Here is a 72,089-nt window from a genome sequence, read left to right on the forward strand (position 1 = left end):
ATTGCACATAGAGCACATGGCACAGGGTTTGTGTCCAGACAGCTCCTGAATATTTCCAGTGGGGGAGACTGCACAGCCTCTCTGTGCAATCTGCTCCAGTGCTCGGTCACTCACACAGTCAAGTTCTTCCTCACATTCAGGCCGAACTTCCTGTGCATCAGTTTCTGCCTTTTGACTCACATCCTAGTGGTTGGCATCACTGAGCAGGGCCTGGATCCATCTTCCTGGCACCCACCCTTTAGATATTCTTATTCATTAGTGAGATCCCATCTCAATCAGCTCTTCTGAGGCTGAACAGGCCCAGCTGGGGAGGAAGAAGATTAGGAGAGCTCATACAATACAACCAGGAAACATCATGTAGAAGTAACACTCTATTCTGCCTCAAGATAAATGCCAGAAGGACATGTACTTTCTAATATGTGAAGCAGTGACTAAGATATATCCAAAGTTTTCCTACAATGCCTTAAAGATGGAGAGAACTTGCTCTGACTGATACTGATGTTGGTAAAAAATTAGACCAGAATGGAATAACTCACTGATACTGAAAAAAACCCCAAAACTATTAAAAACAAAAACGAAAAAAAGATGGCTTATATTTCACAGCAAATCTGAAAGCAAGAGAACAATCTCTTCTCTGGTAATATAGCTTAGATATTGAAGCAATAAATTATTGGTGGGTATTTCCATAAACACCAGCTCAATTTGTTTCACTTGGTTAAGTACAGTTTAAACCATTATAATGTATTAAGTTCTTCCTTAAAAAGAAATAATAAAGAAATAAATCAAAGACTACAATTTATGTATGAAAATGGACAGTGGTCTGCTTCTAGCAAAGAATAACAAATGGCTATACTATAATTTTTTTGTGAAATCCACTACTTAAAGCTCTGAGCACCCCTTTGAAAAAATTTTAACATCAGATTCTTACTGGCAATTGTTTCTAAGGCAATTGTTGGAGATGCAGTCATAGATATTGTTTATTAATATTGAAGAGTTTCCTTTTGTTTGTGTCTATCCGTATCACTGACAATCAATACACCTTAGAAAGCTATGGCTTTTCTCAATTTAAAACACTGAAGTGTTATTTCCAAACGGCTGTATTCTGCAGCTGCTATATCTGGAATGCCTCCAATGCTAATGGAGTACATAAAAATAATATAATTTAAATCTAAAAAGTATGTGCTTTGAAAAAAATATTTTGAAAAATTTATGGTTTCAACACTCTAAAGGACCAAGCACTACTTATGTGATCAGACAATGACAGTAATGGATAATTAAAGAAGTAATTCTGATGTCTCTTGACACTTGCTTGTAGATCAGGAAGGCTATCACTACAGGATCAGACTATGAAAACTCACCAAAAATTGTTTAGCAAACAATCGACCACATGAAATCTTGTTTTTATACTCTACGGATGACAGTAAAATATCTATATTTTTTCACAAAATATTTACTAAATGAAAGACATTATATGCAAACTCTCCATGTTTTCTATATTAAATGGCTTTAATAAGTGAGTAGTATCTTATAAATATTCTATATTACATGCTGTTTGGGGCATAAATTCCTTAGTACATCTTTTCTTGGCCACTGAAGGGCTCAAAATGTTTCAGTCATACAGAGGTTACTAATATAAATACCATGAATAAAAATAAATCCCAGGCTGCAGATCTACAAGCCAGATATTTATTTTAAAATGATGCAATAAGTGGCATAAAACTGCCGAGTTGTCACCCAAGACTCTTTATTTACTGGGATAGGGAAGCCAAGAGTTTCTGGTCTTTTTGCAGTCCCTTGCTCAGTGCCTGCCTGCTGGGACAGGGATCTGAATTACCTGGCTTCATTTCCATCTGGTGTCACACCATGGCCACGGCATCCCAGCACAGGAGCACCAGGTCAGCAGGGGCTCACCTGTCTGCTGGCTGAAATATTTTTGCCTATCTCACAGGGATACAGATAATGTGATTATCTCTGGCCCTGTCTCTTCATCTGGCTGTGAGGGTCCTGCATCCTCTTCATCACTCGCTGCCTGAACTGGTTTGGTCTTGGATTTCTTCTTCTCTCTAGGGTCGACTGCTGCTGGCATGGGTTGTTCCTCTGGCTCAGTGCAGTTTGAGCAACCACAGTGCTGTGATCTGCTTTCCTCCTCCTTCCCCTGGGGTTGCTGCCCTGTGACCAGCAGTCTCTGATCAGCAGTAGCCAGGGCCCAGCATGTTGCATAACTTTGCACCTGCGTGGAGCTGCTACTGAGATTTTCTTTCAAATATTTTGCCAATTTTTAAGGGTCCTGTATTTGTTCATTTGTGTCAAACCGTTAGAGCAGAATACTCCTTCTAAAGCTGGCCCATTTTCTTCCACATTCCATGCCCCTCATGACTACTCTGGGGCAGGTATCTGGGCAATTTTCCTAGAAATCTCTGTCCTGACTCCAAACGTTATAGACTGTACTGAGGAACCCTGGCAGACATAGCAACAAGAACACATTTTCCTTAACATCCCGAGGCAAGTAAAAATTCTCAAACACTGTTGTAGGAGGCCTTAAGGAGGAGAAGGAGGTGAAACATTTGGAAAAAAAACATCCTGCCCTGGTTCACCCACAGGCTGGGTAAGATTAATGAATTCCCAGAGGTAGCACCCAAGGCAAGTGCTACCCAGGGGGAAAACACTGAACACACCTGCCAAATGACCCTTGTTGCCCTTGCTGTCCTTATGTCATAAGCTGATATCACACAGAGGAGCAACAAAGCCATCCTGATCTCCTCTCCTCTTTTTTTTTTTTACTCTGAAAAGTCACGAGGAGCACATACAGAAATATTACAGGGTTAGGCACCACACCTACACGAACAGATTGAGCAACACTGTAACCAAGGAGCTCTCTTTTTATTACACAAATGCTAATGTCGAAACTGTTGTCTCAACCCTCTTGTGCCCCACATTGGGCACTAATTGAATGGCATTTAACATCAGCCAAAAATTAAACTCCAATTAAGTCACTTGTCTTTTCCCCATCCTCTCCAGAAAGAGAGGGACAAAGAGGGAGGCTATAAGGTGAGATGATTTCTCTTGCTTTTCAGTGTCTTCTGATATTTTTAACTTTCAAAGGTTAAAGCATTCGGTAATAATGCCTTTCAGATGGTTTTATTTTTAGAAATGCGTAGAGCATTTGCAAGTGAACTTAGCTCCCGGAGAATCATTAGCAATTACTCAGCCTTTCCACCGGGAGCGGTAAGGCCAGAGTTAGTAATCCTACTGGTGAAATGTGCTGAGCAAACTATTCTTCCTTATATTATTGCAGCACTTGAAGCCCACCTAGATTTGTGAAAAATTATACTGCCTCTAAAACTGCAACAACCCTGAAAACTCTGTATTGCTTAAATTGTTTTCTAACCACTCAAAGCACAATAATGTAGACAGCTGTTGACGTAGAAGAGTTTTTGGCAGCATGATTGTTTTGCTAGTAGCTTGATTGTTATAAACAAATGCAGAAGAAGTAAGGCAACTACTTTAACTGCTGCTAACATGACGATTAAATTTAAGATATTATCGTGGTGTAACCAGCACAGATGATGATTATACACACAAAGCCCCCATATATGTTCAGACATGTTCACACAGGTAGCTATGCATTTTCAGCTAGTAGATGTTTGGGGTAATTAATTCTAAGTTTAAAAACATCACAGTGCAATAAATTTTGCTTCATAATATAATAAACATTGTGCTTGCATTTACTGTACTGTTAGAAAGAAGAGAAAATTAAGATCTTGGAGAAAACAAACACATCCCACCCTTACTCTTGACTTGTAACGTGTAAAATGTCACAGTGCAACTGTAAGATTGTGTACAGACACCACAGGCCAGCTGCTGAGGAAGTGGATCCCACAGATTTTTCCAGAAGTGGATCTACAGAGATGACTCAAGGCATCTTGGTTCCAAGGAAGCAAACCATGATGCTGGGTAAAGGCTTTCTGCAGAAAATATTTGCCTAAGCAATTGAGAGTTCATTGCCTGAGAAAAAAAATGACTGCTATAGTTACTTTACTTGAATATGAACTTTGAGATGGTTTCAGCATTCAATTACTACTTATTAAATTTACATTTCTTAAAAATGTAATTTTCGTAAATATAAATTGAGAGTAGAAATGCACAAATACAGATCTTTTCAGAGCTTAGTAGCAGTGCTAGTAACTGACAGCAAGATCATGATAGCCATACAAAGATAATGATTTCATTTGTATATCAAATTCATGTGCTTTGGATTGTGTGTTTGAGAAATGAGAAGAACGAGAGGACATTTAACTTTGATATATTTTATTGACTTTTTTTTCAATGTCTTTAGTGTGTTTCAAATAAGTGTTTCTTAAGGATCAATTATTTAATGATCAGTTTGATTTTCAGTGTACAGTCAGGATTTTGTTCCAGTTATGTGATGCAGTCTTGAGCAATGCAAAGGACCATCTATTGAACTGCTATATTTGGGGAAAAAAAAAGCTTTAAATTATTTATACACAAGAGGTAAGAGACTTCTCTTTACATTGTGGAACCATAAGTTTGATCTGTGGTCTAGCTCTCGATTTTTAATTACTCAGTGAAAAACCCCCATTTTACTTAGCTCAAAGACAAGAAGGTTAAAGTGACATATAGTCTATAATTACTTTCATAGTAGAAGGTGCTACTACTATAGAACTTTCTTTGTAGTATTCAAAACTTTTACGGATTTAATGGCCAAAATTCAAATTCCTTAAAGTTGAACTAGAAAGAAAATTAAAATTACAAAATTGACAGGGGTGGTGTAAAGGTGTGTAATTTGAGCTCAGCCACCACAACACCTGCTTTTTGATCCAGAAAATCATAGAATCATGGAACGGTTGAGGCTGGAAGGGGACCTTGAATCTCATCTAGTTCCAACCTCCCCTGCTGTGGGAAAGGACACCTTCCACTAGATCAGGTTGCTCAGAGCCCCATCCAGCCTGGCCTTAAACACCTCCAGGGATGGGGCACAATGTACCTGGAAGCCTGTTCCAGAGCCTCACCACTGGAATTGTGGATGTAATTGACTTCAGCATCTTCTTTCTGTTCTTCTTTGCTCTTATTAACAGCACTTTCCTTCTTTAATATTTGCTTATTCTGTGTTTGCAGAGAATAACTGCACCACACATCCTCACTGACTTCAGTTTGGATCAAAAATACTCAATTTAAAGGTGTACACTCTGGATAATCCAGTTTATTTCAGGCAATAAATTTTAATGAAGTCTACAAAATGCAATTAATAAATATCTCAGGTAACAGGAGAAAGTGCTGTTGGTACTTGTGCTACCAATCTTTTTCAAAACAGGGCCTGCTTTATAAAACAGATGAATATTTCAAGTTATTTAGGAACATTTATAAATTAAAATGTTATAAAACACAAAATGCAATGACAGTGAAAGGATAGAGCATTATTTGTATGCATATTTCTCGTTTTCACAAGTCACTTCGATTTTTAATGTGTAGATAACAGATGTTGCTAAATTGTCATTTGAGTTGTAATTTCAGAAAATATTAATGGAAAATTGTTCTGTCACTAACATGTCACATCAAGCTAAGTATTTAAATTTTCTGAAGTCTCAGAATACTAATATCCTTGTGAAATTGTCTTTTTTTCCCCTGCAATTTTTAGTGTGATTAAATTGAGAAAGATGACTGCATAAAGGAATTAGCTGTCATAAATTACTGGTGTAAGGAATGAATACAAAGCTGGATTTTAATTTCCTGACTTTATAGATTGCCTTCAATAGGCCTACTCAGAATGAAAAATGTTTGGTATCAGCACACTGCCACAATGAACTCAAATGTGTTCTGCTTGTGCAGTGTCTTCTATTATATATGGTGTAGGATATTGTGCTATAGAAAAGAAATTTAAAAATAAGTTAAAAATAGAAGAAATTAAAAAATATAGGTAATGCAAAGTGTTCTCTGCAGAGTGGCACGATTTTTAGCTCTGAGCAAATAGAATATGTTGTGCTACCCTGAAGAAACTTTCTTTTTGCATTAAATGGTACTATAAACCAATGGTTTCTGTTAAGACAAACTACTGGAAAATGTGGGCTTTTTCTGACCAACTGCTCACAGTAGAACAGAAAAAAAAGCTGAATCAGCCTTTTGCTAGCTTGAAAAGATTGTATAAATTATGTGCCTTTTCTGTTGTATAGCATTTTTAACAAGTGATCTGATATTTTAAAAATCATCTACTAAATATCCACTTTGAACACATACTAGAGTATTATAGCAGAATATTATTATTGTTCAAATGAATTTTTGGTGGCACCGATTAATTCTCCAGATAACTAGAATAATTTCCTCTTTTGTATTCTACTCCCAAAGGAAAAATGAATCCATCATGTGTATGTCTAAATCCTGTAATTTTAACAATCTGTAAAAGTTTGTGCTATTGCAGTGTAGCAGATTATCTGCTGTTATGATATCCATCAACAGCTTAAGAAGTAATCTAACTTTTGAATTACTGAGATTTTGAAAGCTGACCAACACAGTCTTGTAATTCACCTATCAGAGCTTATCCTCTGTGCTTTTATTATGTTAATATAATTAATATAAATAAGGGTACTTTTATTGTGCCTCTGAACTGGTTCATCACCCTTATTCTATTCATACAGCAAAATAAAATGTCACATTTTGTCATAATATACATGATTGATGGTATTATATCATTTAAGCCAATACAGATCCAGTAATGATAGCAGAGAGGATGAGTTCTGATAGGTGAATTACAAGGCTGTGTTGGGTTTGCATGTCAATGGTGGGTGGTGAGAAGCCCCATGTGTGGCAGGGCCAATGCCAGCTGGCTCCAGGATGAACCTGCTGCTGGCCTCGGCTGAGACCATCAGTACCTCCGTGATAGAATATTTAAGAAGAGGAAAACCCACTACTACACAGATGAAATGTGGCCAGAGAAGAGAGGAGTGAGCATATGTGAGAGAAAAATTCTGATGACACCAAGATCAGGAGGAGGAGGAGGAAGGGGGAGGGAGGTGCTGCAGGAGCTGGAGTGGAGATTCCCCTGAAGCCCATGGCAAGGCAGGCTGTCTCCCTGCAGTCTGTGGGGGTCCATGGTAGATCAGAGATCCACCTGCACTCTGTGGGAAAAAAGGGACCAATGCTGGAGCAGTTTGTGACCACTGCAGCCCACGGGATGGACTCATGTTGAAGTTTGTGGAGGACAGTCTCCCACAAGGGACCCCACACTGGAGCAGGGGGAGGGCTCCTTGAGGAGGAAGCAGCTTCAGAAACCATGTCATGAACTGGCTGTAAAACGTCTCCCTGTGCTTTGTGGGGAGGTGAGGAGGTAGAGCGTTGGGAATAAGGCTGAACATGTGATGGAAGGAGGGTATGGGAAGGTGTTTTTTAGGATTTGTTTTACTTTTCATTATCATGGTCTAATTTTGACTGGTAATAAATTCAACTAATTTTCCTAGGTAAAGACAGTTTTGCTCGTGATAGTATTTGGTGAGTTCCCTCTCTTAAACCTTAACTCATGAGCCTTTCATTATATTTTTTATCTCCCTTGTCCAGTGGAAGAAGGAGTGACAGAGAGGCTTCGGTGGGTACCTGGCATTCAGCCAGGGTCAAGCCACCACAAAGACAAGGTAATAACAAATGTAGAATATATAGAGAAGATATACGTGCTTAGAATGGATTTACAGAGAAGCTAAACACACTGTGGTCCAAAGCTGCTTAACTTGAACTGCTCTTCTGTCCTTTAATATTGACCTACCTGGATTTGAAATCATTACTATCGCTGGTTCCTTTACATTATCTCATATGCCTGATCTCCCAGTCAACAAAGCTTTTAATGTATGAAGAGCAAAATGTATTTGAAGTTTCAGTGATTGGAATGAAATGCCAATTTGATTATCTCTGTAAGTATCAGGTGAAATAAATGCAGAAAGGCAGCAGTGGAAATATTTAATAGATTATTTGACCCACGTTTAAAGATAGGCACGTGTCCATATTTGTTGAATTGAACATAAAGATGACATCAGCATTTAAAGGCAGATTGTTCTACGTGAAATAGCTTGATTTTCTGTAGTAAGCAGTCTCAATTCAATATTCTAGGAATAAAATGAAAAGCCCAGTTCAAGAGAGTCCAAGGTAAAAGAAGTTTGATATTGTTCCTATTTTGCAAAACAGTATCTGTAAAAGTGGTATTTTGATAATTAAGTATCCATTGCTCCACCTGGATAAACTCTCAGAATGCTTTCTTTTTTACTTTTTAGGCATTTTCTTTTGTACTCTTATTTCTGTCCCTAGCTTTAGCATTTCAACAGATACCTTCCACCATGTGTTTTTTCATCCCAGCTGGAAGATTATTGCATACCAAGGAGTTAGTGATCCACAAAAGTTAACCCTTATGTCCAGGCCCATGCTGTGCCAATTGGATACTACTACTGCTAATTTTAATGTAAAGAAGAAGAAGGAATAAAACTGAAGAGATACATGTGATATGCAACAGCATTGCTCACCAACACACTGACTGATGCCCCTCTGGTCTCCAAGCAGTGATTGGTGGCTCCCAACTCCCTCCAGTGATATACTGGTCATGATGTTCTATTGTATATGGAATATCCCTTTGCCCAGTTCAGTTACCTGTCCTGGCTGTGCTCCCTCCCAAGCTACCTGTGCAGCTCCTCACTGGCATAGGATGGGAAAATTAAAATTCTTGACTTAGGGGAAGCACTACTTTGCAACAACTAAACCATCAACATGTTATCAACAGTGTTTTCATACCGAATCCAAGCCACAGCACTGCACCAGCTATCGATTAACTCTATTGTGGATAAAACCAGGACAACCATAGGGAATTATTTTAAAAATAGACATAGTTGGAGTGTGCCAATTGCTTAAGGGGCAAGTTAAGTGTTAGATAAAAAATTGTTTACTTCTGAAATGCAATAAAGCAGTAAGGAAGAAGGACATCCCACACCACTTCTTTTGGAATGGACACACAACTTACTCAAATATGTACCATCTATTTCCACAAACAAAATGTGATAAGACTTGGATATATTTCATCTCTTCCCATCTAAGTGCTGGGAGATAGTGAGAAATGTCCAGGATTTTGGCTGTTCTTATAAGAAACTAACTCAGCCAACAGTGATTGTTACAGCCTACTTCAGCTTTCGTAGTTGAAGGAACTATGTCCAGTGCCCCAGGAAGGGGCTGGGCTTTCACACTTGTGCCAGTCACATGGAAGACTAGAAATCTGTTCCTTCTCAGGTCAGCAGTAAAGCCCATGACATGCATATTTTCCATGGGCTTCTGCTGTGAACTTACAATTCTGTGCTGAGTCCACAACTTCTCCCCTGCCCCCAAGTAATTCAGAATTTGTCTTTTCTTATTAATAGGCTGTCTAGAGGGTTTTGTTCCCTTCTTTGCTTAGTGAGTTTTACAGTAAGGAAATGAGCAGAGAACATTTTTAAATCAAATGTGGTAATTGTGCATAACTGGCAACCTTTTAAGAACATGCAAAGTGGAATTTCCAGCCATATTTACAGTCTTCTGGTATCAAAAAAGGACAAAGCAGTCACAGCTGATGCTATTTTTAGATCTGGATCAGGCCTCGTAGAGTGTACTGCAGAGCTGAGACTGACACAAACTAAAGAATAATTGCAATCAAGCTCATGAAATTTTAACACAGAAGTGACTGCATTATTTAGAACATTAATGTGGTTTCAGCAAAAAGTAATTATTGGTTATCTGTTGCCAGAGAAATTGTTTGCTGTCTAACTCTAGAGGTGCTGTTTATGTATGAAATAATGCAAATAGTTTCAAATATTTTAAGTAAGTCTACAGTAAATATTTTCTGTGTGCTTCAACTGCCTTTGGTTGAAGAAACTGGACTGGTACCAAGCAGAATACATGTAATTTCGCCTTAATTATGGTGAATCATATTTCTTTCAGTTTTCTAGAATGATTTACATAGCAAAATTTACCCTACTATAACAAATTCCTCCACATCTCTGTTAGCATGTCAAGCTGAGAAAAATCTTGGGCTGCTCAATGAGGCTGTATCATCAGTAAAAAAAAATATATAGCCACTCCTTCTTTAAAGTTTTGGGCACTAGAAAGGTGAAGAAAATATGTACTTCCTCATAAATTTGTGTGCTATAGTAACATCCAAAGCACAGCAAGAGATTCAAAAGTTTGAAAGAAACACAGGCTAGTCCATGTGCTCTGTATGAGGGTGCATGGTGAGAGAGGGAGAAAAGGATGGTGCAGAGATCTTTCTTCACCTTAAGAAGAATGTTCCAACAACAGATGCTACAATAAAATAGCAGTTTTATTAAAATAGAATGCAAATACAGATTGTGAACAAATCTTCCCATATAGGAGAAACCCATATGCACAAAGCATCAGATAAATCCTGCATGGCTCTCCCATGATATGCTGCAAAGGTCCTCTCCATGGAGAGAAATCCCTCCTTTTGGTCTTTTAAGCTATTATATAAAATTTTCACACAAGAAACCAATCCTTTTCATAAAGGGTGTTTGTATGAGAGCTTGTTGCTGCACTTTTAAATAAATCAAGGTAAACTTGAAACAAGAGCAAGACCATAAATATTCAGGTCCCTATGCTTAGCGTCAAGTTATTTCAAGACGTTAATAGTTAAATAGGACAAATGTAAGGTTACTGTTTTATTTTATATTGAACTGGCAGCTAAAACTCTGGGGGAACCCTATAGGTGTGTGCCATTAGCACACTTCCCAGAGAACTTCCCCCTGCACCCACAGTAAAGCTGCTGGACCAGGTTTCTGGGACATGAAACTCTAAGTTGCTGCATTACTACTACCTTCAGTTTAAACATCACAAAATGAACTTTTATATTTTTAGTAAATCTGTGTCTGTGTGTGTGCCTGACCAGCTGCCAGGCTGTACTGCAGCTTGTGTTCTGTATACTAGAAAGCTTCTAGGTCAGAATCTAGACCTTTATCTTCCTTTTCTTTTCAATTTTTTCATTAACAATATTAATAGTCTAATGGAAAGAATGAAGAATTATGACAAAAAGATTAAAAAAAACCACAATGTCTTTTAGAGCTTGTTGAAAACATTGCATTGGAAATGTTTCTGTTAGAAATTCCTGATTTATTAAAAAAAAAATCACATTCCAAGGAACATATCGATTCTGATAAAGTCAAAAAGAAATTTAGCTGATTGCTGTTGGAAATCCATTTTGATTCCTGATTAGTTCTAATGTCAGTAACATTCTGACTTTCTTAAATTATGCATTACTTTATTTTCACAGTGGCCTAATTGCACAAAATTTATTATTGCAGGTGGTTTTTATTTATGTCAGATAGTGCAGACTAAATGTGCATAGTGAAGCAGTTCTGAGAGGATTTACAGTTTTTCACCTTTTATTCAGCAAGTATCCTAACATTTCTGTTTTATTTACCACTGAAAGAAATTTTTGCTGCATTGGTCTTCATTAATGGATCTGTAACAACACAACAGCAAACCTGTGAAAAATCCCTGCCCTTCAGTAGAGATGATTTTTAATATATTTTGGTTTTTTAGTGCCATGTTGATTTCCTAAAATTTGTCAGGCAGGAATTTTTGACTGAAACTTACCTTACACTTTGACTTACCTTTCACTCTGGGCTTTGATGCTGTTTTAGATATTCAAACAAGAATAGTAGTGCTCTCGAGCCAAAAAAAGATTGGTTAACATTGAACATTCTCTGAGCCCAGTGTTTGTCCTCTCTTTTATTTGAGAACATTTACTGCAGGCAAGTAAAACATACATTAAAGATGATATGAAGTTGTAAAGAATATAAACAAGAAAGGAAGGTGAAGAAGAAACAAGATGAAGAGTCTGAAATCTGTTATTCATCTTATTTAATGCATACCCTGTAAAGCAACCTGCATTATATAAAGCTGCTATAGAGCTTAACAGGTGATAGTTACACAGAGCCCTTCAGTGAGTTTAAATGTACAGTTACTTACTAAAAGGTGTTATAAATTATGAGACCAAAGTTCATCACTGACAAAGTTCATCAGATTTCACCATTAAAATGTTACAAAATTAGTAGACCCATAAAAATTTAAACTGGCCAATAATGATTTGGAGTAGCTGCAGATTCACCAGAAGAGCTGGTTCAGCCCTTGCTAAGCCTTATCTTCATAATATGTTTCATTGTGCTAATACACCAGTTTTTACATCTGCATGTAACAGTCAGGGAACGCTTCTGTTCCAGGTGAGAAAAATTACCTGGTGAGGGAAAAAAAAATTCCCTGAATGTCTTTATCATGAGGGCTTAAAAATGGTTCCAGAAAAACACAGAAAGTTGTGCTTTATTAAATTATCTTTTCTGGGAAAAAAACCCTAACCCTCATGTCTGCAACATAAGAGCAGAAATATCCTGTTAGGATTTGACTGTATCACAACTGCTCTCTTCTGACTTTGCATTGACTGTAACACAGCCCTTCCCTTCTGACTTTGCATTGTAAACTCTTACAGTCTTATTGTTTTTCATGTAAGTCTTAAGAACCCCTTGAATTAATTTAACAGATTATCAGATTTTCTTTATTAAAAAGATATTTTCTCAGTCCTTTCAGCTTTAGAAACTTTAGGCTCGACTGAACAATATTGAATCCTAACTGTAACACTGAAAAATAAAAGACTATTGAAAAGCTCCTTTAAAACTGCCTGGGTATTTCTGGACATTTGGAGCTGGCAATACTGCTGATGCTCATATGTGGGTGAACAGTTAGGTCAGAGCTATTTTATGGACTTGTTACTATGAGAGCTTTATACCACCTGGAGAGTTTCTTTCTGCCAATTTCTCATTGACAGCACAACCTGACAGGAATAAAGGTGTAAAGCCTCATTCCTCATTGTAGCCAATTTAACAAAAAACCTGTCAAATCTTTACTGAATGGAAAACTCCTCTGTTACACATTCCGTAATAAAAATATTGATTTTAAAAATAGCAGAATGTTAATGTAATACAATGACATTTGCAATCTGTTGAATTTTTTTTAATCTTTATGTTGCCTGAAGAAATCAAAAGGTAATGTTACCAAACAGGTTATATTTCTTTAAGAAGTCTATGCCTCAGTGGGGGAAGACATTGGAAAATTCTTCTAACTGTAGCACAATAGTGTATGACTCCTAAATTCATTTTAATGCTTAATTTTGTACCCTACAGTGCTTAGCACAAATATCAGAGATTAATATGCCCTAGAGTTAACCCTCTAGATCTGTTGCTACTGAGTCTTGAGCCAGCTAAAGCTTCCTTAAGAAAGTGTTAGTTTTGAGAACAAGATTGAGTGCTGAAGTAAAGAATGATAAGAGAAGAGCATCATAACCTGACCACATATTTGAGATACCCTCTAAGAAAGAAGATTCTTCAGAAGATCTGGGAGCACAAAAGGGAATTTTGAGAAGAGAGGTGTTCCCAAAACACCGCCAAAGACCCTCAAAAGACCTTTACTCATATCCAAATAAGTTCACAGAAATAATTAGCCTATATGCATGTATTCAGGAGATGTAATGAATATGTAACAGAAATGTGATGAATATGTAATATCTTCAGGAATATAACCTGGTCTGTTAAGTTGCTGAGCATGCATGCTGCAATTCTGTAGAAAACTCTATGATTAATTTTACCCTTGTGTTTTATATTTCAATTTAGTCCTTAATAATTTTTTTAAATTGTGAAAGCTGGTACCTATTTTAAAGTTGAGTGAATGAGATTTTCAGAACCCAAATATGTGGAGCTCTAACATATCAGAAGCAGAACAATATCTCAGAAACTTTTTTCCTGAAGCCATTGAAGATGAAGTGATACCACAGCCTTTTGAACAAAGAAGGCAGAGGAGGCAGACAAATCTTGACACAGGACAGAATGAAAAAGGAAAAGGTTTTGAAGAAGGAAAAGAAAAATATTTTGATAACTTAGATGAGACTGAGCAGAAAAGGTTCTGTCTTTATACTTCATATTTCATGGTCTTGTGTTGAGACAGTCTCTTAAAAAAATGCTCAAGAACTGTGATGACAATGAATATGCATTTTCTTGGTCTTGTCTACATCTGTAAGGTACATTTGTATGAAAGAACACTCCAGACATATTTCCATATTATGATTTTGGCCTCCACACATAGAACTTTAAAATACCTAATATCTGCACTAGCAAACAATTGAGCAAATCCACAAAGACTTTTTCTTCATAGTCTCATGTACAGGGGTGAAGTTGTATCGGTGAATCTGATCTTCAAACCAAAGGCCCCGTGCTTAATGTAGATTGCTCACATTTAACCATGTTAGAAAGGACCTTCTGACATCGTGTACCAAGAAACTTGGGGCATAAAGAAGGCTGGGCATTGTGAAAGAAGGGAAAGCTGAAAGCAGATGGAGTTCATTGGATGGAACTCAAATGATACAGATGATTGATTAATTTGCAAAAAAGTTTTCACTGAATAGCTTATTTTGATCTCTGTCATGTTATCTTTCTTGGATGACTGTTTCTTTGGCTACAGTTATGCTTAGTAACATTAGCATTTTATCTTCTTTTGTAATGTTTTGGAAGTAGAGATTAAAAAATGGAAAAAACCCTGTACTCTTCTACTAAGATCAAAAGTGAAAAAACCCTGTACTCTTCTCCTAAGATCAAAAGTAAGTTTGCATGTGTTTTTGTTTCTAATGAAACCTTTACTCCAGAATAAAAAAACTCCTAAACTGTTTATGAAATACCGAAGACTTTTTCAATGATTTCTGAGAGTGAAGTACAATTTTCCAACAGCTATAAACTGTAATATTCTCCTCTGTCAAAGAAAAAAAAATGTTATAAAAGACTAGCTTATATCAAATTCATATTTTCAGAAGGAAAAAATATTTATTCATCCAAGTTGCTATATGAAGGATTTATTATGATTATACCTCATGAACCTCTGGAATATTTAGAAGACTTACTTTCCTAGGCAATTGAAAATGAGAGATTCCTGCAAAAGAAGTGGAACACGAAGAAACAGGAAAGGATTCTGGGACATGATTCCTCAAGCGGATGCGTTCAGGAGGAATCCAAATATGCTAAAAACACCTACCATATGCTTTAGGATATTTATAAATAAAGTACTGGGGGATACACTGTTTTTCTACAGATTAAATCTATTTCACATTTATGGCATGATGCTCCATAAATGAGTTTACCTTGTAGCATTGGTGGCTAATGTGTTATTGTCACCCCAGACTCCATTGGAAAGAGTTTAGAGTTTATAAATATTTTGCATTTACATCACGAGTCAGCTTGTTTTAAACCTCAGCAATCACTCCAAAATGATGAGGAAACATCATGACTATTTTCCTTTTCCTAGCTACTGGAACAAAAGTATGGTTCAATAAGCTTCAGCTGTAGATTAGGAAAGTAAATATATTTGAATACAATTCTCATTACTGTAGTTAGAAATGCAAATTGGGACAGTCTAATTATGGTTCCCATATTACACTGATTTAGTAATGATAATTTAATGGGTTTTTAAAATCAAATGAATATTAATAAATCATGACTTATTCTTGCTGGCACCATTAGGTATCAAACAGTTGCTTTCAGTATCATTATTGTTCTGCTGCAGTGATTTATAATCAAAAATCAAATGTACAATCTGTCTTTCCCCCAGATCTGAGTCGCCTCTGTATCTACACATAACTTGATAAAAGAGAGCAAGCCTTATCAATGGCACTTGAATAAATCAATGCTTTCCAGTTGTTATGGTGCTGTGTCTTGTGGCACTCCTTACTTGCAGCACAAAATCTTCATTGCATACTGATGTTTACTGGCATACCAAGACCAGCTTTACTGCTGTTGGATGAGGGAAGGGATACACGATTTCTTTTTTCTGCTTTCAATGCAGTTAATTAAACTGACAGAGTAATTTTAAAGAGGATCTGGCATATTGACAATAACTGTTTCAATGAAGAAGCACTCCTCTCATGATTAATTGATGATGTTGTAGCAACCTTCATTATTACAATTATATGTCACTGTAAATTAATACCAGAAATAGTTTGGACTTTTTATTGAAAATACATAATCTTCTTCCTAGTACATCCAAAAATTATACACTGTGATATAGTCCAAATCTTTCTTTCATTGAATTTTACCTGAAATAACAATACAATTAGAACTCAGATGTTAAGAAAGTTGAAAAATCTAATATTTTTTGCATAAAATAAAATAGATTCAGGTTGTGCCGTCCTTCCTCTTAGACGAATTCCAAAAAACCTAAGAGAGTTACAGGCAGCTCACTTATGACGAAAATAAGAAGAATTATTTAATCTAGAGCTCATAGATGGAATATCGAAATAAGCAGTATAAAATGAGCTGTGGTATGTAAAAATAGGTTATTTAAACATCAGGAAAAAATTATCCTGGTATCTATAGGTTGAAAAATATGTACTTAACCATAAATATTGACTTGCCAGAAAATTCCAAATAAAGCAGAAGAACTGGCATGAGTCCTGAAGAGACTTGGATTAAAATTTAATTTTACAAACCAGCGATTCAGCTTGTTTTAGGGAATTCATATTTCAATTAAAGCTTTGTTTCTAAGGACAAGTAATTCATAGTTAAAACATTCCAAGCTTTTCTGAAGAAAAGGTAAAGAAAAACCTGAGGACTGCAATCTAGCATGCAAATTCTTTCACAGAAGAACCCTGTGAATGAGAATATATCACTCCATCCTTAGAAGGAATAATACCTTCTTTAGCAAGATTTGGGAGATGATGCAAGTACCACAAGGGTTTCAGGATACAGAAATAATTTCTTAGCTTGAGGAAAAAATCTGACCTCATTTCTTTCCCATGATATTCTATGCAAGAATTTTGGAGGAACTGGGGTGGGCGTTGGGGAAAGGGGTAAGATTAATATATGTAGAGTATAGAAATTTCTTCCAAAGTTAGGCTGGTACTGTGATGTCACAATGCCAGACTTCAAAATTCCTGATTTGTATAAAAAGGTGAGAAGAATTTCAGCCTGATGTGGTAACACAAACGTGCTCTTTTCCTAGGAATGTAATTAACACATTGCATTGTCACAAGTGACAGCTATCTCACACAAGTTACATAAATAAACAAATAAAACGTTTTACATATCTTTCATGTAAAACATGAATAATTAAATTATGCAAAAAAACCCTAAAAAATAAGATTAAAAAATAAATTAACAGAAATAAATTGATGAAATGCTTTTAGGAATGCTTTGTACCAAAGTTCATATTGATCTCTATTGCTACCTGTGAGATTTTACTATGATGGGATCTAAAGGACGTTACCTCACCTGGAACTACCATTTGGAGTTGCCTGATCATGGCTTCTTAGTCTACCTTGAGGGACACCCTTGAAATCTGTAAGAAATGTCAATGTAACTCTAGCTTTTCATTGACATATACCTAATAAACTCGTTTATTTCTCAGAAATGTATATTATTCCTATAATGAAACTTCTAAAATTAAGATATTTTGTTTCTTTGCAAATTTTGTGGTTGATGATTTTTTATTTTGCTTAATATCAGTTTGCTAAATGAAAAAAAAAACAAAACAGAAGGCTACTAGGCGAGAGAACTAGTGTGGTTTCACCTAGGCTTGTAATTCTTAATATCAAATATTTTACTGACGTGGTTCTGAAATGAATGTTCTCTCTAAGCCAAACCTTGTATTTGAATTTTAGAAGAGTCACTTTGACTGTAAAATATACATGTGCCTTTTCACTGGATTAATTATGTATTCTCAATAGTCAGCATCGATTTTCTCAGTACTCTTAATATTTAGTACTCAGTCATTTTTCTGCTGAAATTAGATTCTGCATAATTTTGCACTCAGTGTTTCTTTTATTGGATTTGACCAATTTATCACTGTCCTTTCTCACTGTAGTGCAAATAACTTTTAGCAGCATATGGGCAGGGAATGATTATTAATCTATTCACTAGCCACTGTTGGGAGCAACCATTGTAACTGAATTCAGAAATAAAAAAGATTACAAAATTTTAATAGAACTAATATTTTTGGCCAAACTTATTTTGAAGAAAAAAACTGTAATCTTTACCATAAGTCTACTAAAAGACATGTCTAGAAACCTGCTTAAGAAACCTTAGCACCAGACACAATAAAAACTTCTGTTTGAAAACTACATTATTTGGACAGATACTTTGTTATTTTACATTATCATTACCATTTTTCCTTTTCTTCCTGATGTTTTAGAAGCAAAGGCATTTGGTAAATATATCACATTACATCCTATGATAGATCGTGGCAGTGCAGCAGAATTTAAATATTCTAGTTTCTTTTCTGTCTACATTAAAACATGAAAGGCAGATGTCACATAGAATAGGATTAAATATTTTTTCAGAAGTATGTTTGGCACAAATTTGGCAACAAATTATTTCAAAACATGAATATTTCCTACAAAGGAAACTCTCAGTTCTCTCTTAAGTCTAATTTCAAGTGTAATGATGCATTCAATAATGTTTTTTTCTTTTACAGAGAAAAATTAGATAACAGTATCTAATTAATAATGCAGCACCCATCTCCTACACTGCATACAGCATTGCAGTTGTATATATCTAATGAGGAGCAGAGAGTAATTTCTGCATGGAGAGGGAGAAAGATGATGTGGAAATATCGGGGAAACTTCTGAGTATGATGGAATTGTGAAATTCAGAGTTGACCCTAACAGACTGCTGAGGCTGGACACTTAATGAATACTGCAGTCTCTACATTAATTTTTGTTTTTCCAGGAAACAGGTCTCTGATAGAAACTGTACTTTAAACAAGATTTCTATTCCACTGTATCCTGCTACCAGAAGTATAAGCGTGGTCATACAAACCTTGTGGCTATTTCCCTGGGCTTCATCTGACAATCTAACCTGAGAGAGCGCTGATTTACTCTGTGTTTTCTACATTATTACCTCACTCAGCAGTAAATTATGCTGCCTATATACCTATTATTTGCTCCTTACTAGATCTATCTACTTTACTTTTTTAAAAACCAACATGGAAATGTAAAAATGCCTCTTCCTCTCCTTTTCCAGATTTCTTACTATCAGCTGTGCCGGCCACTATCCAAAATATGAAGTATAATAAGATTCCAATAAGTTCTGGTGACAATATCTGTCGAGATGAGAACATTTTTCCTGTTTAAATAACTTTTTAAAGCTTTTTCAGAGCATAAAACTTCGATCTTATTATTTATGCTAATTTTTGTATTTATCATTTTTTTTTTCTTAGAAAAAGAAAGCACCAAATGAAAATCATTCTTCTCCATGGGACATCTTTTCCACTTTGAGCTACTCATTCTTCATATAGTCAAGTAAGAGTGCAGCAGTGTTTTGCATAAAATTAAGGGGGAAACAGCTGCTATTTTTCTAGCTACATTTTTTAGATGACTCATGGCTATACCTGCACCTGTTTCTGTGTTCACCCACTACATATTCTTTTTCATGAGCTTCAAATGTAAATAATTTTTATTGTGTCCACTAGCATACTTTGGGATCTCTCTTTTATTCTTCCTCCTGACAGCAGTAAAAGTGCTCTGTGTAGTTATTAACATATTTGAATGCAGTAGCAAAAAAACCAGAGTCAAGGGAATTAATTCAAAACTCATTGCAATAATACAGAAGAATGTAACTCGTCATCTCCACTTCCTTCATCAATATTCTACATTAGGGGTGAATAAGAAAGATGAGTAAGAAAGATGATGTTGGGCTCTTGCCAGATCTCCATAAGAAAATTGTGACAAAAATGGCATTAAAAATTCCACTTTTCAAAAGTAGAATATTAAAATGGTCTTATATCCTATCAAAGGCTGGGAATCCTGCACCTTGTGTAGCATCAGGCAGAGGCAGACCCTAGATGACCTTTCCTCTCCATTCGTGGAGAGTTTTCTCCATCCTCTGACATTGAAGTAACTTTTATTTTGTATAACAAAAAAGAATCACAACTTCTTCTGGAATGCCATCTCTGCCCCAGCAGCCACTAGCACTCAGCACAGACATGCACAGGGAGTTCCAGCAGGCTCATGCTGCAGGCTCAGCAGCTGCTCATGCTAATGGAGTTCTCCAATCTGAAGTTAAAGTCCCAACAGAGTAGTAATGTTTTGCTCAAGATCCCTAAGGCCTTGAATATAATATATTCCACAGGGCTGTTACTGTGAATTTTTCATGTTTTCCTAAACTATTTTGTAGGAAATAGGTTTTCTCAAATTTTTTCGTTTTTCCTTATTTTTTTGTGATTGTATCAAAGTGGAGCCACATAATTGTATTTTTACATGTTTACAAAACAGTATCAATATTAACATCATCATAATGATATCTTTGGAGGCTATTATATAATTTCATTGATACAGGAAAGAAAACTGTGCTTCTTTGCTTTCTGTAGTTTAAAGCTAACTATTGGTTTGGTGGTACATGTTGCTAAGAAAAAAATTTAATTAATTAAAAAATTATATTGCCTTGTTTCATCAAAGACCTTACAGCAGTAAAAGCTTTGATGTAAAAGCTTTGAAAGTATATGTAGTATATGCTAGTCTGCTTCTGAATATTGGAACTATGATAATCAGCACTTAGGATGAAAAGAATAACTGAGCATAATTTTTCAATAACAAAAAGAAACTGTGTAAATTAGAAAGCCACCAGTAAATACTAGCATTCTGAAGAGAAAACATGACAACAGAGAAATGATATCACTTAACTAATTAAATAAAAATAGAAAATATCATTACTAATGTCATTTTAGCCAAAATTCAATATTCCATTGTTTAGTTGAACCTGGATTTGTGCAGAAGAATATGCAGTCCAAATAAGGCCTGTGAAAAGCACTACATGCTTCACAGCATGCTAATGTAGTTGTTGTATTTAGGCACATAAGTAATGCAAAACATATTCATCAAAATGAGCTGGTAAATGACACAGGATGAACACCTGAAAGCTACAAGAGTTTGGAAGGGCATAAGGGATTCCAAATCCTCTCTTCAGGATCAACCATCATGACTTTATCTGCTTGTTTATTACAGACTTCATTCAAAGACTGTCAGCATTTCTCTTCATCAGAATTCCTAAGTCAGATGGTGGTTGTAATGATCCTGGTGAAAACAAAAATCACCCCAGCATAGTCATAAAGCAGTGGCAGGAAAGAAAGAAGTTGTTGCTGGAAATGTTTCTTTAAGCATCTGTCCATTGGGTGTTGGGAAACAGCCCTGCCTGACCACCCAGGGCACCCCTGGCACGGTCACTCTCACACACCTGGGCTGAGACAGAGGCTCCTTCTCAGCTACACCTCCTACTCTCACACAGTCACCCCAGGCTTCCCTTAACAGAGTCCCAGGAGTCCAGATCCTTCAAATAATGACTAAATATCAAAGTAACAGCTCAAGCCGGTGCCTCGGAGGTGCTGTGAGTAGAGGACCCCCCAGGCTTTTACACCCTCACAGTCTGACTGGGAGAGCCAGGGGCTGTGGGCTCCTGCTGTGCCTCTGAGTCTGCTCCCCTGGCTGGCCACAGGTCCCTCTGTTACACAAAGGGCCAGCAGGGCACGGACTCGTGCCTGGGCTCCCCTCACCCAGAGATCAACCTGCAGCACACACAGCAGCTGCCCACTGAGATACCTGTCCTGAAGGTACTCCCCAACGTGAGAACCAAAACTTGCTCTGTCGTGATATGAACTAAACAAGTTTTTGTTATTCCTAGAGGAGGTGCATTCGGTAAGAAGCATGACAAGTTGGAAGTCACGTGATAGGGTAAAAACAAGCAGTATATTGCAACTGAAAGTGTTAAAAGCACTTCTCTATTGCTTTGGGGCATGGCTCAGAGATCTCTGGAAAAACAATGAATATAAATTCACCATCATGGCTGTGTTTGGTGTTTGCATCCATGGTCTTATACCTAGCTATGTTCTAGAAGGTATAACTCTTTATTCTGAATATGCTGACCAAAAAAATGCTGACAATAAAAGTGGATACAGCTGCTCTTCATCTTAGGGACTTCACTAATGTGGTCCAAAAGATGAGGATGATATAGATCCATATAGGTGACAGTCCTGTAAGCATGGTTCCAGGCATGGCTATAGGATATCTTTCAGAGCAAGAGAGAGCAACAACTATGCAGGTTTCAAAGTCTATTCTGTCTAGAACTCCTTCTTTCTGCCAATCAAATGCTGTGTAGGTACACCTTGGAGTGCCTAATTTTTCTATCCAAGGCATTGGCATAATTTGTCCTCAGCCATTTATGTTGCCTTAATAATAAAACAAAATTGTCCAAATATCTTTTTCTTTATTATTATTCCTTAGCTGGTATGATGTGTTCAGGATTGCAGTCACCATTGTATTAAATAATTTACATTTTGATAAAATTTCTTCTCAGAATTGCTTTTATGCATAAAACAGTGAGGGTAATTAATCACTGACACAGTCATGTACTTCATTACTTGGTGTATTTAATTAAAACTGGATTTCCTCCTAGAGTAATGAAGTAACTTTTCAACTCACAACACTTAGACTCCTAATTTCCACTTTTGAAGCTTCAGTGGGGGGAATTTCAAATGTTTTGACAGCACCCCTGACAGCTTGATTGACTAGTGGCAGTCAGAAAGAGTTTCAGGCTGCTTCAAGTGATTCATGAGTGTGACTAGTGCAGAATTGTCACTGTCAGAATCACAGAATATTCTGAGTTGGAAGAAACCCACAAGGATTATCAAGTCTATCTCTGACATGAATGGCCCATGATTTATGCTACTGTCCACTGAACCTGACTGTAACACCAGTTTATAACTTTATGTCCAGCTATGTGTTTGACTCCTGACCTGTACTTCTGTGATTTCACATCTTATATTGTGAAATTAGACTTGAAATTATGAGCATTAAGTGGCACCCTCAGATGTTTAAACACTTACATTTAGAAATGTGAACTGCCTTATTTATCACATGCAAGGACTTGATATCTTGTTTACTAGCCAAGTTTTTCTGTCCATCTGGTGTAATCATCAAATACAAGTAAGCAATTTTATTGCAACTGCAAGAGTCCAAGTGCATAATCTTTGCCAAGGCCCAGAAACCCCCTTTCTATGAACTGTACAAGTTTCTGGCATGTTCCACTCATTGCTACAGCACAGATATGACTACATTTCTTCAATCTGTATGTCTGGACAGCAGAAATAAGCTCTTGCCAAACTGTGTTTTAACTAGACTTGATAGTCATTTCTTCCAGTAGTTTCCACATATAATCACAGAATAGTTGAGGTTAGAAGAGATATTTGGTGATCCTACAGTCCAACCCAGCCAGTTCAACCAGTGTCAGCCACAGCACGTTGCCCAGGACTGTGTCCTGATGAGTTTTGCACATGTCCAAGGGCGAAGACTCCACAATCTCTCTGAGCAATCTGTTCAAGTGTTTTATCACCCTTAGTATATAATTTTTATGTTTAGATGGAATTTCCTGTGTTTCAGTTTGTATCAATTGCCTCTTGTCCTTTCCCTGTGTACCGATGAGAAGAATCTGGCTGCATCATTTTTTATCAGGTACTTACACAAGTTGGTGAGTGACTCCCCCATGACATCTTTGTTACAAGCTAAAAATTCCCATTCTTTTCAGCCTGTCCTTATATGACAGTTGCTCAATCCTGTAATCATTTTAGTGGTTCTGTGTGTATACACTTTCTTCTGCAATGCCTTTGCCTTTATCTGTCACAGCAGCTGTCAATTTTTCATTAGAACTTTTGAATAGAAAGGTGGTTTTCTCAGTCAATAAATCATTTCTGTGTCCAAAAATGGTTTGAGGCACTGTTTTCAGACAATCTGCATCTCTATTAATTTAGGACTATTTTCACAAAAGGTTGACCCTTAAGTAAAAAGCCTCTATGAATTATTTATTTCTGTATTTTCAGAAAAAGTTGAGCTGGACTATTGAAATGTTGTAAATAATTAAGAAATACAACTAAATATGGAATTCACATATTTTTTTTTATAGGACTCGAAAAATGTACTAGAATTTTCTGATATATTACTTGCAAGATTTAATTATACAAAAAAAACCTTGTAATCTAAAAATAAATTTTAAAAATTGCTTTCATATATTTACGCACATGCACAATCATGGTAATAATTTAGACTCAAGAAGTGAATCACATCAGAAAAGAAATCTTTATTCAAAACTATTTAGGTAATTGTAAGTGTGTCATTGCATCTTGCAAAGACTTATTTTGCTTTTCAGCTGAAACCCATATTATGTTGTTTTTTTTTGTTTAAGTAAGATGAAAGGCTAGTTTTAAAAATATTGGGATTTTTTTAACATCTCACAAGAACCTGAATCCTAAAGTATTCAAGGTCAAACAATTTCCTCTTCCTCAGTTATATTTTATATAACTTTTACAGACTGTTTTGCATGAGGAAATTCTACATTTGAAAGGGCAACTATCATAGATTATGAGAGATACTTTTCAAATTGCAGTTACCAAGCAACCTGTCACTACCAGACAATTCTTTCCCCGTTTCATAAAGCCTTTGTTATGCATTTTTAACAAAAATAAAACCTCCACAATTTGAAAGCAAATTGTTACCAGCGTATAGTTTTCAAGTTCAAATTATTATTTAAGAAAGCTTAAGTTTATATATTTAATTTGGAGTAAAGAAAATGGCATATAATGCAATTCTGAAATAACTTCTATAATAATCCCATTTTGACTTGCTTTCTTTTTAAATATTTAATTCTACTCTGAATCAAAATATTTGAAAGTCACAATTGTATTTTTCTGTAATCAATATGAGCTTTATTCAAGTTTTTTTCCCTAAAATTCTATATGTAATCTTTATGTTGATAAACTCTTTTTTTCTTAATGACTGTTAGGAAGCTTTATATACTGACCTTGCTTGGAGGCAGAGCAAGGCTAATTGTCTTTCTGGCTGATAACAGCAACTGGTAAAAATTACTGGTACTGAATGAATATAGCTGCTCACTTGGAAGGGTAAGAACTAACCAGATGTGTTCTGAAAAGTGGGATATGTGGAAACTTCTCAGATGATCACAGTGCAAACACCAATCATGTGGTATGTTTTAGGCTACATTACCAATGAAATCAGAATGTGCTAGTGAACAAAATAGCATATAAACCCCAGTGTCAGGCCTGTAAATGAAGAGCTGAACCCATTAAAGAGTGATCCTCCTGCATTATTTCTTGCTCTGGAGGGTGAAGCATGCCAAGAAGTCACCCATGGGCACCGGGAAAAAAACTGTTGAAGGGACAGTGCTCAAAGGAAGATGAGCATGCAGGATTCCACAGGCAAAGGGAATCCTCTGAGCACTGAGCTCCTGTGCCTCAATGTACCTCTTCAGAGGACAGAGCGAGCCTACAAGACACATCAATTAAATCTACAGTGAAATGCAAGGCTGTCTGGCCTCCTTGCACAAATGTCAGATGTGAGAATTAAAATGGACCTTCATCTTTCTGTGCTCACCTGTTGTTGCTTCACTTCAAAGCCTGCTGCAATTGTGCCTTCAAACAGCAGGACATGCAGGCTCCACTGCAGGCAGGGGTATGTCATTGATGGCAAGGCTCTGAAATTGGCTCCTGCTCTGCCATGGGAGAAAAAGTGTGCTATGTTCACCGGGACATGTTCTCCATCTATCTCCTTTGCCTTCTCCATCTCCCAGCTCTGTATTTTGGCTTTTCTTTTATCTGAGAGGATATGAGCAATGTGGGGTAGACATCTTGCATATGAACTCTGTACAGAAGATATTTTCTCATCAGGGCACTATTCTTGATCTTCTTCAGAGTCCTACATACCATTCGTCCTTTATAAAACAATAAAAACATAACAGAGAATTAGGTAGTAAGTCTTTTGGTGTAGATAAGTAGATATGGAATAAGTAGACATGGATGAAATAAAAATTGGTTCCATCTTGCACTTTGGATATGGTTCAAATCAGACTCCTGAGATTAAATTAAAAAAAAAAATTCCTCTTCCTCTGAATCTCGATTTTGTTTGAGATCAGAGCACGGAACTTCAAGGGACTGCAGAGCAACATTCTCAATTTTATTCAAATCCAACATCTACTACAACATCTTTAAAAATCCCTCCTTTTGTAGAATTATAAGCCTATTCTTAAATGTTAGTATATCAGATCCGTTTAAAAAACTGATTAATCAAGGCTTCACTATTACAATAAAAAAGGGAAAAAAAAAGAAAAATAGAAAAAAATAGAGATTGGTCTTCTTGTTCAAGATGAGAAAAATACTAATGATAAAACTATCATAATTTGAGTCACAATGATTAAAGAAAGCCTTTTGACTGGTTTTAAAATTGAAAAATAAGTTTTCACCATAAAATCTGAATTAACAGTATGATTGAAAATACTTATTTTGGTCTTATAAAAGGAGAGTTTTGGAATTTGACAAAGCAGGAAAACCATGAAGAACACCATTACATTTTATTCAGGTTAATTACTTTAACCTTGAATCTTTATGAAAAATACAGATAATTATAACAGTTGACACAAAAAGAAAATTATCGAGGAATATAGATCAGGAAATATATGAAGTTTTGACCAGTGTGATAAACTATTTTCAAAGGCAGGTTTTGGGTACAAAATACCCCTCCGTTTTTTTTTTTAATTGATTCATTTTTTACTATATGCTTTTTGCTTTGATTTGTAACCTGAAACAGGGACTGTCTATTTCCAGTGAAGAGGGATTAGATATTATGGACTATTACTGCTGTCTTTTCCAAACTTAAAAATTGGAACTGTCAATCAGATTATTTAAACAAACCAGAACACTGCTCTAAGATACCTGTGTAAACATGGCTGAAGTATTTCCTCTTGCAAGTAAGATTTATGTGTTTGGACTGCTTCACATTCTTATGAAAAGGACTGCTGACCTTCAAACTCAATATAAAATACTTTTGTCTAACCAACCTTTCAAAGAATTTCTCTATACCTGAGTTCCATGAAAAACACTTCACATTTGTTTCACCCTCTTGAAATTTGTGATTGTTAGGTGATCTGCATTTCATGATAAGTCTTAATCAATGTGTCTCATCAACTGAAGAGAGAGATAAAGGGGGTCTTTTAAAAAAATTAAGGATCTCAGAATTGCAGTATCTGATTGAGTTCATAATTTCACACAATGTAAATTTCCCTTCAGAAATTTAATCTCAGAATATTGCACTATGACACAAAAGGTATATTTTGCATCTATCCAACTACTATTAAAACAACACAGAAACTACTTGTGTCCTGGAAACTGACTCTTCTGCAATCAGTGATAGGAATGATGGACTGTGTGAATGAGCTGTATCTGCATAGAGTCATCAAGTAATCCCTGATTGCAGTTGGAATATGAAGAAACAATCCAATTAGCTTGATATATATATATATATATATATATATATAAAACATGTATGACTGGTAGCGTAACAGAGCATGCAACAGGAAATGTGCATAGGGTCATTGTTCATCCTATTCCAGATTCACACTGCAGGGACCACAGCAGGATAGCTGTACTTTATGCCTCACTACAGTCATAAGTAGGAGGCATATTTTTTGCCAAAAATACCTCTGAAAGCTGGGGAAGGTTCTCAGCAGGAGCTGGGCAGTGGTGCAGAGTACTGAGGTAGCATTAGGAATAGAAATGTTCTGGAACTGCTAATCTCCAGCATTCAAGAGTCATGACTAAGGCTGCATAGAAATCATGAGATACCATAAAGTAATCAGATACAAACAAACAAGCAAACAGTCCCTAGAAGTGGATGGAATTTTAATTAGCTCCTTGCTTGGGAATCTTTTGGGTTCACTGAGGCCATGTATTCTAGCTTATCTTAGCAGCTGCAGAAGCTAGATATACTTTGTGAAATGAAAGCGTATGTTTTTGTATAAGCAGAAAATGTCTTGAAGGGTTCAGCCTTAAGCAATACACAAGCACTAAAAAAATTTGCAAGAAATGATAACTTTTTTTCTTATTACAGTACTTCCTTTGTTCAGTATGGAAGAAGAATGCTCTAAAGAAAATTTCTCTTTCTTTCCTCACAGTTGATGTTAGCCCCTCGTTCAGCCTTATAGCAAGAGTCAGGGTTCTTCTGGCTCCTGTCAAGGTTCCATAAGCTGCATTTCTCTCAGGGATGCCAGACTCTGCCAGTCTGTTTCTCTCTCACACTCCCTGATAGGTCTCAGCTTCTCTACTTCTCTATAAGCTCTGCCACCAGGCTGATCATCTACCTGGTCACACAAAAGCAGGTGTCTTCTCTTTTGCCCTCAGATACTAATGCCAGGCTCAAACACTCCCTGCAGCCTGAGAAAATGGAGATCTGGACAGCTGCATGTGTCTGAGGGACTCCATCTGCCTCACCATGCTTCTTCTAGTGATGGCTTTCAACTGTGTGGAAATCATCCTTGGGTGTGTTCCAGCTGGGCAGGTGAAAACTGCCAGGTGAGCTTGTGTCAGGAGCTGGGCGTGGCTGTGTCCTCCTACACCCTCCATCCTTGGGAAGTGCCACACCTTGCCCCACTGCCTGTGCTGGTCGCCCACACTCCCTGGAGTCATTTGCACCTCCTGTGGTTGCTCTGGCAAGGCCCTCAGCACTCCAGCCTTGCTCATGAGAGCTGCCGGGTCCTGTCAAGTCTCTGCGTTTTCTCTCAGCTTTCCCTGACTCCAGGAACCCCTCCTCCAGCTCCTTTGGGGATTTTGTGCCAGAACTTGCCAGAGCTGCTGCTGCTGTCACCGTTATCACTATGTGCTTTGTTCAGTGACTAGTGATAATTTAAAATGAGCTGTTTTGTTTTGTTTTTTTTTTTTTTAAGGGTAGTTTGTTTTTCTAGATGCACATGAAAATAGGTCCGTAAACTGCTGAAATGTACTACTTTCCTGTTTTGGTCTTTTTTGTGTAATTTAACTGATTTGTTAATTTCAAGTGTTATTATCCTCTCCCCCCTTTTGCTAAAGTCTATTACTAATACTTTGAGTCCTTTTTCAGTGTACTACAGCCTGTGTAAGTAGGTGCTAGCCTTCTTTATCTATATTCTCTAAATTTCACTTTTATAAAATATACTTAATTCTTTTTAGTGCAAAGATAAATCAAATCTGAATGCTCTATCACCAATTTCAGCTCAGGCTATGATTAAGAACCTACTCTGAAAGTGATCAAGGTGTAGGACTGATCAGCTGATTTTTGTTATCAAGTCCCCTTTACTCCTTGCTCCTCGTAATTGCTTTGACTAGCTACTCACTCATTTCAGATTGTAACTCAGTAATGGACCATAGTTATGGACCATGTCCGTGTAGTCCTTTCTTTAAAAGCAACTCGCTGCTAATGAAATTTTATTGATCCTGCACTGAGTAGAGTCTCTCAAAGGTTAAAATATCACTCCTCAACTGTGGCAGATCGGTTGACCAGGGGTTTAACATTTTAGAATGGGCATAACAGAAATGTAATTCTAGTTTCCTTCCTTCTTCTCCCCCTCCCTCCCTGTGGCATGCCTGGGTTTCAGAGTTCTGATGAAGAAAACTTTCCACTCAGGACCTTGTAAGGAGTATTAGCCCCCTCTTGTGGAAAAATACCTTTGGTTCTTCAACCTCTTAATATGGTGAATGTTATGGAAAGCATACACAACATTACATAATACAACTTGTGGAGCAGTGGAATACCTATACAAAAGACTTAAACATAATATATTTTGACAAGTCTACCTGTCAGCAATCCGTATGTATAGACAACGAATATTGACTCACTGCTTGGGTATCTTCGGGTGTGTGTATGAGCAAGAATGCATTTCAGTGGTGTTATTTTCAGCCCTTTCCATAAAAAGCTCCTGCTGTGCTTCTGACTGCCCAGAGCTGGTAGAACCGATGGTGGTAATTATCCCTTTGGATGTTCTTTTGGAAAAAAATCTGGTTATAGAAGAGAAGGTTTGAGAAATTAAAAGGGGATGGGTATAATATTTTACAAAAATAATTACGATGCTTATTTTGTATTTATTATAAAATCTGATTAGGTGGAACTAAATTGGACATTTAAGGCATTTCTATCAAAAACATTAAAGAAAAATTCTTTTAATGAAAACTATTGTATTACATTGAAATACGCAGTGTAACATCATTTAGTGTAAAGGTACCTTATCTAAGATTCAGAGAAGTCAGACTAAATATATACTGCAGTTTGTCTGGCCCAAATTAGAAAAATCTCGCTGCCAGCTCATTCCAACACTGACATAGCAATTAGAATGTAAGGTCATTTTAAAAGTTTAAGCCTTGGATGGGGATTTGGAAACGCAGCTCGTGGTGCTCTGTCTGACAGTCACCAATATAATAAAGATTTCAGACACTGAAAAACAGCATTCTGGGCCTCATATTTTACAACTAAAAAATGTAATATACAAGTATCATGCTAAGAGTTTACTTCATGAGGAGCCCAGTTCTAACTGATGGCATTACATAACTAATTATATTTCTCTAAGATGTATTCTTGCAAAACTCAGTTGAACTGCATCAAACTGTTCATTAAAAAGCACCATGAAAAAAGGTAACAGATGGCTCTGTATTAAATATATTAATTTAAATATCTCCTACCCTGAATATTTTGTCTTTTGTGGATCTACAGAAATATACCCTTATTCAATAATTTGTGGACTAAAACGTCTTTTGGCCTGTTTGTGCATGGTAAGTCATAATTTTCGTGAGCATTACAGAAGTTTCTACTTTGTGTTTCTTTTAGGTTCAGTCAATCTATTCTCAATATCCATATTTATCATTATGATTTATACTCTAAATTTATTTTCAGAACTATACACGGCACAATGAGAAAAGTTCCTCTGAGACATACTCATGCAAAACTCCATTGAACTGAAGGAAACATTTCATAAGCAGAGTAGAAAAGAAAATGAAACCCAATTAAGACTATAAGAGAGGACTGTAAGAATTAGGGGATAGAAAAATAACGTGTTGAGAAGTTCCATTTTTTTTTCGATTTACAAATGTATTGTATGCCAAAGAACATGTCTGTTTATAGTAAAACATGGACAATTTGATATATATACACAGAAGAACACACTTCCCCTCATAAATATTTTGATTTCATATTAGCAATGACCTACACATTCTGTTACATATAGAATAAGATCTCCAAAGTATCAGGTCTTTTTCCATCTTGGCTTTGAGCCTTTCATTTTATCTTTTTTTTTTCTCTTTTTTGTCTTTCTCTCGCTCTTTTTTTTTTTTTCCTTTTCATTTTCTTTCCCCTTTTTTTTCCTCCTACTAAAAAAATTACTTAGACAAATATCTGGCATTATTAATTGAGGAAAATGAAATTACAAACTTAAATGATGTCTACAAATGTGCATAGGCCTGGGCTCTTCATTTGTTTTGGGAAGTCTAGCATTTAGAAAGGCCAGAACTTCATTATATATTTTTTTATTCACCTGTTCATGTGTTTTTATACTTTTAGAGTTTATTTCTTTAGGTACAACTTGCCAGGAGAAAAACTTCCCCAGAGCACGAGGCATTACCTCACAGTGTGGAAAAGTGTCCCTGCACTCCCTCCAGTGGGCAAAGTTAAAGTTGCTAAAGCTTTATCCATTGCTGGATTTTTCCTAAGAAATTGCACAAAAAACTAAACCAACCCTGCACTAACCCATAAGCAAAACAGAGCAGGTAATTTGACAGGTTTTCATGCATTTAAATGAATAAAAATAGTTTTTAAGTTTTAATATCATCTAAATGTAAGAAACACAATTATTTTCATATACATACTATTTAGGGTTAAGACATAATTGAGACAAAGTATAAAACTTCTCACCCTGAGAAAGAATAGACATTCCAATTAAACATACAAAAATTACTTTTTTTAAAGTCTGTTTTTACTCCTCATTAGAAGAGTATTTTACTGAGGAAAGCTTAAAGAATAAATAATTTTTTAGAATAATGTTTTAATATGGATTTGAAGACAATATAATGGTTTTGGTTTACATCTAAACAAGGTTTGGAAGAACCATAATATTATTTATGGAAAACTATCCATTACTATTTATGGAAGAACCATAATACTTAAGAATGGAAGAGGGATTCACTCTAGAGGTTATCATAAAAATAAAGGAAGTACATATTATGTTTCATAACTAAAAATTATAACTGTAAACCAATTATTTCAAATACTCTTGCATGCTCATATTGTTTAGAGTTACCTTATATGTCAGTGATATTACAAATCTACTCCAAAATCTTCCACACAGATGGATAATTTATGCATGTCTGAAGCTATGATGCTTACTTTCATTGTATTTTTACAGCTACCCATACCATGCCTGATTATTCAGTATCTCAAAGCTGTTATCAGGCACTGCAGTTTACATGAAATTGTTGCTTTCTGGTCTCTTAACTATAGTTCTGTTTTCCCGAGACAGTAAATGCAGCCAAACAAATCTGTTACATTCCTTGGCATTTTTGTTTATTGGCAGAGTTTTGAGATGTTTTAAAAATAAATAACCCCTGAATCATTTAAAAATAAATGTGAGGGAACAAAATAAGAAAGAATGCTAAAAGTCTCATTGATAAAACAGATGAATTAAAACATTTTATGGAAAACTATTCCTTGTTTACCTAGCAATCTTCAAATGCAGTGTATTTACCCATCTTGGTAAACACCTTGAAAGGAATCCAAGGAAATGCTACTATAGTATTTTCTGTGGTAGGACTCTGCACATTGAATTATGAAACAATCAGTTCTCAATGGATAAGTTTCTGGCTGGGAAAATTACTTTGAGTGACAATCCAGCCGATGTCAAGGATGAGGATGTGAATTGCCTCCAATTCTATTGCTGTGAGACCTAATATGATGTAGGTTCTACTATTTGCAATGAATAACTGAGTATCTTTTGTAGCACATGCAGACTGCTTGCCATTTTTTCCTGCAATGAAGTCATGGCTTTCAGCAGTCAAATGGATTACTCTGCTATGCCTTAAGAATGGCACAGAGTAAGCAAAGGAAAAAAAGTTATTGCTTATCACTTGTTTCACAAGAGGTCATCCTACTGAACAGAATACATGGATTTTTCACATAACAGTAATAGTTTACACTATTAGAACATGAAACTCATTGCTAGTGGATGAACCCAAAAGTACTGCTGAATAAGAAAATGGATTATTTATTTCCTTATTTTTGAAATTGAATCAGTACTCATTCAGTGTCTGTATAATTTGGTGGTCCAAAATAGGATGTTATGTACACAAGGCCATGCTGTTGCTGTTCAATACTTCTGATGAAATGTATGTTACTGGGCATCAGAGGAAGCAAAAAACTGAAATTTTGATTTCCTTGAAATCTCAGGTGTTGAAATAGTTTCTCTATGAATTAAATTTTGGACATTGCTGGTGCTGCAAGTGAAAACAAGGGTTTTTAAGAGTATTCATTCTAGAATGCAGTATAATAGATCTATGAATTTTAGATTTTTGGGCTTTGGGTTTTTAAAGTTTTGAATTAAATGACCTTGGAAACATGCTCTGATGAAGCCTAAGCTTAATGAAGGCAAAACAGATAGCTTTTTCATACAAGAACTTGTGTTAAAGAATGGTTTAAATGATTTAAAATACTTCAGCTACTTTCAGAAACTCCAAAATTTCTAGAAATAGATTTTTTTTCTCATTTCAGACACTGCTAACAAAATATCTAAAGCTGCAAAATCTAGGCCTTAACCGCATATAAGCACACTGGAAATTTTGGCTGACGGAGGACTGACCCAATAAATTGAATGTCATTACCGAATTTTGCCTTCAGTATGAGCTGTGAGTACTCACAGATTTTCTGTGGTCAGGGAGATGGTTTGGAAGCTGTGCCCACCTGCACTGCAATCACTGCCCTCCCTTGGCTGGAAACTCTCCGGGGCTCTGAAAGGACCTGGGTCACAGGGGGCACACTCAGGACCAGCAGAGAGCCTTTGCAACTCGCACATTGTAATCTTTTTCATCTCTTTCACAATCTGCTGTTTTCTTCTTGCTCTGCAAAGCCTTGCAAGGCTCAGGTTACTCTTGCAGGGCCTCAGGAATTCATGACCTCTTTTACATTCTGATGCTGTTCAACAGTTTCCTTGTTATTTTTTCAGCTCAGTAGTAATATTCAGCAGTTGTCACAGTCCTGCCTTATTCCCTAAAGTTACACCTAAGCACTACCTTAGAGTATCTTTAAAAAAAAAAATCTAGAGGATGTTTTATGGACTCGTCACATTTTTAACTCCAGAATTTTTATCTGCTTGGAACATACATTCCTGTCTTTGAAACTTAATCCTACTTACTAAGCTCTCTCAATTAATTGAAATTATTGTGTTCTTTCTCAATAAATATACACACATGCAATTCTTATTTACTAAACCATTAGCTGTCAATATTCTTTCTATTCCTTCTGAGAGTCACTATACTAATTGCTTACTCTTCTCCATACTTTGCATATTTTAGAGAAGAAATATCAAATACCTTGAACCATATGTTTCTGGCAAATTCTTTGCTTTCCTTCCCATACCTGCCATAATGTCTTAGTTACCAATATTTGAAAGTGCTTTAAATGAAACAAGTATGTTTTGGAATTGAAACTGGAGATTAGCTAATTGGAGATGTTGGAAGACTTTATGCATGCCCTAGCAATAAAGCAGATTGTCAGAAACTGTCACTAACAAAATCATTCCTAAAAAAGATTACATTTCCAATCATTTCATTGTTTTAATGAATAGATCTGTTTAATTTGACATTTCAGTAGTTGCAGGACAGAAACTTTTCCTTTGCATTATACTTAATGGCTGTAGTTGAGTCTGTAAATCATGACGATTTGTACCAAACAAGATTTTTTAGAAAATTTATTTTATCAATTGACTGCTTTGATTCAATTGCAATATTTCTGCTGAATACAGTGGGCCCATATTGCTCAGATTTTTGTGAAGCTGAGATATTTGAATTTAAGATATAAGCTTTCATCTGAATACGTGGAGAAAGTTTTGGAACTTATCAAGAAGAAAACACTCTCCCTATTGGGAAACTAAAACCAAACATTTTCAAGCACTAAAAACGTAGTTTATCTTGCATTGAACATTAATATTGCACCTTGTTCATTGTAATATCATGCAGTAGGAAACAGAAGGACAGAGCCCATTCTCTGACTTACATAGCAGAGACTTATCTTTTTGTCAGTTTTTTTTTTTTTGCCCAATTTGCTGATATTCTAGTTGTTTTTTAAATTTTTTTTCCAAACAAATGTAGATCCTCTCCAGTTTTTTCCTGCTTCCTGGTTAACCTACTTTGTACTAGAAGTTTTTATCTGACTTTAGTTTATGGAGGCTGAAAAAGAAGTAACAATCTTCTGTACTGGGGATATTTTTAATATACCTGTTCATAAGTCAGAGGAAGGCAATAGAGAAGGTAAGGAATGTGGCCATATTAGAGCTTTATTGAACAGAAAGGATGACCTTACTGGCAAAAGTCTTGAGACTGATGTTTTTCACATGAAAACTGAGTGACATGAATATGAACAAAAAGCAGAGATTTGTTTTGAAGTTTTTCATCTAGCAGAAGTTTGTTTTTTATGAAACAAGATTTCTTTTACAGAAAGAGACAAATAAAAGACATATGCCCCCTTTCTAACTCTGCAAGGGAAGAGAGGTACAGTGCTCTGAATTTTCTTTTTGGAGAGGCTTCTCCAGCGAGACGATGTTATTTCTCATGGTTAGGTGGAACTTCCTGTGCATCAGTTTCTACTAATTTATTCTTTTTGTTCTCAAAGAGCCTGTGGAATAAAAATTTCTGAATATTTTCAGAACTTGTCTTGACAAGACTCTGAGCAAACTGATCTCATAACAAAATTAGTTTTGCTTTCAACAAATAAGTGCCCTGATGCCCTCCAGACATGCCTTCCAACTTTGTTGTATGTTTCTTTTGTCTGAGATGCACTTTTGATTAAATAAAATTATACATTTCAATTTATTATATGATTTTAGGTAACTAATCAGAATCACCGGCCCCATCCTCCTACATTCTTCCTTTGGGGAAATTGATTTTTATTTCTGAATATAAGCACAAGCAGGGATAGATACCTTACAGTAAAAGAAAAGTAAAGCAAGTGTTTTGGTGCAAGAGATTATCTTCAACCCCTGTTCATAGTCTGTTCAGAAGAAGAGGAACACCGAAATGTTAAAGAAAATAAATTGACCAGGCTTTTAACTCACCCTTAGATCATTTCACTTTTATGTATTACCCATGTTCATCTTTGTATCTTACTGTTCCCTGTTCTTGGGGCAATTTTCATGAATTTTCATTCAGTGGGCAATAAAATTGCATTTAAGAGCATTTCTCAGACACAAATTCATTAAATACGGGAGACAGGATGGAACAACCTTTCATGAAAAGTCACGGAAGAAAAAGAGTGCCTGTCATTTTAAGGTGAAGTAGATTATGGATGTGACTGCCTCGGATAGTGGGGGAATGCGCTTGACATTCAGCGCTGTGGCTTGGTCCCTCTCCATAAAGACAACGAGAGTTTTGAGAACAGCGTTATTGGAAATGAAGCGCATCCATAATGAAGCTCTGCCCTCCTCAGTTGAAATGCTGTCTGGAAGCCGTGCTGTGTTTCATTCCCGGCACGTTCCGCTCCTGATGCAATGCAGCAGTGATCCACGCTGCCATCTAGTGCCTCCGGGGGAAAGCCGTGCGCCGCTGTATTTAGGGTTTTCACGGATGCTGGAGGAATAACAATTTTTGCTCTTTACTACTCTGATGGCTTTCTCGTTGCCGCAGTTTTAGCCCTGAAATTAAAATTATGGAAACTTGCCTTTTTCAAGGGAGTATCCTGTCAGGAATGAGTACAAGTCTGCTCAGGAAGGAGTTGGGGACAAGGGATGAGGATTTGGGAGAGATAGGGAAGAGCAGAACAAGTGATAAACAAGGCTGCAGGCAATAACCAGAGGAAAAAAAATACACTGATTACAGTGGCAGCTATCTCACTGCTCAGAGAATCAGAACAAGTGCAGTGGAGTGGCCATCTGAACCAGAATAAACACAGCAAGAGATAAATGTGGAGAATGTCGTGACCTTGAGAGTAGAAAAGGCGTTGAGAGAAAAGATGAGGGAGAAGTGTTTGTGCATTCACTGAAGGGTTCGTGATTTAGCTGTCAGCTTAATATTGGCTAAATAATACAAATAATTCATATTTTCCAATTAGTGCTTTAATAAATATGCATACATTTATACAACTAAAATTAACTGAAGTCCTTAAAGACTACTCAGTCAATTAGCCTCACATCTGCAAAATGACTAGATTCCCCAAAAGAGTCAAAAAACTCAGCCATGGAAAAAGGCATTCATGTGAGAGACCACTGAAAATAACTATGTGGTCCATAGAAAAGGTCTCACAAAGCGTGCTGCATATCGATATAAACATATTGTAGCTCATTATACTTAATTAAAATAATTATAAGAAAAATACTTTGAATTCTGATGGCCAAATAGAAACATGGCTGCATGATTACTTTTCCCTCCTTCAAAACACTTGAAAAGAAGACCATCAATTAAAAAAAAAAAAAAAAAGAGGCTATGCATTCACATATACATTTTGATTTGAAATAAAGTTTTAAAGGATTTTTATCCTTATCCTAAACTAAGAGCTTAATTTTGGTAAAACAATGTTTCAATATACACGTGTACAATCCCTCTGGGCAATTTGCTGTTAATGAAAATTTTTCCTTAAACTTTACTTAACTGTGTTTTTTATGACCCATCCTTACTTACAAAATTGAAGAACAATATTGATCTTAATTGAAATTCTTCCTTGAATTATAAAAGTAAAACTCTGCCTAAATTTTTAGATGCTTGAATCTACAGATACATTTGCAATTGCTTCTTCTTCTGAAACGAAAATAATATACAGACAAAGAAACATATGGCATCCTAAACAGTTTCAGAATACTAAAAGATTTGTAATTTCCCTTCACAGACAGGCAGCAGACAGGCACATGCACATAAATAGAGACTTGTCTGAAGTTCTCAGTCAAAACAGAAAAAACCTATGTTGGAAAAGCCAATATTTTTTTCAGAATGCAATTATATGGTGACAAAAATATATCATTGTCAATCACTTAGATAGGACTTTAAAATACCAGTCTGAGGTTATAATAGTAGAACATATTGCTTCAAATAAGCAGAGGAATATACTTCAAACTTGCCTTACTGATATAAAATATTTGAGTCTACCAGACTGAAATTGATTTCAAATGGACAAAAATGTACCTACTGAACTCTAAACATTGTATAAAGTTTAGCAGTATTCACAGAGAAATAAAATAAATAAAGACATATTTTCCTTAGAAGTTTTAAGAATTATGATGTAGACATTTGAGAAACTTTTTCTATACACATTTTGGGAATATATCGAGAAATAACTATATATTTGATGAAATTTTCTTACCTATGTGATTTTTCAGGAGATGTCATGTAACGTGTATCTGCTTATTTTGTTGGAGAAATGGGTCACAGTTGTTTTAAGCTTTCCTCTCTAAAGGCAATTGCTGTTTTGTCAAACTGCACAGATCTCAAAAGGAGCTACAAAACCTACAAAAATATAAGTTTGCTTATGTTATGAAATGTCATGAATCAGGATGATGAAAGCCAAAGAGGGTGCTGGCTGTCACTGGGAGCAGTGAGTAGTTCTGTAGAATAATGAGAAAGCTGATGATGGCTTAGTCTATGGGAAGCTTTTAGCATGCAATGGACTCTGTTGTCTTTTTCCATCCTCTGAGCTCATGCTTGTATTAACAACCTTTTTACAACTGGTTGGATGCATAACAAGTGTCTGGAAAAACCAGTCACCAAAATAAGGTATTTTCAGGCCCCTTCTTTGTGAGAGAGGTGTTGTTTACAGAAACAGTTACTCTTTCTGAGATCACCAGAGATTCATTATTGTTGTGTTACTGCTCTTCCTTCCCCTCTGACCTCTGACCTTTTTTATCCTCCATGCTCAGAAGAAAACCTTTTTTGGTTTTGAGAAGCACCTGAATGCCAAGCCATGTCTAGCTGAGACAAATTTAATTCATTATGGATATGATTCTGATTACTCCTTCTACATTTATCTTACCAGTAAATAATTCAAACAAAACTTTCTAACTATTGCCCCACTATTAGCAAAGTTAGTTACCCAGTAAATATTGACACCAATCACTTCTAAAAAGTCAGGGTAGCAATCAAATCCCCATGACTCTGCTCCTACCAACTGTTGGCATTCAAAGTCATTAGCTGAAACATAAATATATTAAGCTTTCAATGTTGAACAACATTGTCATAAAAATCTTAACAATGAATTTGTAATTAGCAAGGAGTTTTAACAGACATAAAGAAAAGGTCATGTGAATTATTCGCTCATAAACTGTATTAGGACAATCAAAAGTAATTTTATTTTTCAGAATAATATTTTTTGCCTGTCTTTTCATCTTTTCATTTCTTCATCTCTTTCTGTTCCTTTTTCCCCTCTTTTATTTCTAGAAATTATTTAATAGCAAAAATATATTGAAAAAGGAAGTTTTATGTATGTATTGTAAAGAGCTTGCAGGCTTTCCAACTGCATTTGTGTGCATGTGCAGTCACTTCAGAGTCAAATGTATGTCTTGTGCTCTATGTCCTGCTGTACAGCTCATCTGGGGTCTGATTCTCTCAACATTACTTGAAATTTAGCCATTGTTCTCACCCTTATAGGGACCAGTCACATCTTTGATCAAAGAATTAAAATGTATATTTCTTCCTGCTAATTGCTAGTGAATGAGTTACAGATCAAGAATAATTCACAAATCCTATCACATAATCACAGATAATGATAAATTCTTGAAAATTGTAGCCAAAACATGGATAATTCCTGGATGGAAAAAAGAAGCAAAATAAATCAGTGAATCAATTTTTTTATGATGAATTTATCTTCTTTCTAACAGATCTGAAATTTACTATCAAATGTTATTACATAATATTCAGATACATCCACAGTAAAGAATACATCCAATATTCCAAAAGTGTTGTCAGTATTGGTCACATATAGCATCCATATCTTACACTGCTGGAGGATTCAATATAGCCCAGTAAACTCTAGTCCTCGGCATAGTGAAGGTATTTGCTTAACTTTTCTGCTTCTTAAAATTCCTTGCATTGTCGAGGTAACAGGATACCGATCTGATGTGCATGACAGAAAGCTCGGGATGTAGCCCACTGTCTCACTGTAGCAGAACACCTTTCAGTAGCTTCAGTTTGCTAGTCAGGCTAAAAATGCAGAACATGACTGCAGCATTTTTTCTGAATAAGATGACAGTAAAATTTAGAAAAGCCCTACAGACTAATTTCAAACTACTATGGTAAGCTGAAGTGAGACTTCCTTTCTTTCTAAAATTCCCTATGGACAGACAGAATACCCTTTGAATTCCGTGGTCATCTCACAGACCTTTGCACAGTAAGACATTTTTCACACAAGATGTCTGGCTATTTGGATACAATTCAAAAAGAGGCTTATGCTTCAAAAAGCAGGAAAGCTGACATAAGCTTTAGCATAAATACCAAAATCTCTTATCTTTCCATATTTGTCATATGTTATAATCCTTGCAAGAGTGGCCTCCACAATAACAGGCAAAAATCCTAAATATTGGCTTGACAGACTAACAAAGGCATTATCATAAATGGTGGTTAGGGAACAGTTGTGGGGTGTTTAAGCTTTCTAAATTATAAATGCTCATTTATATTAAAACGTACATGAATTTCCAATGGGAGTGTCTCCTAACACATAAAAGTCCTACTTCTGAGGACTGATTTATGCTCTAGCATATATGAACAAGAAATTGCCCCCTGGGTATCTACCAGTGTAAGGACAGAGGATTTTTGTGTCCAACAATATTTTTTATTGCTTCTTGTAGTAGATACTATTTTCATGGCTAAAAATACACTTTATGTATCATAATTCTAAACTGTCTGATCCTCCTTCCAAATTTTGCCTTGTAAAAAGAATTACCATTGATAATTTTCTAAATGCAGTTCTGGGGAGATATTTCATACTCTTTCTATAGTTTGCCTATATGTGTGATGGCTTATACACTGTGATTAAATGCTAGAATTTTTTCCTTCCTATTATTTGAATTAGTTTAGTTTCCACATTAAAACACTAATACTTTAAAAGAGATTTGTATTTTTCTAAGATAATCTATCATTTATTTTAATGGAATCATTTGAAAGTATCAGGTTTGAAAATTCTTCCTTTGAAAAACCACACTATTAAAATACTAATTATACTAGCTCACTTGAACTCGTGATTGCCATGCTATTTCCATAACAGAGCACTTTTTGTATGTGTCACTTGTGCATTAAGAACTGCTTCTTTTATACAACATAAATAAATATAACTCCTTGAAGTACTCTCCAAAACAGCATCTCTACCTTAACACCTTCCCTCTAAATCCTAGAATTATTCTGCCTTGAGACTTGCAGAGTCAGCTGAGAAGCCTTGGGAAATTCATTATCTCTGGGAGAAAGTAAGGTATGTACTTCCTTTTCCCAGCATCATTCTTACCTGCCTTTGCCTTTCTCTGTAAATAAAGAGAATGCAGTTGATTCAGCTGGTGAAGGAACGAGTCAGTGGTAGAACTGAACTTAAGTAAATGCAACTTTTATGTTTCCATACTTACATATGTTTCCATATTTATTTAGTTGCATAAAGGAAAATTTTAGTGCCACATTATTTAGATAAAATTTCATCTTTATCGTAGCAGATGTACTTCACCATAGATTTTAAGATAATTGCAAGAGGTATTTTAAAGCCAATAATATATATTACCATTATTATTATTATTATTTCCAAAATGAAAATATAATGATTGTGGAATCACAATAGATATTAAATACCTGTTGTACATAACTTTTCATGGGCTAGGATGTACTGTATAGAACAATAGAAACTACAGAAAAAGAACACAAGAAGGATGCAGATTACTACTCTCCACGACTTATTTAACAATTAACACTAACATTTTTTCCAGCTATTTTTCTTTCTTTTTTTTAAATGTATTTCTGTCCACTGTATGAAAAACATTTTCCTATTAATTTTCTTTTCATACATAACATCTCACTAACATACCACAAAGAGGTGCTCTAAACACACAGTAGCTGCTGAGAGCAACTCTACCAAGAACAGACAGAACTGCTGCAAGCTCGCCTCAAGGTAGGGGTTTGTGATTTTAGTACTCTGTTTTTTAAGTAAAAATATTTCTCATGGCAGTCATTGCAATAAAACTTGTGTCCAGCAGTCAGAACTTAAAATAATGAGATTCATAGCTGTCACCACATTAACAAGTTAGGCAAGATTTATTCCGTGGAATAGATTTAGGCAGAATACTCAGCTATCGATCATCTCATTTTTCATAAATAATCTATTCAGTTGAATAGAATGTCTTTTTTTCCCCTGAAGTAATAACTATGTAACGAGTGACTCTGGCACAGTTTTACAGAGGTTTCTGTCCTGACAACTGTGGTGCATGTGTTTAAATACAATTTTTGTAAATTATTCTGTTGTCTACAGCTTCTTAACTTGCGTATGTAAAGATAAACATATATACAAGTCTTCACACCATCAGCAGTGAAAAAATAAATTTCCCTTGAAATTTAATTTTAAGTCTTCCTTTAATCCAATTGAAATTAGTTTTGTAATCGCAGATAAGTTTGAAAAAATTTCCTGAATCCCATCACTATTTTGACTGTCAGAGAGAAAAAGTGTGGCTGAGGCAGAGAGCCCTGAACACTGCATTATTCCTCATCTGTATCACTTCATACTAAAACAAATGGGGATGAAACTTGATTGCAGTCACTGCAAGAAATGCATGGCTTTGACCTATTCAATCAAAAGCAGAGTCACCTGCTGTAATGGCATCATCTGTGATGTCTTCATGTAGGTCTACAATTACTTGGAGGCCACTGGAGGTAAAAAAAATCTGCAATTCAAATACTGGAAAACTGAATTTAAGCATAACACTGAAGGAGTATTTTTTTCATTTTGAGGGGAAATCTGCATCTGAATAGAGCTGAAAGAGTATAGTTCTCGTTTATTTGAAAATACTACTTGAACAGCTCTATTTTAGTCATCATTTATTTCTGAAAGTGGTGTACATAATACCTAGTATGTCCCCTTCTGGTGTCTTCATTTTCTCTTATGTAAATTAAAGTTTATCTATATATTGGATAATTAACAGTTGTCCTAATGGACCTGTTTACTTATGAAGAGATATATTTCATTCTCGAGACACTTTAATTTCAACTTCAAAATTGAGCTATGTATTTGTATTCAAATGTGAAAATATGTGGATGCTTTGGAGCATTCAATTTGAAAGCTTTCAAAGATGATTAACACTTTGTTTCAATTTTATTTATACTGTAAAGAATCAATTCTGTATTTTGAAATATATATATATCTGTATACTGCCTGCGGTACTCTATATTTATAACTGAGAAAGAAAGGAAAGAGAGAAAGAAAGAGAGAAAGAAAGAGAGAAAGAAAGAGAGAAAGAGAGAAAGAGAGAAAGAGAGAAAGAGAGAAAGAAAGAAAGAAAGAAAGAAAGAAAGAAAGAAAGAAAGAAAGAAAGAAAGAAAGAAAGAAAGAAAGAAAGAAAGAAAGAAAGAAAGAAGGAAAGCTCCAAAATTATGTTCCTGCCACTATGATCTATATTTAATAAATGATTTTCAAAAAACTAAGAGTTTTATTTCAGCAGGCATTACCCATCTATAATTGAAATATCATTTGTGCTAATCAAAGTCTGCATGGTGATATAATTGTTTTGAAAGCTACACAGCACTGGAATACACAAATTATTTTGGGTCTGCTAGATAATTAGGAATTTAATCTGAATTCTCAACTCTAAAATATACAGACTTACTGTACAGGTTCCAGCTACACACAGGAGAGATGCAGCACAATTGTTTAAAGACAAAACCAGGAATACTAGAGATATTGAAGCAAATTTTTGCAAAAGAAGTAAGATAAACATTAACCTTAGATATATTTTTCAGACTGTACATATGTCTCAAGTGTTTGAATGATAATACGTGTTCACATTTTTGCCTTGGTATCGTCATTGGGTCTCTTTTTAAGGGCTTATTAAGTATTTTATTCTATTATCTTTCTGTCTAGATGCTTGCTAATTGAAGGTTCTTTAAAGGCTCTCTGACTATAGAAAGCTTAGGCTACATTGCCTGAAGTTGCATTAAGCAGAGCCTCATCAGCATTCAGCACCACTACCACAGCATAAAGCCTGGAAGAAGTGGAAAAAAATTACCTATTGAAACATAAGAAGAGAAGATGAAAAGAGGCCAGCAAGAAAAAAGAAAAGCTCCCCATTTCTCTTCTGAAGCTTCTTTTTCTAATGGATCCCCCTCCCAAGCAATGCTGCAAATGGCAGGTGATGTGTTCTGCAAATAGATCAGCAATGTCACTTCTAAAATTGCACTTTTTGGCATTCAGGTGTTGAAGCCAGTCAGCTGGTAGCCAGGTTTTATCCAAGGCTGTATTACAGAAAAAGAGTATATGTTAGATCATCTAGCAGCAATTACAGTAAAACACCTCTGGCTTGAGACAGAATCACTGTTACTGTTGCTTCCTGCAGTGAATTCTGTCACTATCATATTTGCTTCCTTTTTCACTCCCAGGTGTCAGATATACTTGGCTAAGATTATTTTGCTGGGTTGAATTAGTCCCACAGCTTCTTCAGACACTGAAATGACTGTTATCTCTCCAACTATTCTCATGCATTGAGATCTCAGTGAAAAATCACAAAGATATATATATCAGATTATATTTTAAAAGGTATTGAAAAGTAATTAAGTAAATTATGAGATATCCATTGTTATACTTACTTTAGTCACAAATGTAATATTTTCCTCTTTCTTTTTTTTTCTTTTGCCATAATAATCACTGCAGCAAGTTTTAAATGCAATGAACCCTCCTGCTATCTATGATGGAGAGAACACAGAAATTGATTTATCATATTGATTTATGATACTGTGCAAAATTCAGGTGCAGTCATAAAATTTTGCTAGTTTAAGAAGTCTCTAGAAAGAAAATAAGGAAGAAAGGAAGAATAAAAAGAATCAAAGGAAGAAAGAATAGAAAGTACAAAAATCATAATATTCTCCTTCTCATATGTAAAAAGTATAAGGGAAATTTGTGCGTACACAGATACTATAATGAAATATTTAGTTGTTATTTTCAGTTTGTGTAACACTTGCTCATCACACTAATTACCTAATATATTTGTATGCTCCTGTTTGTGCCATTTATTGTTTACTCCCTCTATAATTCTGTGTGGTTTATGTATTAATGTTCTGTCATATCTTAGGTCTTATGCAGCTTCGTGAATTATTTTCACAGGCTATCCAAAGAATCTAGAAATACTGTAAGGATAACTTATGATTTTTCCATGAGGCCTTTTCCCATGAGCCTTTAAAGGGTTTCAAGAGCTGGGAAACAGAGATACTGTTTTGGGAGAAATGTGGGGCAAGGGTCAAAGCACACATGGTGTTGTTGCAAGTTGAGTGGATTACATGGAGAGGTTTGGTGATGGTGTGAAGAATTGCAGCTGCAGCAGGGAGAGACTGAGAAAATGCAGGAAAAATGTGGTTTTTTTAAGGAAAATGAGAGAAAGGATTAATAAAATTATTCATATAAAACATGGAAAGAAATTAGGAGGTCTTCAGGCTCTTTCTGCTCTAACCTCTCCCCTGTCCTTTCATCCAAATAATTTCCTTGGTTTCCTAGGTATAGACATTTCTGTGCTCCTGATGGCAGTCATGAAGGAAGAGTTCCCTTGCTCCTATCTGCCTCTTCATTGCCTCAAAGTCTGACTTTACTTAGAAGGCAAAGAACCTCATTGATCCAGAAAAACTGCTCTTCATATCTTTAAGAAAAGTATATTAGAATGCTCTGATTTCTCATTCTTTCAGCAGGTGTAGAAAATGACAGGGATCCAGACTTCAGGTCCTCACTAGGGAAACTGATTGTCTGGAGTCTTCTAAAAATCCAAAGGAGGTATACACAGTATTGCAGGAGAAAAAAAAATTAAAAGATTTTTCTATTAGCTCCCTAATGTCTTTGAAAAGTCATCTCTGCTCTAGCAACAGCAATAAAGACTTATTCCAAGGAAAAGATCAAGCCTTATGCTGGAGCTTAGTGGTTTTTACTTAGTGAATTTCTGCTTTCATTTAAATAACTGATGCAAACAGTATAATTTTTCTATGTCTGGTTCACCCTTGCCCTTTTATGATCAAAATCTAATTTGTAGTTTTGGCTCAGGCTCTAGACACCCACTCTTCGAAGAATGAAAATGACCATAGTCATAATGCTCTCAAATTTTCAACTGAAAGCATACAGGAAACTTTTCCTCCCTCTGCTCCTTTTAATAATAATAATCTTTCTCATCTGTATCTGAACCAGAGACGTGTTTTTCCAATAAATTTAAATAATAAAAAGAATTTTCCACTATGTCTATGCTAGTTTCATCTATTGCAACAGCTCTCTGTTGGGAGAGGGACAGAAGAGCAGTATAAATTTTTGAGAATCAAGACTAAAACATATTTAAGCAAAAAAAAAATATCAGATTTACTCTAAACCATAAAAAATTGAAATAATTTTGTAACTCTTGAAAAGAGGATGTCCATTTGTTCCATTTTCTGTGTCACAGGGTTTTGGTTTGGTTTGGTTTGCTATTTTTATGGAAGCATTTTTTCAAATACCAATGAATTATTTTTGTAATTTTAAAAGCAAGTATAATCAAAAACCATCTGAACCAAATAGCAGAATATGATTTCCCCGGTTGGTTTGATTTTGTATTTCAATACCTAGCCTTCATGTAAATATTTGCCTTTTCACTTTCTGCAAAAATTTATATGCAATAGTTTTTAAAACTAGCTTAAATTAGGTATTGGATAAAAAAAGGACTGAACTGCAAGTCCAAAAAAATTTGGAGCTAATATTTTTGAGCTTAGAATAGCTTTTAAAATGGATGGATTGCAAATGACTTCTTGTGTGGCCTGTAGTTGTCTATGCATGGGACAACTCCACATGTTGAGGATCTACAAAGCTGTCAGGGTCTGTGAGGTATTGATACTGGGATGAAATTTCAGTATAGGAGCCATATGCAATGAGCCCTCTTCATATTTAAAGTGGATGAAAATGAAATCTAAACCAGAGCTTGATTGACATGGAAACTGCATTTTACTTACTGGTAACAGTAATTCTTCAATCAACAATGACAATTCCTCTCTTATGAGGTTATTCTTGGATTAGTCGAATGCCACAGGAAGACTCCTCTGCTAACCAAACCAAATGCTGTTTTTTTCACACTGTAATGTTAAGTAGTTTGTTTCTACTTTACCGAGATCCACTAAAGAAAATTATTAGATCTACATGCACCATTTGATAGGATGGAAATTAGATGCCAGCAGTAGAACACTTTCCTATGAACAGCGTTTCACAGTCTGCACCAGCATGTGCTTTCATCAGATGTTTGGTATTCCTCTGCCTATATATGTTTTTTTGAGAAGTCACAGCCATCCTATGATAAAGTCTTAAACTCATCCAGATTTTCCTATGAATTTTAAAATATGTTTATGGCTACGAATACTTATATCAAGATGTGGCCTGTTGAATTATTGAAGATGACAACACATTTTCACTTTCACTAACCTGTGAATCTAACAGGATATTGACAGCACTTACCAAAATTTCTGCTCTGTATTCAGAACAAGTTTATCCTTCAACAAATATGAGTTAGCTGAGGTGATAGTCAGGATAACATGTTCTTTATAAAGCCTTTCCTTTTAAGGCTTTATAAAGCCTGACTTGAATCAGTACACTGGAAATGGGACCAGTATTTTAATCTAGCTCAGATAAAGAGGTAGAATTAATTGTTCAATCTCTTTTCAAATCATTGATACCACTACTAGAGCTGATTACTACCATTCTGAATCCTCCAGGACTACAATTAGCTTATATTATTCCTTCCTGAATATACTATTCGGTAATATAGGCAGGAAAAGGATGTTAAAATCCAATCCTCCATGATGAAGCCATATTTTAATGTGAAAGTTAGGCCTACAAAACGACATTTTTTAGAGACCAAGAAAGTATAACTTTCCATACGAATTTTCTATTCTGATTCTTCTATTTTATTTACACTTTACACACACTTTTACACAATAATGTACTTTAGTATCTTCCAGGAAAATACTAAACAACATGACTTTTACTTGGTAAAAGTACTACCCCTGCTGCTAAGTGAGCTTGTTGTTTTTATTCTCTACCATTGTATAATACCATAGATATGATTCAGTGTCTCTTTGAAAGCAATTTTTTTTCCTTTTTTATTTTTTGTGTGTATGAATTAGGAACATCAAACACCTCAACTTACATTTCTAAGCAAAAAAAAAAAATAGAAAATCCCATACCTGTTTGCCAGTTGCTGATACCTGATGATGCACCATTTCAGCATTCAACATGAAAAAGTGTCTATTTTTGGTTAATCTGAACTTAATACATGCTGTGACTGAGTCAGCAGCACCTTCTTTATAAAGCAAAGTAGTGTAGCAACCAGTTTTTTAATGTTGCAAAACATTCTAACAATTTTAATAATTTCTGCAGCAAAAAACAAACTCTCTTCAATTGTCATAAATGAATGGAGAAAGACACATGAAAAGGGAGAAAGAGTGTAAGAGCCCAGATTTTTCATTCCTGTCCAGACTTGCCTTAACAATTTCCTGATGATCTCTTTGAAATACAGGTATAGTCTGAGAAGCTGCTCCTGGCTTTGAAGGTAGAAGCACACTGCACTGTGTACTGTATACACATAACTCCAAAAGCAGTAGCAGATCATGAAAAGAAAGTGGCAATGCAGACTTGAATCTGAGGAGTGGGCTGAACTCTCACAATAACTCAAGTATACTTGAAATTTAGATCATTGCTGTGAAATAAGAGGATTGGTCAGGTCACAAAAACAAATGGGACAATATTATTGAAGAAACAATAGGACTATGAAGTTACAAGGCATTATAAAACCCAAAGTTTTGAATACTTAATTCTGCTTTGATTTGATTATGTCATCTGTTGAGACAACCAAGACCTGTTGAGCTGGACTATAGCCAAGAAATGCTTGTATTGATAATGTGCTCAATAAATGCTGTTCTTTCTCGCCTAACACTGAAACGTCTTTTTGATTAAATGAAAAGAATCTAGGATCTTATCTATTGATGATTTAAGTTAATGTGTTCTGATGAGGAAACAGGATAAGCAAGGTAAAGAGAATACTCCAAGTAATCTCCATTCCATTAAGATAAGGTCTCAGTGCTTCACTCCATTTTGTCGTTTACTTAGGTAATTTTGTTATGAAAGGTTAATATACATAGCAGATGAATTATGTGTCAGCACTTCATGAACTGGAAAAAGGTTCTGAGTGATAAAACATAAGATATAGATATGAAGAATTCCAAATGAGAATTCCAAAAGACAGCTGACAGTCATCTGTGGAGTTTATATGTTTTTAGAGGTGTGCTTTTTCTATTATTCCTTTTTTTTTTTTTTTTAATCCTGTGTGGCATATATACATGAGATTATTTCTCATTCTTGCATGTTCTGACTATTAATTAACATACTGGGAAATAACAAAGAGTGGATTTTCAGAACACTCCAGAACCTGTGTAAATCTGGACAGAAAGTGTCTCTCCTGAATGCAGAGGTCTGGAGGAGAAATTCTGGCTTGATCCAGAATGACTGACTCTAAGTGTCAGGAATGGTACAACTGGGGCAAGGCTTTGAATGAGTCATTTTGCTTTTCAGAATGGTCCATGAAGTGCTGTGGAGAATACAGCAACTGAACTGCTGCAACACTCAGGCTGGCACATTTTCAGTGACAGTGCTATCTACCTCTACACTGCATTGCAGTAAAGAATGTAAACTTTCACTTGAAATGTGATTAAAAGGACTGTGAGCAAGTTGAGAGTTCTCTAAACAAAGAGAATTTCCCTTCATTTCATGAGCTGCAATGGTTAATGCTCTTCCCATAATGCAAAATTTTTGGTGAAGGAACTACTCTGACTGGAGTTAGTTCAACTAGTTTATCTCTGTTGGGAAAAATACAGAATGACTGCATGTATTGTCAAACTCATACAGTGAAGAAACCGGAAGTTTGGTACTTCACATACTTGCCAAATGGTGCCATAATTTATTATTGTACATTACCCAGGGTTTACTTTCTGGGTGATTTAATTTCCTTTCCTCAAGAGAATTTCTACAGAAAATATTGTGGAAGAAACTTTGCAGAGTTACTCTCAGTTCCTACCCACTTCTAATATAGTTCATTATCAACCTCAGAAAGTGTCTGATGTTGTAAATCAGTAACGTGTAGCAGAGGAGCTTAGGGAATATTATATTTATTTGTACTGACCACAATACTGCTATAATTTTCTCCAGGCTGATGCTAGAGGCAATTTGTTTTAGGTTGAATTAGCTGACATTTCCTTTTGTACTCAAAATTCAAAGAGTACTTTTTCCATCAAGGGTAACAAAATTCAGTATCCTGTCTGTTTCTTAAATTCAAGATATTCCTTTTCCCCAAAGAGTTATATATTGAAAAACTACAAAGTAGCTAAGTGTAAAAGATTAAGAATGAAACGCACTTAATTAAAAAAAAACATTATCCCAACTTAGGATAAAACAAAGCTTTGCCCCTCTCTATTGATTCTTTGCTTATTTTAGTGTTACATTAAATTTGAAATGAAACCATCTGTAGGCATAACAAAGCGACGTTTACCTCTTGCTTTAGAGAATTATCTAGCACCGTACATTTCAGCTATAAAATTGTTAATGTGGAAGGCCAAAATTTAGAATGAGAGAGACAAAGAACTAACTGTAGCTAAAATGACAGGAGTAATGTAATTCTATTGTTATTAATATTAGTCCATATCATCCTGTTCACCTGTAACTCAGGTTTGGCATTGCCTCTAGGATTTATTGCTAAACATTAAACCTCAGCATGAGTCCTTTCCATCCTTTCATAAGATATTCAGCCTTTCTACATAGCTTTGAAATCCGAGTACTTGCATCCCAAAAACTTTTGTCACTAGTGAGGCTCCAGGAAAGTTTCCTTTTCCCTGACCATGTATGTGAGAAATAGACTTCTCAACAGAAAAGGACTCCAATTAGCAGCCAAAGTAAAAAATTAATTCAAAGTATTCAAGCTTAAAACTATCTGCAGGTTGATGGATATGGCGCAATATATGAAATGTCAGCAGATCCTGATTTAGGATAAAGCTGAATATATGCCAGAAAAACAAACATGTTTAATTAATCACACATACTTCTTTGATAATTCAAATTGAGTTATGGTACAAGGATTACAGAAACACCAAACAAAAAAAAAAGATACTTTTAAGACATCCAAACCAGGCTGTTGGCCTCTACCCAACTGGAATTTTACTGCAACATTGGATGAAGTTTATTAGGAAAAAGGAAGAAAAAAAGGGTTTTGCTTCTCAGTGAGAAAATGGAGACATTGTTAGAATGACTAGGATAATATAAATCTCTAAAGTTAAGTGGGTTTTAAGAATTGGGAAAGAATGAAGACAACTAAATTTAAAATTTGTTTGATTTTATTTGGTGTCTCAGCCAGAAGTCTTTTTTAAGGATACCAGATTCTTCGATCTGGTGTGTTTGCTAATTCAGGAGAGATGATGGTCTACACTTATGCTTGTTTTCTTTCATTAATGATAAAAAATGAGCCCAAGCTAAGACAAGAGAATGAAAAATATGGCATATAGTGAATGCTTTTTTATTTCCTGACTATTATGGAGCATGGAAAATTTCCTTTTTAAAAATATAAACTAATGTCACCAGTTTCTCCCTCCTCTCACTCTTGTTTAAAACAAGGTAAATTTAACAAATTTACTGTGTTACCAGAGATTGCCTACAGAAAAGAAACCCCAAATTCTATTTCTTTTCTTTAAAAAAAATGGAGAAGTTTCATTAGGTTACTTTTTAAACTTACCTCAGTAATCCTGGAATTTTCTGATTCACTGCTCAAGGACAAATCATTTACCTGTAGTTTTTTTACTTCCCTCAATTTCTTAATTCTGCAGGAAATGTGTAGATAATGGGTTTTCATATAGGTATATTCAGAGACAATAAATATTTTCTGTATAGCAGTGGCTGTATCATTGGATTTTTGTACTCTTCTGTTATGTAACTTGATATCAAGATCTGCCAGTTTGTCACTTGTTATGATCTTGTTTTGAGATAATTTGTTGCACTTCTCTCTTTCACTTGAAATCAACATGATAGGTTTGATACATATGAAATATTTATAAAATTTAATAATTTCAAGGAGCTTTTCTGTTTGCTATTACTGCTGAAAATTTTTAGGTACAGTTCTGTTTTACATTGAATTCTGAGCATAACCATTTAGATGCAATAATTTATGTCTGTGAGAAATTAGACTCATGAACATTTATTTTCTGAACATTGCCATAACTAGATTTCTGTAGAGTAACTTCTAATTTACATTAATTGAAATTATATTTAATCAGCTCATTTTCCTTGCACAATTCATTAGGGACTGCATAGATATTAAGTCTAAACACTGATCTGAAAATTTTTATATTCAGTTTTCTCAATTTTCAAGTCTGCTATTTTGCCAATATTTGGAAATCAGCATAAAATAATTTTGCTTTAAAAACAGAAAAAAAATAGAGCTCTTCACAGGCTCACATGGTCTTTCATTTTGGAGCAGATTCCTGTATGAGCAATGTCTCCTGGAATCATTGGATTCTGCTTAATAATATAGTTCTTAAATAAAAGTATTATCAGGTTTTCTTTTTCCTCGTCTGTTTTTAATCAAAAGAAAACTTTTCTACAGGATTTTAGTTTAACAACCAGTGTCTCCACTCTGTGTAGAAATGTCAGAAAACCAAATTACATTTCTAGCTTTTGTAGTCCCACAACAGTATTTTAAGAAGCATCATGAACAGAATAGCTTATGGAACACTCTCAGGATGGACTAATGCATCCACAATATGGTTTGCTTATATAGACTGAAAAAAGGAATAAATATTGTCTATTTTGTCTATCTACAACAGACATACCTATTTAATCAAGGAATGAAACTCTTTTTTATTAAATTCAAATATATTAACACTTGGAGTATCATCAAATTGCATTAATTAATTTTGCAAGTGACACAAAATTGTTAGAGGTGGGGCTGGGAAGTGGACCAGGGCAGGGCACCTCACAAGGCTGGAGGAATGGACTTATAGGATAACTTTATGAAATTTAGCATAGGCAAATCAAAGTCCTGCACCTGGGAAGTGAGACCCTCGAGACAATGCAGGCAGGAGACTGATCAGCTGGGGCACAGCTCTGGCTCATGGGACCCTCAGGAAGAAAGTGACCTGAACATGAACCAACAGAGTTTCCTGGCAGCAGAGGAGGTCATCAGTGTCTGGGGCTGTATTCACTGCAGTAGAGCCAATATTCTGGGGAAAATTACCATCCCCCTATATCTGACACCTCTTAGCCCACACTTAGGTGCCGTGTGCAGTTTGGGTCTCAATTTACAAGAAAACCTGAGTACAATTTACAGGAAAAATACTGATAAACTCCAGAGGACCGCCAAGATAATTTGGGTATGGAGCACATGGCCTGTGAGGAGCAGCAGAGGGAACTGGGGTGGCTTAGCAGGGAAAGAGGTGGCCTGAGAGGGATGGGGTAGCAGCCTGGCAGTACAGCTGAGGAGGAGATTGAGCAGGAGGCTGGACTTATGCAGAATTTTATTCCAGTAGGAGACCCATAATATGAACCAATTAATTTGTATAGTATAGCTTGTCTAATATGATACATGGAAAATTGATTATTAAATTATTGTATTGTAAATCTGTGCTGAGTTTTAGGTAGATCTAGGTCTGGGGAGGCTATGCTTTGTTAATTTGGAACATCTAATTTTCCTTTCTAAGAAGTCAACAGCCAAAAAAAAAAAAAAAGACTGAAAGAAGCCTTAGTGAAACCTTTACATAGATATAAAATAGTTTCTTATCTTTTTACTTTGGAAGCTTTGAGCAGCCAGCTATTTTCCAGCACAGCTATTGACAATTCAAAATACCTGAAACAAACCCTCTTAAACTAGCATTAGAAAAAGAGGTTTCCATACTCACTGTGTTTTCATTTAATATTCTTGATATTAATACATTATTTTAATAGAATATAATAATAGTAGATTTCTGTATGACAGGAGCAAATTTTCATTTAAAATAAGACCATCCATTATGATCAGAGACAGGGTATTTGAACTGAAGATCACTACTCAGCTAAAATAAAAATAATGAAAGTGTCATCTCTAATAGAAAATGTCATATGAATACACGACAAGTGGTATATATTCCAAATGTTTTCTATAAGTCATGTATGCAGTTTTAGATTTTAGAATTTAAAAAGCTCTTTGCTACTTTTTAAGTGGCATGGGACACTACACATTACATCCATATTTTTATTTTTCTTTGAGGCATTAGAGTCCATAGAGCTATGTATCTGTTTTCATTGACAATAGGCAACCACTGAAACAAATATGCATTAAATGTACAAAGAATAATTATAAATGGAAGAACATAAAGCTGTAATTGACTCTAAGGATTACTGCAACATAGAAAATTCAGAAAGGACTTTGAGTCATCTCTGAGTACTCGTGTGACCCCTGGACTAAATATCAAAACCTTGGGCTTACTTGGAAAACAACCATAAAAGGAAAAAGAATATTGTGACCCCATTACTTGGTACAGTTTTGCACATTAAAAATTCCTGTCTCATACAACAAGGCTAGCATGGCATTTTGTAGCTATGTTGTCAGTATTATAGATAGAATGCATTTTAAATTATAAAAAGTTTACAGAGAAATGAAAAATAGTAAAAATACTTACTGTGGTGAAACAAAAAAGTGTTTATTTTTGTCTGTTAATCATACCTATTTTTTTGTTATAAAGAAGCATGTGAATAACCAAGAATCATAACAATATTTTAAAAATTTGGTTAATTTCCCACCTACATACATACATTTTTTCACATACATTTTCAATGAATGTTCATCACTCAAGTGTCTGGAAGACAAAAATTGATGATAGCACATGTATTATTCTGTAATCAGCTGTATAATGAACTATCAGTCTCTAGACCAATGGAACTTTTATGGTACAATTCTGTACACTTACTGCCTTGGAAATTCTCCCTTCAATCTATAGTACACCCTCGTACTTTTTGCTAAACTGAGAAAGGAAGAAGAGTGAGATTTGCTGTGAATGAATCCATATTCATCAAGATGAAATTTCTTTGGAGAATTTTTGATGCAGAATAGGCCTAGGCTCATTGGCTTAGGCAGGTCTTAAAATGCTACAAAAAGCATTTATTCACTTTCACAGGCTAAAGAGGAAAACTGGGGAGTTTACTTCTACCAGTCTGCAGTCCAATTTGTGAACACTATATAGGGTCTCTGACTCATGTGAAGAAATGCTATCTATGACTGTGCATTATGGTTTTTATGGGCTTGGAATATGAAATGAATGCTGGAATGAAATAAAGAAATTAAAAATTCAAACAATTAATACATTCCAACCCAGTATCCTCTTGTGATTTTTGTGTCAGGGTACACAACAGAGTGAGGTTTAAACAGTTTATCATTGGAACAACAATTAATTTTAAAAAATCTAGGGGAAGTTTTAGAATTAAACCTACCAGAAGTGGCATACTACTCACCAAAAATTAAATATTTAAAGAATTTGGTCTTAATGAAGAATTTAGGCTTTATATATCATGAGGTACATAACACTAAGGAAGAGAGACAACATTTGTTGTTAAAATTGCCAAGAGACTCAACTATTAACCTTAGGAATCTGTGGAAATATTAATATAGTTAAACGTAGTGTGAAGGAGGATCCTATTTCTCTAAGACACACAAATGCTATCTTCAGTGTCCAAACATTTCACCAGTGACATTGTGCTGTCCTAAATTGTCCCTGGACCCTCAGGACCCTGTAGTTTCTTTGTTTACATATTGCAATCATGGATTACATTTTTCACGTGATTTAAAAAAAAGTATTATATTTATTTTCTAATATCTCAGATGTGTTGTATTTTCCATTTGCATAATATGATCTTATTTTATTTTGGGAAGTTGGTGGCTTCCTTGATGTTTAGCAGTACACAAATATATTGCAGAGGAATAAAGTAGAGTCTAAATTGAATGACTAGTCATTGTGTCGTTAATGGAAAATGGTTTAAAAGTATGTTAAGAAAATTTATTTCTGAACTCTCAGAAATAAAATATTTGAGAACTCTATTTTCAAACTTTTAATGTCTAACAGGTCATTATTGGATTGAACAAGGTGCTGTGTGAACAGAAGTTACAGTAGTTTATTCAAGATCAAGATTCTTTGTCTTCTCTTGAGTACAGGATGAAGCTTCTTTATTTTTGCATCTGCAATGAATACAGATAAAGGAGCTTCGATTTTTTGCTTTCTGCATCAGGAGCTTGATCCAAGGCCAGCTCAGTGGAAATGCTGCTATTGATTTCAGTAGCTTTGGATCAGCCTGTAATTCTGTTGTGACTGGATTGAAAACCAATATATTTATCTTTTTGGAATTCTACTGATGTAGCGTCTTTTAAAGGGTTTTGTTTAATTCTTTTCCTGATGCAATTCAGGTAATTATTCAAATAATTCAACTTACTTCCTATTTAACATATTGTTATCAGCTGTCAAAATAATTAACTACTCAATATAAATTTAAGCACTTAAACTGACAAAAATGTTGCTGATAAGAATAATGGAAGAAACAGAAAATCAGGAAAAAATTTACAAGGATAATTCAAACCATTTCATCTGTAAATAATGAGAATTTAATGAGGTTGATATTCAAAAGGCTCTCACTTCTTAGAGTATAAAGCATTCATTTTTCACATTAATTGTCTTTTTAGTACCATTTTTAAGACACTGAAAATAAAATGCTTATGTGAATATAAGTTGTTTTCATGAAACTTTTTCTCTGGTTCTAGAAAAAAAATTTCACCTATGAACTTCTGAAAAGAACATTTCATCAAGTGTCTAATCTGTCAGAAAAGGAAGTCAAAGCTCAGGAGACACATACCCTATAAACAGTAGGCTGGATCTTTTAATTGAAAATCTGAAACTGGATTTTTATGATATAGAACATGCCCTTAGGATAAGCTTTGTATAATACCAAGATCTAGAGTCAGCAAAGAAATAAAAAATAAGAAAGTGACATTATGACATTATTTGGACGTTGTTCTTTCAGATCAAAATAGCAGAACTCTTGGGAAAAATTTAAAGCTGATTAGTGATTAAATCCAAAGGTAGCACCACTAGTGAAAGAATTGTTCTATCTGCCCTAGACATCTACATTTATTGAGATGAATTATCCCCTGGAGGTACTGGGCTCTCTCCATTTACTGTAGAAAAGTGTCTATAGATAAATTAAATGCTATGGTCAGCTCTTAGAAAGAGAAAATTAGGTAATTGAGACCCACACTGGATACTGATTCATCTGTATGAAGTATCTCCTAATAACTTATTAAATAAGCCAAAAGAAAACAGTTATGTATACTTTGATACAAGAAGCTGAAATTACATGTACCTCTCTTTCACATAGTTATTCAACACTTTCAACTTTAAAAGTGTTTCTTTAGTTTATGTTAAATTATGTAATATAGAAAAAAATAGGGGGTGGGAAAGATGGGGAAAAAAACTGAGAGCAACCAAAATGGTGAGGAAGAAATTACACAATGTAAGATCAAAAAAAAAAAAAAAAAAAAAAAGGAGAAAGATGATACTGTGTAAAATTGAAAAATCGATGGCAGGCTGCTGATGCATAGCTCTGAGCAGCTCTCTCAGTTACCTGTCTCTGCTGGAAAAGGTTTATTGCTAGCACATCACTGAAAGCTGCAGTTGAGAGTGCCCCAAATGGGCACCCTTACATGGGAGTTTGGTGCTCAAGCAAGAGCACAAGATTTATTGAAGGGATTGAGGTAAATCAGGCAAGTGGAGCACACAAAAACCCCAGACTTCAGATAATGAAAGTTTTAAAGATCATGAAAATATTTTGGGTCTAGAAAACCAAACAAAGTTGAGCTGGGTTTTTTTTCTGACATTTTAAGAAACATCAAAATAATCTGGACTTTATCATGAAAGACATAAGGGTCATTGTAATCAATGTTTTTGTTTATGTCATCCAGAGATATTTGCAGTTAATAAAAAATATCAGCAAGGTTTATGCTGGCAAATATGGAATTATGTACTTAAAATAAAGTCTGGAAAACTGTTGGTATATGTCAGCCAGCAACAATGATTTCTATAAGTATTAAAGGGCTGAGTGGACCTGTCAAAAGTAAGAGGGTTTTACAAGTAGTGAAGAAGAAAAATTTAGTGTTGTGTTGCTACAAGAAAGCTTTTACAAGTCAGCAATCAAAATATTTGAGAGCAATATGGGCTTAAAAAATATTATCATAAGATAATAGAAAGGCTTGGGTTGGAAGTGATCTTAAAGTTCTAACACCTGTCATAGCCATGATTCATCCCACCCGATCATTCTGCTCAGGGCTCCTTGAACACTTGCAGAGACAGGAGATCCAGCCTTTCTGGGTAACCTGTTCCAGTACCTCACCACACTCACAGTTAAGAATTTCTTCCTAATATCTAATTTAAACCTATCAGTTCAAAGCCTTCCCTTTCCTTGTCATATCATTACACGTTGTTGAAGTCACTCCTCTTTTTCAAAAGCTCTGAGTACTGGAAGGCTGCAGTGAGGTCTCCCCAGAGCCTTCTCCATGCTCAAATCCCCCAGTTCTCTCAGGCTATCTTCAGAGAAGAGATGTCCCAGCCATCAGATCATATTTGCCCTTTGGACCTGGTTCTACAGGTCCACATTTCTTGTACTGAGGGCTCCAGACCTGGACACAGCACCCTTGGTGGTGTCTGACAAGGGCAGGGGAGAGGAGGAGGATCTCCTTCCTCAGCCTACTGGCCTTGCTTCACCTGGTGCAGCCCAGGGTGCAGGTGGCCCAGTGGGCTGTGAGTGCACACTGTTGGCTCATGTCTGGCTTTTTGTCCATGAGAACCAGCAACTCCTTCTCCACAGAGCTGCTCTCAAGGAGCTCTTGTCCCAGAATCTCCGCATGTCTGGGATTGCCCCAACGCTGATGCAGGACCTTGCATTTGGACTTGTTGAACTTCATGAGGTTCTCATGGGCTCTCAGCTTGTTTGTGTCTGTTTCTCAGACATATTGCTGCCCAAGACAGTTTAAAAGGGAAGGAAGAGGAAATTTTACTAACTCAACACAAACTCAATGCCCACAAAGACATATTTTGACCACATATAATTTGCAAAATAGAAACATATTCTTATTTAGGTTTATGTGGCAAGGTTTGGGTAACCAGAGCTGGTGGTGGTCGAACAGATATGGTTTCTCTGAGAAACTACCAGAGGCTTTCCCTGTGTCTGACAGAGTCAGTGCCAGCTGGCTCCATGATGAATCACTTCTGGTCAAGACTGAGTCTGTCAGCTGCAGCCCATGGTGAGTCAGGCTGTGCCCCTGCAGCCCACGGAGATCCATGGGGAAGCAAAGATCCAACTGCAGCCTGTGGAGAACCCAGTCTTTCATTTTATAGAGGTCTTAATAAAAGACAGATGAAGAAGTTATATCGGTAGACAGGAAAAAATCTGTGAGATGATAATTTTGCCTGATCAAAAGAATTGCGAGTTATGCAAAAGAGAATTTCTGGAAAAAACCAACCAGCTACACCTCTCTTTTGGGAAGAATTCCTTAATGACTCTTGAAAGGTGATTATAGTGTGATAAATTTGTATTTTGTTGAAAATAAGGACACAAGACACCACGCCCTAAATGAACTCTGTTCTCTGACCAAACTATACACATAAACAGTATCAAAATAGAATACATAATATCTGAAGACAATTACAGAAACACATTCAAAGCAAAATGTGTCAAAGCCAGGTTGACACAGACACATTTTCCCATCTGTCACAGCAAACACTTATAAATAGTGAGTAATTAACACACAAAATTGAAGCTATTTTGTTTCAGAAATCCCCAGCTTACTAGCTAGATGTAGCTGCTTCTTTGTGCTCATGAAAACTTGCTCATGCAAGGGGAATTCTCTGCCTCGTTATATAAATTAGCTACTGAAGCTACAGAGCCCAGACATACAACTAAACACCAATGTGGTTGGTGTCAGATGTGATTATGTTAGGGATTCATTCCTCTGTGTTTAAATAGTACCTGAAGGAACTCACAGTAGCCTGTAGCTTTATGGAAAACAAACTACTCTGCTAATGAAAGAAAAAGACCAAAAATGCAGTAAGAAGCTATTGGGGAAACTACATCTATGGAGAAAGGCAACAAAGAAGACTGAGTCAAAGCACACGTTTGAGGCAAAATGTGTTTTTAATCTCTTGTTTTTCTTTGTAGCTTGTGATAGCACAAGCCATTTAAATCCTACGTTTGGCTTCAGAAAACAGTTTCATCAATATGCAGCTCGTGTGTATCGAGTATAGAATCATATTTGTTGCACCCAAGGAAACAAAAAGTATTGACTACCTAGAATTCTGTGTGGGTGGACTTAGTACCTCCAATACTAATATACCAATAGTCAATACTGACTGGTTTAGCATTTTTATAGTATAAATTGACTTTATTTAGAGCTGGGAAGATATATTATTAGTTTTTTCCGTTGCTTTCTTTTCAAACCTAGAAGAAAACAGTAGCAATGCATGATAAGTGAAAAAGAAATAATAAAGAAATAGCATGTTCTAAACCTGCTGAGTTTGATATTTGTTTTTCTAATATTTACAGGTGTTTGAAGACCACTGACCTTAACCAGATGGTAAATGTCAATATTGTCAACGCTGATTAAACAATTTAAAATATATTGAATATTTTTGCAATGTACACCTGTTCAGTTTGATCTCATTTTCCTTCTTCTCCTTTAACTCTCCACACAATTGACCTAATTTCCACTGAGTATAAACAGACCATTTCCCCCTCCTTAAATAATTTCTATGAACCTCTTTTTCAGATTTTGTATTATCAAATTTTTTCCCAAGTACCTAGAAAGTTTAAGTCTTTCTTAAGAATTTCCTAAGATTCCTAAGAATCCAAACAAGTGCAGCCCATTTATGTGACTTTGTTACTTTCCCTCTGGGATGTGTTCTCATGCAAAGAGAGAAAATGGGAGTAGGGAAGAGTTAAAAAGATGGCAGATTTATAGTTGCTTTCAATTAATTTTCACTCATTTAAATCCAAATTTTATTCTCTGGTTGATTACTTACACATTTAATGCAGTGTGAGACCTCCTAACTTCAGATTTATTGGTTCTGCATGATCTAGAATAGCAATTACTACATGTTGTCATCACCTACAGTAATTCCTAGAACTGTAGCACTTTAAGTCAGAAGTGACCTTTATGATCAGTCACTTTAGCATTCTAGATAATAAGGCCCATATGATGTAGAATAATAAGGCATACCTCTACCTCAATCGCTCTTAGTCCAAAGCAAATAACAATTAATGATCAATTTTAACATGAACTGAATATCTGAGTTATCTGGGATTCACTATGTGGTTCATTATCTGTTACCTTTTCTTTGATTCATGATTCCTACACAGTATTCAACATCACAGAATTTATTGCTCTAACCTGTAAATTGTTGATGCAGACAACTGCTGTCTTTACTTGTAGAATAAATTTGGGATAAAGGAATTGCTAAGCATGGTAAAATGAAGTGCTTTTGTGAGCCTTAGCTTTTGGAAGATAAATTCTGACTCTCAGGCAGGAGAACTAAGGCTAACACCTCAAAAATAGCATTCTTTGGATCCTGTCAGCTCTTTACTCAAGACCTGAGGAGCAGGTACAGATTTGAAACCCAAATGTGTGAATGAAAGAATGGTGTATATGGAAGGGGTATAGTTACGTTAGGTACTGGGGAATTTCTCTGAAAAAGGAAATTGCACAGGGAGCATAGCCTGAAACATAATCATAATGGAGTCAGGTAATGAAAATGAAAATATTGTAGACTAACATTTAGAGTAAGACGAGAGAAGCAGGGAGAAAGCTGAGATATACAAAAGTACACTTGGCTCAAAGTGACACAATGGCTTGTATCCTACCTCTGAGGAGAGGAACATGAAGGATATAAAAATGCTGCTGCAGTAGCACTTACTGCAAGTACATCTAGCATGTGAACATTCAAATTCATGAGAGGAACATACATAAAGAGGGGAGGAAGAACATAAGAATAACAGTTCAAAAAGAATGAAATTTATTGAAAAATTCAAGACTCTAAAGTTTTTTTTTGTTGTTGTTGTTTTTTTTGTTTTTTTTTTTTTTGTTTTTTTTTTGTTTTTTTTTTTTTTTTTTATGAAAGCCCAAGTACATTTGTCGTACAATTCAAGGAGAAAACAGAATGGTCCAAACACCCTAGCCCTAACAATCACAGCACACTGAGAAAGTTAAGGAAACTATCACATGAATAAGGCTGACTTTTATGAAATGGAATGTTTTCCCAAATGAAAAGAGAAAAGGAAATTAGAGGGGCTAGAAAATAATTTAAGATATGAACAAAGAATCCTCAAACTGATTTTATAAACCCTTCACATAAACTATCAGTCTTGGAAACTTCATCTCTGTCTATGATCAGTAAAAAAAGCTACAGAGATTCTAATGGTCTATTAAAATTAAATAGGTGATTTTAAAAGAAAATCTCCAACTTTTCTTTTGAGGTTAGACAAAAAGGCAGCTGGTGCTTTTATCAAAATATGCCACCCACAGTGAAGCACGGTATTATTATCAGTATCTAGTCTTTATCATGGAAGTGGTACCAAATCCAGTCATCAATTCCATTGTGCAATAGTCCACTGGAAACCAGAAGTGGTTTGCACAGGGCAGCTGAGACAGTGTTACATGTGACTTCTCTGTTTTCCCAGCCAGCTGTGTAAACAGATGTTCTTCCTTTGCAGTATTTAAGCAGATCAGTGGAAAAGAAGTAAAATAAATCAGTCTAACACTTAAATTTTTTGAGTCAACTGTGGATAGCCATAATTATCTTTGTGAACATTGGAGTTAGTTTTTAGTGCCAAATTAAGATTTTACTAAGAAAAAATCTGGTTAGATGCTTCTTCCTTCATTTTAGATAGGGAAGGAAGGAATCAGCAAAATGTTTGGGGACATGGTTAATGCTATACTGGTAAAAGATGAGAGGTCTTCCTCTGTACTCTGGCTTTTGCATACCTCTTTTCAATCAGGCATTCTGTAACATAGTTGCTGTGACTTTGTGATACAATCTAGCTCTTACTCTTTTGCTAAGGTAAGGTTGCTTCACTAATCCACCAGATCAGTATCTTTCTTTCTCTACAGGAGACAGGACTAGAATCAATCTTGGGTTATCAAGTCCAGGACCCTGCTATCATAGGGAACCACAGCATCTAATCCCTTCCTTTAACTTATCTAGTTCCATCTTAGCTAGTATTTTGCTCCACTAATACAACTAGAAATATGTTCCAGTACCAGGTTACTCTGCTCAAAACTTTTGGTTATTTGAAATTAGATGTATTTATTTATTATATGAACTCATAACTGAGTATTTTTGAAGGTGGATAAAATTAGCAAATTGAGCTAATCCTAATATCCTTTAGGCTTTCCCCATGATAAAGAATGACATACATACAATATGCAGCATGGTATCTTAATAGTCCACAACACAATGACTTCAGTGAGATATTAAAATTAAGATCAGCTTTACAATCTCATTTTGATAATCCATTTAATCTATTCTTCTTGCAGGATATATTAGTCAGGGATTTCTTTGGTTTATGTTTCATATAAAATAGGCAGCGATGTGTTAACTATTGGAGCTTCTTTTCAGGTACAGAAACAGTTTCAGTAAGAAGGCTCATTTCAAGGTTCATTAGGAATATATTTTTGTTGTTGCAAATTGCTTAACACTCTCTTCTTTTTAAACATTAGGTGAGGCTTTGGTTCAGCCAGTAAAATTTAAGTTTTTAAGCTAGAAAGGCAAAAGGAAATCTTTAGCATATTCACTGATGCAGAGAAATGTCAGCCCTATTCCTTTCCCTTTTCCCCAGGCTTTAGAGCTACTTATTTATAACAATATCTAATATCGCCTCAGCTTGAAGATTGGATAAAAGAAAAGCAGATACTGAGTACATCATGGTAGGGTGAAAAAGCCCATTTTAGTCAAAGGATGATGGCACTAGACTGTGAAAGTCTGAGTTACTCTGTGACTCACTCTGAAGAATGGACAAGGGCTGTGCAGAAGTGCTTCACCAGTCATTTTTCAGTGCCGCAGCATACAATCAGTTTTTGATTACCCAGGTTGAGATTTCCTGAAGAGGAAAAGCTATCACACTCAGAAATTATTTCCATAAATGCTAACCAAAGCAGAATTCAGTACTTCTCAGTCAAACTTTAATTTCTACCTATTTAAAAAAACCACACACTTTGAAATATGTCCACAAGAAGAGGAGAAGGGCAGAAAAATCTTCAGAAAAGCTTTACTTTTATATTTCTATAAAACTCATAGAAGACTTTAAAATCAAAAATGTTATTAAAAACCACTCATATCTTAAAGAACACAGGGATACAAAAATCCTGTTGGTGCAATGCCTAATATAATTTTCTGTGGGCATTCACTGAAGATGTTAAAACTCCAAAGAGCTCAAATAGAAAATTTCAAAAATGAAGACATTTTTGCATAAAATATGATGTCTATTATTTCTAATTTTCATAATTTTCACTTTTTTTGGAAGCTAAATTGGAGCTCTTCCAACAAGATGTAATTTGGAGGGACTCTCCTGTGCCCATTTTTTCATAAATATCTTAGGTATATGCTGGATATATCATCATGGGCTTCCACATATAAAAAGAATGGTAAGTTTTTTAATGTGTGATTTTATTTTAAAAAAGCCTTCAAAGTTACATACCAGCAGTCATTAAAAAAAATTTTAGACTGGTATATGTGAAAAAAGTTATTTAGTGAGGGTAATGTTGTCAAGGAAGCAGAGTTTTCACTTTCTAGGACATAGCACTGATTCAAGTAACGAAATGTTTAAAAGGCAGTATTAATGACACCTTAAAAAACTTACTCTAGCTGTACATTTGCTGAACTTGCCCCTTAATCATTATATGACTAAAATCTGAACAATTTACCAAAAAAAATCTTGGTTTAGAATAAGCGTATTTAAAATTATATCACTGTTTCAACATATTTAGAGAAAAAAGCTCTACTAGCAAATTAGTTCATGCAGCAATCATTAAGAACCTTTCCTCTTTTTTCTTACAAGAACTAACCTCTATTATCAGTGTTCCTACATACAGGATCACTGTATTGCTTGATGGACCCATACTCAGAAATCCTACTTAGTTAACTGCACTGGTGTGATCACTTTAGCATTTTTTCATCTTACTCATGAGTGCAATCTATATCTCTTTTCATCTGCACTGTACTGTATTCCTTTGTTATAGAGTTACATGTTGCAGAAATTTTTTGCCTCAGTCTAGTACGATGTTCTGGTGAAAATCAGAATATGTAACTATAATTAACTTAGGACATGTGCAGTGTCCTATGATTTCATATTACATTAATGTTTCAGGCAATTAAATACTGCAGACATTTGTTCATTTTTATAAACATCAATATCTTAATATCCTATAATTATATGTATCCCAACTCTCACATATGCTTGAGTCTTCTCATTTCAGGAATTTGATATTTAAATTTTTTTTTTGCTAACTTCTAAGACTTCAGAGATTCCATTAACGCTTGATGTTTACTGACAATAACAATTCAACTGTCTTTGAATCACAGGCCATTTAATTAAAACTAAAAATAACATCCTTTTCTGAAATCCTTATCAGGATGAATCTGTTTCAGGCAAAAGCCATTAATAATTTCATGTTAGGATAATGCTCGTCACAAGGATACAAGCTTGAATTAATATGCAGTGTTAAGATAAGTATTCAAAGAGAATCTGTTATCACCTGATAACCTAAACAAGAAATTTGATGCACAGTAGAAACAAAAGAAATGGAATAGAGTGGAGAGAAGCACAAGGAGACAGTAAGTAACATGTGAAAACTAACCCAATCCTACTTTTTCTTCTGAAGCATTAATAAATAATTCTAAAATTAATTTCTTGCATGGGTTTTACCAAATGCCCTTGTGGTAGTTTCATTCACATGTGGTGCTTATTCTACGTTGCTTACAGGGTAATCAAATAACCCACAATCAGTTGTTAGTCATCCTTATTGCACCACTGTGGCCTATTAGAGCTTTGTCACCAAACATTGGACAGTATTAGGATGTTATTTAGTCACTAAGAAAAAGTTCATGCTGCTTATTTAATTGACAGCTTACAGCATAAATTTTGTATAGCTGGCTGCTACATAGATATAAAAGGCCAAACTTATATTTCATTTCACACTATTGCCTTTGAATTTATTGGTTTCCTTTGTTGTCCTTGGGGAACCACTTTGAATGCAAGAAACTACAGTTATAATAGTTAGAAAGAAATCAGTGGTTACAGGGGAGGTGATCAAACAGTAAATAAAATAACCATTTATAGCTGTTTTAGCAGTTTGCCTTTATGTGTGCTTGGAATTGCATCTCAATAAAGCACAAGCTAAGATTTAAAACCACACAATTTCAAAGGTAACATGCAAAACAACTTGACTCTTTCGCCAGATTCCGCCCTGAGGGTAATGGCATGCTTCAAAATATCACTTGGCTAGGCTTTTATTTCTGGCAAAAAATATCTTCCGCGAAATTGTTCTGTTCTGCAGCATAGCAGCACTAATTTATAATCTGTGCTTCAGTAGCAAGAGGCTTTCTGTCTTTTCCTCTCCCATTTAACATTTATATTTACTTTATTCCCCCCCACTTTTATTCTAGTTACTGTAGCAACTGCATTTTTTTAAAAAAAATAAGCAAAAATGGAGCTTAAACAAAAGACTGGAAAAGTAGCACCTGAAGAAAAGTTTTTCTGTTGATGACCTATGGGATATAATAATATAATGCTGAGCTCATACGCTATATTTTCTAGTTAGAGATCTCTTGGCAGCTTGCAATGAACAGAAAGTGACTGATTTGATTTCATAGATGGGAGGGGAGGGTGGAAGCAGAAGTGAAAAAAAAATTTCATGCTAGGTGTATACAAGATTAGCACAAAAAGAAAGCGGGTCTCTTCATTTTCATAGGCTCTGGACCAAAGTGTCTTTGCACATTATCTTTGCAGTTTTCCTTAAAATGTATCAGTTACATACAGACTCCCCAACCCGTCAGCAGAACAGTGGTAATCCACCAGCAAGGGTGGAAGATATGGTAAGGATAATTTGACCACAAGGAATTGGAATTAGAGCCATAATTCAGTACATGTAGACTACTAAGCATGTTAATTTCACAATTATTGTTTGACTTGTCAGCCTCACTGGATTAAAAGCAGGAATGAAGCAGCTGGTGACTTTTCCAAGTACAGTTAATGTGTCATTCATTTCTTGAGTGCACCTTTGCTCCCTAACCACTGCATTGTCACACGTGTTCACTCTTCATTGTCACATGCAATACCATCATCCACGATTTTTTCAGGGTATTGTCATGAAAAATACAGCTCACCCTCAAAACCAAAGAATTGTGTGTAAAGTGCACATTACCTAATCTGTAGCAAGGAGGAATCTATGGTCACATAGACACTTGCCTCTTCAAGGAAGCAGTAGAAGCAATTTATGCTTCTGAGCAGCATTTTCTTTCTTATCAGCATAGCTCTTGCTGTTCCCCCCCCTTTTTTTTTCACCCTTGTTACAGTTTATTTTATTGCTATTGTATTGCTTGAAAGAGAACTAGTGCACAATTTACACAAAAAAAGTGAAAAGCAATAGTAATTTGATCTGTTTGAGTAGATTAATTACTTTTTCATAACCCATCTTATCTAACTAATTACAACTCATCACTTATGGATTTGAAAATATTACAAATCCACTCATGTAGAATTATGATCAGTGTCAGGTTTTCTCTCAGTGCTGTATCTGTGATTCCTGCTCTGATTTCTGATTGAGAAAAATCAAGCTTCCATTATTGACATAATTGTGTTTTCTTACCTTATTTCCCAGCTTTTAAAATCTAAGATCTATCTTCTTCCTTATGTTATTCTATTAGCATTCTGCATAAAATACACTCTTCATTAACGCATACAGCAAAGAATTATCTTCGTATTACATGAGTTGTCAGCCGGAAATTTTAGTATGATCTAGTTTGGAGATTCTGGGAAGCCGCTTGCTAAATTCTCATCTTCCTTTATTTTTGTTATTGGCAGTACATCTGCAAACTGAAAACTATTTCTGTCCTTCTGTCTTGGATGCTTCTGGGCACTAGAATGCTAGAGGCACTTGTTTACAAGGCAGTGAGAATAGGAGCACAAACCCACTGTGATAGATGCTCTGGGTTACTCTTCAGACTTCCCTGTTGTTTTATTGATTCACTAAACAGAAAGACTAATACAAGTTTATGTTCTGTGTATTTGCCCTGGTCTCTCCAGAATTCTTCACCCTTTTCCAAGACTAAACAAAATCATTTTGTCTATCTATCAGAGTGACGGTGAAATAGCCATCAACTAATCAATTTTATTGCAAAATTAATTTTTGTTTTAAGCAAACATCACCATATTTTGTTGACACAAATTATTTGAGTGCTATGCCATACATGTAGCGTGCACCCTTGGGAGCAGGTAGAAGCTACAGCAGAAATCATGACATACATGCCTCTGCATCAAATTAAATATTTTTCCTTTAATCCTAACACCAGGAGCTGTTAGACACTGTGGTTTACTGCATATAGCCTATATAATGAGACAGATGCAGGCAGTTCAAGTTCCTCTGCTGAATGCTGAAAAAAGCCCATCTATCCAAGCCCACTAAGTCTTATTGCTGTTGAAAGAGTCCTCCTCAAGCAAACAAGTATATTTGGCATTCAGATATCTTAAAGATGAGAAATAGCATTGTGTTTTCTATTGCTAGTAAGACAAAAAATAAAGTGGCTTGGTAAATGAAATGCAGGAATCTTCCATAGAATTTGCAAAAATAATTTCTGTTATCCAAAAGGGAGTCAAATTAATCTTTTGCAATAATTATAGAAGTTTATAGTAAGCCCAAAATTGGAGGTGGCTATTCCCAACTGTTGATACAATGTCCTGGAAAAAATAATTTGCTGATTGTGCAAAAGAACAGAACTGTCTGCAGGTGGATGACATAGCCAATTGAGCCTTCATATTAAGAGCAGACGTAATCTGTTTCAAGCCCCTTTTTTAATTATCTTCTGTTCCATTGCTTAGCAGGCTGCAAGGTTAAGGGCAACCCTTTCATGCCACCTGGCAACATGAAGACAGCTTTCCATATTTGAACAATAAAATTCTCTTCAAAGGACTTCAGACCACCAATTAAAATTCTCCAGTAAAAGTAATCTGAAAATATGATCTATAACTGAGATCAGAAAAGGCTGAAGCACATCACTGCTTGAAGCAATGTGCTGATTAGTTCCTACTGCAACACCTGCTGTTGGACTTCTTGAGTGTGGGAAGGGGATTTTGATCGTAGTTGGGTTTCAATGTACTAAAACAGATGAGTCGAAATTGGAAGAATAGTATAATTATGTTTTTTTTTTCTTTTTTTGAGCTGGGTGAAAGTTAGTTGGGGCACTATAACTGAAGTTGCTTGTGCTTGGAGGGCCAAATCTTCTCTCTGTTGTGTAACCAAATTGTTCAATAGAATTTGAGGATGAATCTAAAGCATTTCTGTAGGCCATAGTTTACCAGTAAAACCAGAGTATAAACAGCTGTATTATATTTGTGGCAACTCTTGTGCTTGTACTTCAGATATAAGAATTATCCTGACATGCTTATATACAAAACTATGATAACCTTTTATCCTTCCCATCCCATTTTCACACACATACAAGACATAAGGATAGCAACCTTAAGTCTATCAATCAGCTCTTGCTCTTAAAGTGTCCAACACATAGAATTTTAATACTTGTTTCAAAGTATCCATTTCACAGAAATTAATACCAAAAAAACCTCACACCAAACCTAGTGTTGATTATAGGACATTTAAGCATTCACTATTGCTAAACTTGCTGATAGTTTATAAGTTTTTGTATTAAAATGGCACTTTTTTGCCTTAGATATAAAAAGTCCCATGCAAAGGAAGTCTCTTGCTTTGCAATAAATATTAAGTGTACCCAAAATCTTGTTCTACTTGTGAATTTGTGAGCTAAATATTACCAAAATCAATCTAGATCCTGAAGTGTGGTTGTGTAAGCGTGAATTTTCAAATGTATCTCTGAGTGCCTAGAGCATATTGTGAGTTCTGTGTCTCCCAAAGTGAATATTTCACTATATGAAGTGGGATAGGATAAGCAGAGCTGGTTTTGAAGAAATGTTTTATATGTTCAACATCATCACAAAAGTCATATTTTCACACATTAAATGTGTAAATGACTGTATTTCTGTAAGTAAACATATTAGGCTGTTTGGCTAGCTCTAGTACGTTAATTTAACCACACAGAGCAGACAAAGTGTCTATTACCTCTGGAAAGACAAAAAAAAGTGGCAAATGGGATCTATTGTATCCTTTGTGTAGTTCATGCTTTGCATTTTCTTGGTAATAATTCAGTTCTGGCCAGTTTAAAACTCAGTAATTATTTCTTAGATTGTTACAATAAACACAAGGACTGCACCACCCACATATATGATTAATTTCAAGTGTAAGTTGCTCTCTTGTGTTTTAAACATTCAATGAGTAACAATGAACACCTGATTTTGTTGCAACCTTGTTTTGTCTTCCTTTTAATGCAAATCATAAAAGAAAAAGTCAAGCAACTGCTAATTCAGGCAGATACTGCTTAATCTAGCCCTAAGACAACACTACCTGAAGAACAGGAATTGAACACTACAGGAATTCAGTATTGGGTAAATTCTCATACAGGCAGCTAGTATTGCAAAACATTCAAGACAGACAAACCCAACCAAACAAAATTCACAGAAGCTAAATACCTGGGCTGAATCATAAAGAGGGGTAAACACTCACCAAATGCTCTTCAATAATCTGAAAGAGTGGGAAGAATGCTTGTAAGGGTCATATGGGGAATGACCATATTAGAAAATATTGGAAAGACATTTTGAAATGAAAATTTAGGATTAAAATAGGAAGAATCACCTTCCAACGCAAAACGTTTTACTGAGATTTCACCTCTCAATTTTTGATACTGAAGCAGGATGGACCCAATCTGAATGCAAAGGAATGAGAGAGGAAGGAACATCAGAAGCCTGAGAGTTCTAGGTTCTGTCTTGATTTACAAATCATTGAATTAAAAACTATGGGGATGTACAATGTTTGAGGATTAGAGGAAGCTTTTTTTATTCAGAAGTGAATGACTTGTTCCACAAGTACAATAAGGCTGTAGCTTTCTGGAGTTCTAGACTGCTTCATTCTAGAAGTAAAGCTCAGGAAAACTTCACAAGTAAGCATGAAATAGCCAAAAATAAAAAACTAATTCATTCAAGAGATTCTTTCCATTTGATAAAGACCTAAGAGATTTTATCTTGAATTTTTACTGTAAAACAGAGGAATAGATTATTTAAATAATTGACTGTTTACTTTTACATTACTGGCAAGATTTTTCCTGTTTGTTTTACAGGTTGTTTACAGTCCATTCATCTCTTGTTTATATCAGATTCTTAGGAATTTAAATACAGCTCTTTTGACTAACATTCTTAAATTCCTAATTCCTTACATTCCTAAAAATACCCGCAAAGTCAAATTTGAAGAGGCCTAAATTTCAAGACACTGATTCTGTGATGTTTGAAGGATAAAGAACCAAAATTATCACTGTTTCTTGTATTTAAACTTGCATTT

At 35.4% G+C, this 72,089-nt stretch overlaps 2 long non-coding RNA genes across 3 annotated transcripts; one reads left to right on the forward strand and one right to left on the reverse strand.

The window, feature by feature from the left end:
* Positions 1-34,464: 34,464 nt before the first annotated feature.
* Positions 34,465-41,577, reverse strand: LOC148223338 (uncharacterized). The gene is made up of 3 exons (XR_015804537.1): positions 41,494-41,577; positions 38,456-38,598; positions 34,465-36,732 (listed from the first exon to the last, which is right to left on the reverse strand). It is a non-coding gene; the product is annotated as an uncharacterized LOC148223338 (long non-coding RNA).
* Positions 41,578-42,073: 496 nt separating this feature from the next.
* Positions 42,074-56,982, forward strand: LOC148223339 (uncharacterized). 2 transcript variants are annotated; one of them, XR_015804535.1, is made up of 3 exons: positions 42,074-42,229; positions 44,189-44,456; positions 45,812-56,971. It is a non-coding gene; the product is annotated as an uncharacterized LOC148223339 (long non-coding RNA). The 2 variants fall into 2 exon arrangements; XR_015804536.1 differs by having other exon boundaries at positions 42,076-42,229; positions 48,831-56,982.
* The last annotated feature ends 15,107 nt before the right edge of the window (positions 56,983-72,089 follow it).

This window comes from Sturnus vulgaris, chromosome 6 (assembly GCF_052056855.1).
Source record: "Sturnus vulgaris isolate bStuVul1 chromosome 6, bStuVul1.hap1, whole genome shotgun sequence".
Taxonomy (NCBI): Eukaryota; Metazoa; Chordata; class Aves; order Passeriformes; family Sturnidae; genus Sturnus; species Sturnus vulgaris.